At 49.7% G+C, this 71,744-nt stretch overlaps 3 protein-coding genes across 3 annotated transcripts in view; 1 reads left to right on the plus strand and 2 right to left on the minus strand.

The window, feature by feature from the left end:
* Positions 1–27,106: 27,106 nt before the first annotated feature.
* LOC144152194 (uncharacterized) lies at positions 27,107–33,502 on the plus strand. The gene is made up of 3 exons (XM_077683422.1): positions 27,107–27,429; positions 31,471–31,772; positions 33,347–33,502. Exons 1-2 carry the CDS (start codon positions 27,421–27,423, stop codon positions 31,747–31,749), a joined length of 288 nt encoding a protein of 95 aa, XP_077539548.1. The 5' UTR covers positions 27,107–27,420; the 3' UTR covers positions 31,750–31,772; positions 33,347–33,502.
* An 18,060-nt stretch (positions 33,503–51,562) lies between these two features.
* On the minus strand, positions 51,563–54,316 carry LOC144151790 (uncharacterized). The gene is made up of 2 exons (XM_077682923.1): positions 53,988–54,316; positions 51,563–52,821 (listed from the first exon to the last, which is right to left on the minus strand). The coding sequence occupies exons 1-2, from the start codon at positions 54,003–54,005 to the stop codon at positions 51,799–51,801; spliced, it is 1,041 nt and encodes a 346-aa protein (XP_077539049.1). The 5' UTR covers positions 54,006–54,316; the 3' UTR covers positions 51,563–51,798.
* Positions 54,317–66,607: 12,291 nt separating this feature from the next.
* LOC144151712 (uncharacterized) overlaps positions 66,608–71,744 on the minus strand; it is a 14,073-nt gene continuing 8,936 nt past the window's right edge. The window contains exons 2-3 of the mRNA XM_077682833.1: positions 69,125–69,467; positions 66,608–66,755 (exon numbers count right to left, since the gene is read on the minus strand). Coding sequence (XP_077538959.1) covers positions 69,165–69,467 — 303 coding nt within the window. The 3' untranslated portion in view covers positions 66,608–66,755; positions 69,125–69,164. The remainder of the gene's footprint in view (positions 66,756–69,124; positions 69,468–71,744) is intronic.

Genomic DNA, 71,744 nt, shown 5'->3' on the forward strand with positions numbered 1-71,744 from the left:
GCATGTTAAGAACACTGCACACAACACGCAAACAAGGAATACGACTGAACGGCACTAAAAATCATTCTCAGAGCCCGACGCCGCCGAGGGATTGACGCGAACTGCGGAGGCGGCCATTTTGGTAGAAGTCCGAAAGAGCGGAAGAACATGCTCTGTGATTTCTTCCGTGAACGCGGCGGGGAGGCGGTCTACCATGACGTTACGCTGATACGGTGACACCATTGGCCGGATGGGGGTCCTTTGATGAGGAAAAGCCGCATTTTTCTTGAGTTGTATCCAAGTATAGTCTTTCCCTGTTCACTGACCTTCAGCGCTCGTGAAGCATAGATCGTAAATGCAGCAACTCCGTTCGAAAACGCTCCCTGGGTGTCGAAGCTATGACGTAGTACATTTTAAGACCCAAGCGTCGTCTGCAACTTTTTTGCTTTAATGGCATGCTTGGGCTCGTCATATGGCAGAATTAGTCTCGCCGATTGGTCGTTCCGGGGTACGTGAAGCCCCCCTGTGCCCATTTCTGGCATTTCGGGGAAACGTTCGGTCGCATCGCGACGTCCGGCCGTAACAGCTGCCGCGCGACTGTCCGCCACTGTGAGACGAACTCGTTTCGCACGTACGACCACGCGCTGAGGTCGAACTGGGAGTGGCGCGTCGCTCAGCGATCGAACCGCAATCGGTCGTTCTTGGGCGAGAAATATTTCTAACGGCCTCTCATCCCACACGCCACCGAGCGACAAGCAACAGCCGGCCGGCGCTTGAAGGCACGGCAGGCCAAGGACTGCAGCAGTCGAGCCTTGATAGTGGACGTCACGCCCATCCGTTGAAGCCCGCGAGATTATTACGCCGTCAAACAGTCTCGCAATGCTCTCTGTCCGCGAGGCGTTCGAGAAAATACGAGGGGTCACGGACGAGCCAGGCGCCCCCAAGCAGCGGAGTCGAGGGCTCCTGACCGCTGTGACTTCTTCGAGAAGTTTGAAAGAGCACCTCCCCAGTGGAGTTGGCCGACGCTTGTTGGGTCGAGAGCAAACGCGAGGCGGTCGTGCACAGGGAGAAGGTAATGCGTCGTCTTGACGGGCGCATTGAGATGGTTGAAGGGAAGTTGTGCCCGGAGCAAAAGCGACGTCTAAGCGTGTACGGTCAGTGGTAAGTGCGTCTTTTGGTAAAAACAAATCACCTGATGAGCGGACATCGCGCATCGAAAAGAGGGCGCACACCGCAGTGCGCAGAAACAAAATTGCCGTGCGAGTTACGCTACAGCGCGAGTTGTCCTTCGGCCCTGGCAAGTAACCGTCTTTGTGTTACAAGCGCGCGAGACACGTGTGGGAGGACTGTCCAGAACCACACAACAACGACTGGTTGCGCGCTAAAAGATAATGATCGCCCACAACAAAAAAAGGCGCAAAGCCCGCGCTGAGCCGGGTAGATGCTTCGCCTATACCGGTCCGACATCGCAGGCAACCTTTCTCGTGGGGAAAGCAGGTGGCGAAGCCAAGGCGAAGGGCAAAGCGAGGAATGAGGCGCCAATCGCCTTGATGGAGCCACGCGTGCTCACCCCGCAGATGAGGCGCTATCAGCAAACGTCGCACGTTTATAGGGAGAACCTCGGATGAAAAGAAATCAGCAAGGACAGCGCGCCACGAGTCTTCACGCTAAAAGCGCGGACACTCATTAGTGCAAGAGGAGGGTAATGCTGACGTCGAAACACAGAATCACTGGGACAAAAGCATTATCAGGAACCGCAAAAAAAGAAAGGCGAGTAGGCGGAGATGGTTGCGCTGCTTTTTGAGGCCCGAGAGGGTTGCTTGCGGGCTAGGACCTAGACGAGGAAACATGAATGGCCGCGTATCCACTCGCTTCGTTGCAAATATCGTCGAGAGACGACCGTTCTCTTGCCGCCCCGTGACTGCCTCTCTTATCCCCCGCCGACCTCCCAGGCTCCTGTCGTCTCTGCCCTCGCGATAAACGCAGTGGAGGTTCGCTGAATTAAATTACATCTGACACTCCATCTGTTGGCCCTTTTGCTGCTGCTATAGACTTGGTTATGGGGCACAGGCCTTTTAAAGCAAAGCTTTTTACCTCTACCGCCCAAGGGTTCTATCGCGACCGTTGGTGTCATCAGAAAACTCCGCGAACAAATAAAAGAATTTACTAGCGCCGCCAGGAATCGAACCTGGAACTAATATAGTAACAAAGCCAGAGCCCGTTGTCTTACCGATTTATTACGAGCCCAAGCTAACACGGGGAAGACAAGTGGTCCTCTCACCAAGCACATCTACGGGTTAAACCCCTGCATTCTCACTGAATTCCACGCGATAGCGATTAAAGGAAGCTCACACCAACCCATCGCATCTCACTTCTCGTACGCCAATGCGCTGAAGCCTGTGGCTTCCAGTATTCACGTAAAATATTCCAGCTCCTTGTCGTCCGCCCTCAAGCCAAACGACACCCCAGGGAACACATTCAAATACTCCTTGATGGCCAGGCCTTCACTCCAAGCCCCAGCAGCAAGATCCTGGGCCTACATCTTCATGCCAACACCAAGACTGACGTATCTTTGCAGCGCCTTAAAAAAAGCATCAATAAAATCATACACATGATAAGGCCAGTTGCCACCAAGAAGCGACGCCTCAAGGAATCCGATACCTTTCGATTAGTTCAAGCTTTTGTCCTCTCGAAATTACTTACGTCAACCCCCAGTCTTCTTCTCGGCAAGGAGGACATAAAGATGCTTTATATCATGATTAGAATAGCGGTTGAGCAAGCTATTGGTCTTCCCATGAGTGCGTCCACAGAGAGGCTGCCTAGCACGGGGCTGTACAACACGGTGTAAGAGCTGATCAAGGGCCATCTTTCTGTCCAGAAGCTCCCAATGAGCATAACTGCGGCGGGTATTCTTCTGCGTCATCCTTCACCAGATTTGCTGGACAGCACAGAATGTCACTCCGCTTGATGTACGCCTCGACTTTTGGTGACAAGAACTAAAGATGCTCCCTTTGCTTAGAAATATGAACCCCTCACACGACGAGAGTCGCAACAAGCACGGACTCAAGCGCTCAACTCCTTCCTCGGTGGGGATCATGCAGTTATCTACACAGACGCCTCCCAACACCGAGGGCAGCAGTACGCCATGATCGTGGTTACCCCAGAACCAACCTCATTGCTTGTGCCTCACTCAAGCCCGAAGACATGACGGCAGCAGAAGTGGGAGCCATCGTCTTGGCTCTCACTCAACCAGGGGCTCGCAAGGTAGTCACCGATTCCCAACAAGCCTACCGTAATTACCAGTCGGGTTCGGTGTCCAGACCTGCACTGCGTGTCCTAAAAACCGGTCCCCAGATGGTTTTATTCAGGTCATTTGGACACTCGCTCACGCTTCCATAGAGGGCAATGAATACGCCCACCAAGCAGTGGCGGTCCCAAGGGGGGGGGGGCGAAGGGGGCGATCGCCCCCCCCCCCAAAGAGGTCCTCAGATTCTTATTTTTTGTTTTTTTTTAAGCCTTCCGGTTGCGCGAGGTTAAATCCCACTTGTGCGAGGCCGCAAACGTGTTGTGAACGTCAGAAATGGGGGCTCGAGCCAGCCGTTGCACCACCTAACGGGCGTCAAAAAGAACTGTGTCGCTAACACAAATCACGGTGATTTGTGCGCAAGCGGGTTACACCACATTACGCGCACACGCCTGCATGGTTATCACCTCCTCCGCAGAAATGAGGGGAGCGGTTTTTTATTCGCCACCCCCCCCCCCCCCCCCCCCCAAAACCAATCCCTGGGACCGCTACTGCCACCAAGCCTGCACTTTTACCCCCCGTGCTATGGAGCTGCACGATGACAGTCACCCTCTTGTCTCGTTCAGGGACATCATTATCGCCTTCTGAGACAGACCCTACCTTCGCCTTACCCTGACCTTTCCATAGAACAACAAACTACCCTTCGGCTAATATAAGCCGGCTCCTTCTCACACCCGACGCGTCTTCACATAATGCACCCGATTCGCTTCGACGCTGGATGTAAATTTTGCTCAGAAGCAGGAACACTCCGCCACACAATCGGGTTGTGCGAGTTTAGCACTGAGCACCCTCCTCTCTTTCCGTCAACTACCGAACAACAGCAATGGGAGATGCTGCTGTCCAGCCCCTCTCTGCCTACCCAGCTTCAGCTGGTGGACAGAGCACAGGCGGCGCGGACTGAATATGAGCTACAACCACTTCCCTGGGCCGCACTCTGGGCCGTTCAGAAGTCCGACTAGAAGTATTACCTACTCCTCGTACGCCGTCTCTGCATCCGATCTCGTCGCCTCCGTCCGTGACGGCAGAGACGGAGAAGTGAGATCGTCTAGTTAACACCGGGTTTGAGCTTTAATATTATCAAAAAAGAGTTTCCACTGATCTGCTACACCAACAGAAGTCAACCAACCGCCGTTCATGTATCCTGCAAATATTTGACCTTACCAGGAATATCTCCTTGAAGTTATAGAGGGTGTGGTTAAGTGCATTTCACTTCTCTCTGGTTTGACTATTTGTAGAGGGATGCGCGTGCAGTTAAGTGACGTCGAATGGGTAATCGTTTGGGGTGCCGTTTAAGCTTTGCTTTCCAACTACATTCACAGGGTGGATTGGCGCTAATTTTTTTGGTATTTTGTGGTTAAAATATTATTTGTGATGTGTTTCCTATAGCAAACATTGCGGCTAGGTCTTTATTCGCTGGGATTGGTTATGCCTTCATCTGGCCGCTCACTTGCCATTAAGTAAGGCCTTCCCATTTTTCCGATGAGGTCTTCCGATTAAGGCCTTCCGATTTTTCATTCTATTTTTATGCACCTTTAATTCTTTTTGTTTTCCCAGTTTTCTGCATATCAGCAAACTTCCCGTTATTATATTTATCTTGAGTGAAATTTGCTACTCCTGCTTTCTCACTCCTGTATCAGTTACGAGTATGTATTACTTTCTGTTTATCGTTGTTGCTATTGACGACCACCCTGTTACTATTTGAAGTTTGTACACCCCTTATTCAATGGTCTTATTGAGCCTGTAAGGAATCATAAATAAATATTTATAAATGTATACGTTTAGCCTCGTATAGGCCTAATGTTTTCTTTTTGCTGAATAGTGCTGACAAGTATGGAGTATGCTACAGAATTTATGGAAAGGTTTTGCCTATCAAACGTCCCGTTGAAGAATTTTAAAATTTTCTCCGGTGGATGCACCGAGGGACAGACAGAGCAAAACTACCGCGTTTCATTCGCCGAGGACCCTACTCGCCCCGGGATGAGCTGGTGAGGGGAGGACGTATCCCAAAGGACGTGCGAGTCGTCGCTGAGAAAAGACGACGAATGTGAGAAGATTAATTCTTTGCAGGCAGGATGAAATAGCAATTGCCAGATTCAAAGGAGAAGCCCTTAGCCGTCATCATCATCCTCAACATCAGTATGCGCTTTGGGCGTTATAGACAAGCGTCGCGCCATCTACACCGTCGTACCTGTTTTACCGGGGCAGTCGCCTCGTCAAGCCGCTTGTAACAGTGGCTTCCTGAGGTTGTGCCCTCCTTTTGTAAAAGAAAGGAAAATAAACGATTTGATTTGATATGGAGGCGAACGGGGGAGACAACGATCATCTCCCTAACACGCTGGGAACAAGCGAGAGGGGACAACTGCCCCCACAGATATATGCTATGCTACCGCCGTAGCTGTATGTGCGTGCGTGTATGTGTGTGTGTGTGTGCTTGCGTGTGTTTATGTGTGCGTGCGTGCGTGCAGGCAGACAGGCAGGCCAGCGGGTGGGCTGCCGAGCGAGCGTGAGGGTGGTGGAGGGAACTTAGTAGAATCGAGCTGCTTAGAAATTAGAAAATGCGGTAGGTTGCATTTATGCCACAGGGGGGGTAAACTCAAACAGCGAACGACCATACTTGTTTGGCCTGCACGCAGATACGGTTTCTGTAGTGGATAGGGGGGCAAACAACTTGCCCAAGCAGGACAGAAAGCGCACTGCTGCATTCCACGCGTGTTACGTAGGGAAGGTGGCTTCATCACCCCCGTCTTCTGAGGTAGCGTGGTGAAGATCGCCCAGCAAAAGTTGCTGCCTTGATTGCGACGACAAGAAGCCGATGGGAAACTTCACTAATTTATTGCATGCGAGAGATCAGCCGAGGAAATACTAGAACAATGCCCTTACGGGCGAGGTTCCAGAACAGGACTCGAGCAGAGCAACTACATTGATTCGCTGCTCCAAAACGAACGGGGTTCTGCGCTCGGGGCCACGCGTATTTATTCCCAAAGCGCTAACGGTCACACAGTAGCCCTAGTGCTTTTGCACACGGTGCGAAAATAGTACAGACACACCAAACACTCTTTCCAGAGTTCGTGAGGGGTCGGTAGTAGCGGCGCACGCTGAGTCTGAGAGAGGAGGTTAGAGGAGATCTCCGCTGCGGCCTCCGCGTCCTTCGGGCAAGTCGCTGCACGCCGCGTCTGCAGCTGCCGAGGTTTGAATGACGCCGACGGCGAGGCGCCTGCGATCCGGCCGTTCTGTGGCATGCTGTGATCTGTCCGAAGCAGTCTTGCACTCGCAGCCTGCAAGACGCGCGAACATGGTGGCGGCGCGCAGAATCGTAACACGCGTCAAACCTTCGTGTAGTTTTACCCTCGCCGGGATTTTTCGCACGGTGGGTCGGTGCAGCCCCGCTGGGGCCGGGCGATAATGACTTTGTCGGAGCGCGCACCATGCCGCTCGCCTTTCGAACGCTTCGCAAATTTGCTATCCCGAAGACTACCCCTTTGTCAATGACGGTGAACGGCGAGCTCGATTTCCCAGCATGTGTGCTCGTGCTTTAGAGACTGGTCAGTTCTCAAGTGTTGGTGTTCTTATAAGGGCCCCAGGAAAAGCAGCATGACAGGAGGCTCATTGAAATGGGTCGGCCTTCATTTGAGTCGCCTTACGCGACGGTTGGCTTTGGGGCTAAAGTGGGCACGCCGGAATGCTTTGCACTTTGTGCACGCATTTGTGAATACACCCTTGAACATTCAGTCACTTCATTTCATTTCATTTATTGTCACTTTAAAATCCCGATGGCGCGTAACATATGGGACATAACATAACATACTTAGCTATCATGTTGTAATTGCTGATCTCTGGTGCTTTGGTTACCGCGCTCACAACGGGTTAGAGAGCGAGCCACGACTCTCACCACGCGTGCACGCATTCAGTCGAAGCGATATCTTTCATTGTACAAGGGGTTTATTACGCGGAAAACCACGGTACAAACGCTGCACTGTACTACGCACCTAGCCCCTGGGCCATACACCCGTCAGCGCGTGCCCAGCCCGTATACGGAGCGGCACTTAGCGCCTGCCGGCGGTAGCCGGCAACGACGCTCGCTGAAATAGGGGAAAGACGCTCTTTGTGCCGTTATACATTTCAAGCCACTGGACTCGAGCGGGCGTCATCGGCGCTCGTCCGCTGACCTTAGACGGCGCAAGCCGTCACAGCGCGGACGCGGGCAACCCACCAAAGGCGTGGGACATTGCCCAGATACTCGCCGGACATCCTATAGTTCATACCATAAGCTAGGGGCAGCACTGTGGAGGCTACACTGTTATCAATAGTGCGCCCACCGAGGGCGCCCAGCTCGCCGTGAAGGGGCTTTACGTGAAGGGGGTCCTGCAAGGACCTTCCCTTCTCCCCTCTCGGCAAGTGGCACCGCAAGGCCCCGGCGTCTTTTGTCGCTTCCTTCGCGGTGAGTTACGCGCCCTGAGGGGGCGGGCTGTTGACGACAATGTAGCCTCTACAGTGCTGTGCCCAGCTTATGGCAGGGGTTTATGCAGAATTTCGATTTTTGTGGGGGGGGGGGGGGGTGTCGGTGGGATGTTTGGGGGGGGGGGGGTGCTGTATAAATCCCTAGGCAGGGTGCTTGTGGTTGGTTGCGGAATCTTTTTGGGAGGGTGTCGAAGTTCTGGGGGGTGTTGGGGGGGGGGGGGGGGGGGTGTTAGGGGGGGGTGTATAAATCCCTGGTATGAACTATAGATAAACGCACTGACGCAAATCAAGGCATGTGCAAATCGACACGGTGGGTGCCGTGACCCACGGCAGTGGGAAACAACGGCCAATGCAAGAAATGGCCAAAAGTGGCCGAAAGGCATTTACGTACGGTGCGATCACTGCGCGTCCCAAGGGCGGTCTCCACTGGAGTTTCCTGCGCGCGCGTCCCCCGTCGCCTCGTAGGGAGAGGAGGGAGGCGCGCGAGGACCGCTAACACCGATGAAATCTAGTCGGTGTTGGGGCCGCCCACGCCCCACCAAGGAGGAGGGCGCCTCCTCGCCCCTGCGGGAGGGGCTTGGCCCCAACACTGTGCACGGCGGAGTAGTTGCGGCCGTGCACATGGATTCCGAGATATGCAGACGACTGTGTAAGTCGCCACTGACTGCAACCACCGCGTGAATTAGGGAAGTGCCGCGGGGCATTTGAGGAAGCTCAGTTTATAACGTATGCTGGTGTCCTCGCACGCCAACAGCCGATACCTTCCCCAGAGTTTAAAAGGAGCTCAGTTTCATCGGGAAAACCCCAGGGGGAGAAGGGCTGCTTCGGAAGCCTGTTCGTTTCCTGCTTCAGATGTATGGGCTGGCACCCAGATAAGGCGTACAGCCATGAACAAATGAATGAAGTCTCTGTCTCTCTGAAATGGAAACGCACAATTACGAACCGGAACACACAGATATCAGAATTTATTTTCATTCAAGCGGAATCGTCGTACGCATGGCTTCATAACAGTAACAAAGTTGGAAGGGTGATTTTCCAAATATAGCTCAACCGCGTCATTATGGGATCTCCGAGAGCCAAATTCTCTGATTTCGCGCCTTCCGGCTCACATTTTCGCGTTCCCCTTTCATCTGTCCGTGACAGCACACGTCGGAGCTGACAGCCGATGTGGGCGGCTATAGGACTGGGTAAGCCCAAGGAGAAACGCCACACAACTCGAAATTCCTGTCGGCTGTTTTAGCTGGTACGTATATCAGACGACGTGAAGGTGACCGGGAGCCCGAGAACAGCTTGCTGGTCGACTTAGCCGGTGGACCGAGCCGCAGAATGTCCGTGGTGTTCCACTGCAGCTCGTGTCATGGCTGCAGGCTAAGTCCACAACATTCACACAGATGACGCCACCAGGCCTGTGCTGTAGCAGTGGACGGTTAGTACGCCACCCGGTTGGTTAGTTCCGATACTCCCCGAAGGACGAACTGGTGAAAGGAAGTCGCAAAATAAAAAAAAAATGGCCGCGTATCTGCTTCTTTCGTTGCAAATGTCGTCAAAAGACGATAGTCTTTATTGAGTTTTGCCAAGTAAATGCCTCCCTTCGCTTTCCCGCTCACCTCTAAGGTTGTTCCTCTTGCGTCGCGCTAGTCCCAAGGTAAAGGCCCCAAAGGTTTGCTTAAATCATTTTAAATTTCCCGCGTTCCACTGCTCCAAACCGGGTGTCTCGATGCCAACGCTACCGTACGGCGAAGACGCGCGTGAATCGCGGCGCCCTACTTCAACGTTTATAGAACCGCGTTTCCCTACTCCACGTGCGTTTCAAGCAGAACGTGGAACCTATCTAGTGAAACCTTTCGTAACTGTTGCCGGTTGTGGCGCGGGCGACAGCTAGTGGAACTTTTCGTAACTGTTGCCGGTTCAATTCCTTAAAATGCCGCAAGAAGCTATAGCAAGAACTTTTTTTCTGGAGTTGATGAAGTATTTAATTTCGCCAAAGTCAAGCATGTATGATTTTTTATAAAGGAACCTGCAAACATCACTTCTGTATTAATTTGTTTTCTTATATTTGCGTAATGTCTTGTTCTTCTTCAACAATGACCCTCGCGAGAGAGTGTTCGCTATCGGAGAGGAGAGGGGGTGAGCGACGGAGAGCGCAGCTCGCGCGGCGAGGAGAATGGGGGAGGGGTGTGGACGGACAACAACAACGCCGTATGGAGGGACAAGGCGAGTGAATGAGATGCAGGCGCATCTAAAATTTCTGGGTTAAGTAGCCCAAGAAAGACTATCGTCTTTAAAAAAAAAGAAATGAACATGGTGCTAGGTTCAGTAGGGATTGAAACTCCGACTCGCGGGGCAGTAGCCAAGGAGCAGACTACGCTACCACGCCGCGACGGAATTGTCAATAGAAAATTTGTATTGAAGTGTACGCCGTGAAGTACTGTGCACAATTAACGCCACAGGTTCATTGCAAGCCCGTCATCCGTGTTTCTCTAGTTAAAAGAGCAAGGAACAAGTTCTATTCATTGAAGCAGCAGTTGGGTAGTGGCAATATGTTATATTGAACGGTTACTGCTGAATTTTGGTGGGCCATATTTCCATTCACAAAGGAAGCCTTTCACATAGTTATCTCAGCTTTGAAATTACGTGTCAGTAATCAAGTTTTGCACGTAACACAAATAGCCGTGACTTGCCGTTCTTTTCTGGTTATTATAAAAAGAATGTCACTTACAAAAATGTAATAATGCCCTAAGGCTCTTCTATCCCGGTTTATTTATCAACTGGAATCCTAAACTTCTGACCATGCGGATGCGCAATATTTTGGATGAGTTGTTAAAGTTCCGCGGCCCTATTCTCGACTGCACAAATTGCCGGCAATTCGCCATGGTTGACAACAATTACCGGAAGTCTTTTCTGATTTGCTTTCAATTTTGGTCACGTGCTTCCGGTTGACAAAGCAGTTGTGTGTGCTGTCGTAATTTTGACGTTTTATGGCGTTTACGGGCACCAGTTCTAAAGTTTGCCTTATTTCTCTTTACTGAAAGCGCATAATTCTTGGCCGGCAATGCAAAACCAGACAAAAAGCACTAGACATGACAACGTAGGCCTGTCTTTGCTATTCAACAACAATAATGCTTGTAATACACATCGTCTCTGTGATTGGCTGAGAAGGCATGACGTAATTTAAACAGTTCGCGAGAACGATTACGTCATGCATTGGCAACTTCAGCCTACGTAAAAGTGACGTAATGTACGTAACAGCTTGAAAATGGCGTTTGTTTTTGTCGCAAAATACAAGCAAAATATGGCAAAAAATGCCCCGGCTTTCGGCACGGCGAAATGTCCGCCAATTTGCAGCAGGCGCAGTTTCGCATGCGCGCTGTTTAAAGCATGTTTCCTACCGAAACAAATTATAGTTTCTACTGCTTCCAAGTCAGCGATCATGGAGCATACAAATAACATGCAGTATTTTGATTTTATGTTTGGCAATTGTTTGGCGTAATCGCAACATAAGAGGGCAGTACAAGCCTCTCCATGACAAACAGAACCCAATGCATGGCATTTGTCCATACTCGTCCTAGTAAGCTGTTGGGTCACATGATCGAACTAAAGAGAAAAATAACAAAGAAAAGTGACTATTTGGTTCATTACAGCGCTGATTGAAGTCGAGCTTGACGAATGAGCGAATCGGCGACATCGGTGCTCTCCGCGGTTATCAGGCGTAGCGCTTCGCTGCTCTTGGATGGTCGCGGCCGTCTTTTTCTGTGATCACGACATAAACTTGTAACATAGCAGCAGACGATGGCGTGGCGGCGGTGGCGGCAGGGAAGATGATAACGCAACAAAGCTTGCATTGAAGCAGAGAGCCCAGCTATGTTACTAAAAGCGATTGAAATAAATAAATAGATACGGTAAAAAAATTGTGTGATGTTCTTTAGCTCGACATCCGCCTTTCGCTCGCTTTTGGATCAACGTTACTCAATCGCCTTGTGGTGTTGACGCCAAATTTGACCCCCAGAAATGTGTTTTCTTGTCAGCCTCAGCTACCGTCTTAATTTTATAGTACATGCCAAGTGTTTCTATATCTTTCTTGCACAAAATCGATCTTTATGAGTGACTCGTCACATTACACTGCATGTCGTCATAGCTATAGGTGCAGCACGTCACTGATTGCTTACGTCGTGCTTACGCAAAAAATCCTCTGTCGCATGCCCCCGCGCGAGGGACATGAGTAAATGCAGAGCATTGGGGGTGGTCACGTGGCGTAGGTTGTGGTAGTTGGCGGTGGTAGTTGTAGTTGTTGTCGTAGGGGTTGGGTAGTTGGGTTGCGAGATGAGAGAGAGAGAGAGAGACGGAGAGAGAGAGAGAGAGAGAGAGAGAGAGAGAGAGAGAGAGAGAGAGAGAGAGAGAGAGAGAGAGAGAGAGACGAGAGACGTAAGCACGTAACGTGTTATTTATTGCCATCGTTTGCACCCCACCCTCTCTGCGGGGCAATCGGTTGGATCGAGACGGCGCGCTGCCGACGCCGAACTTCGTGCACGAGAAGCCGCGGCCAAACGTCAACGTCGGGCCGCGGATCCTTCGCTCGGGCAACGAGTATATTCGTAGCGCGCGCAGTAGAGGGAGAGGAGGTAGCACCTGCTGCTGCAAGGCCTCTTTCGGTGCCGGAGCACGCGCATGCGCGCCCGCACCTGTTGTTGAGAGCGAGGAGGAGCGGGGGAGGGGCGCACGTGCTGGCTGGCTGCGGACGCCGACTTACGGACGCATAACATCGTGAGTTAAAGAAATGCTCTGCATTTAAAAAACATGGGCGAATTGCCGGCAATTTGTGCAGTCGAGAATAGGGCCCCCGGAGGCTTTGAGGGCGCGTCAGAAAAGCAGTTCATCGTTTTCTGGATGGCTTACTCGGTCTGCTAGCTGTTCTTATTGGCAGCCACGATATGGTAAGTATATAACAACAGGCAAACAAATGAAAGTTTGCCAGCAAGGAATACAAGGAAGTCGAACTGCGAGACTGACCTAGAGGCGGCATTGTTCAGCGAGTTAAGTGAAGCACGATATAAATCGGACAAGAGCAAGACCGAAGACACTGATGGCTGCAATTTAGGCTTATCTTGTGCATGCGCTGCGCTTCTTTGAATTCTTTCTTGTTGACTTTCTCAGAATTAATATTTTTGGCGATTGGTTCAAACGCAAACATTCATAACTTCTGCGTGATACTGATTTCTAGTAAAACTTGGCAATTTTTTTTGTCACATTTTGGGGTGTGCAACAAAACTCAACAAGTAAAATCGCGCCACAAGTTTTGACAAAGCTCCCTTTCTCACCAAGGCGCACTCATGGTATCTCAGTAATGTTTCTCATTAATTTTGGTTCATTGCACGTGTTAAGGCCTACCCTATTTCACTACCAACCACTTTTTATTGAGTGAACTTAAAATAGAGTGTTCGCATGAGAGCAAATTTTAAAACAATATTTAAACGAAACATGTAAAAGACATACCATATACTTTCTAAGGCTCCCATGGGCCTAAAAATGCTTGATGGTGTACACCAACAATCTGCGTTTATCTTTCCAAAAGTTTTGCACTATAGCTTAACATTTAACTGAAAAAATGCGATGACCAGCATTAGCCGTAAAATACACGCTACAGAAAGAAAAGAAAATGGACAGCTACAACAGATATATTCCATTTAGTCTGGAATTTGTTCCCACTTTAAACATCTTACCCCGCAGGAAGCTGAAAAGGAAAATATTTGGACCTTATAGGCTCAGAGGTTGTTCAAGCCTTTGGTAAAAGTATATTTGTTGCTCTTGATTGTGCCTAATGTACGTGTTGCATTAAGGCCGGTAAATACTTTTTTCCAGTAATTCTATCTTTTTACACTTCTGCATAATCGAGAGGTATGAGCTTTAGAACCTAGAAAAATCGTCCTTAAAGCTTACTCGCCAAATTTAACGCATCAGGAAGCGGAATTTTCAAAAGGCAGATACGTTTAGCTTTTGGCTTGTGTTCAGTCGACCAGCGTAACAAAGAAACTAGTATAAAGTTGTGCGCGAAGTCGAAACACTGAAAGGAAATAGCAACCCGTGCGCATGTATACTCGGAATTTCGGTGAAACCCCTGCTGCCACGTCGTCACAATTCTCTCTCATTTTTCTTTGTTCAGGTCTTTATCTGTATCTTTTTTAAAGGGGTTCAGAAGGCCAAATGCAACAGTATATTTCGATGGAGCCAGCCTTTGGTCACCCACTCAACTCCATACCAGCCCTGAAAGACGTTTTTTAAACCGAAGGACAATACGAACAATTGAAACACATTCAAATTTTACGCCACAAGACGACAGCGGTGACGTAATAGAGAAATACCCGGCCTCTTCGGTTCAAGAGCACCACAGTGCTTCAATTGCGCACATTCCCACAATTTACTTAATTTACTAAGCCCATCTCCCCTTTATGTTTAATTTACTGAAACGCACCGGCAGCTCAGTATGCAAGGTACTGACTGCTACTGAGCACAAACTGGTGGTTGGTGACTACGCAGGGTAACGTAGGAGACGCAAAAGCATCCGTGTGTCTACATTTGAGCGCACGTTATAGATCATTAGGAGTGATCACTTAATCAGTACCCCTCCAACCATGCAAGGCTGTCCGCAAAATATTGGCTGTATATTTTGTTCCGAAACCCCTGTTTTTACACATGTTTAGTATTTTCGTCATGGATATCGGGATAATGGATACCGCTATCGGATATCGCTCCCGGATCGCTCTCGTATGGAGTAACATACAACTATTGAGGGATGGGCTACTATACTTGAAACGAAGGAGCGAACAAGAGAGAGATCGCCAGCCGCCGATGCTGCTTGAATGCAATTATTTATTCTCAAAGCGGTTCAGCTGATTTTGTGTGCACGTTAATTTTAGTCAACCGTTAAGGAGTTCTCTAGCTAACTCGAGAAGATAGCCCATACGTTGCTAAAAAAATCAATTGAGCAGAAGTTCGTTTTTCTAGCTTAAGAGTAATTGGCGAAATTTTGTTATTTCCGGACCAGTCTCACAAGCCATTAATCATACGATGGTACTCTCTGGCGCGAGAAGACGGATTAGTCTTATAGATTTCCGTACTCAAAATCACGCTTTCTTGCTTGTTTTTGGTGGAACTATTTTGAGGAGGTTCACGAAAGCCATCCGGTACGGCACGTTCATGTGCAACCCTTTATATTGACGGAAAAGTGGCCTGCACACGACTACCTGCACTGTCACAACGCTCATTTTATTAATGTAGTGTAACGTTTGGCACAACACACTTGGACATATCGCTTTTTGCTAAATCTTAAAAAAATGCGTGTCTTGAATGAAACAGTGGGGCCTTAGTATTGTTGGACCCTTCGTCTCGGTGGATCTTTCGTCTCGTTGGACATTCAGGCTCGATTGGACCTTCAGAATCGGTGGATCTTTTGTCTCGTTGGACATTCAGGCACGATTGGACCTTCAGGCTCGGCGGATCCTTCGTCTCGTTGGACCTTCAGACTCCGTGGAACTTTCATCTCGTTGGACATTCAGGCTCGATTGGACCTTCAGACTCGGTGGATCTTTCGTCTCGTTAGACATTCAGGCTCGATTGGACCTTCTGACTCGGTGGATCTTTCGTCTCGTTGGGCATTCAGGCTCAATTGGACCTTTCGTCTCGTTGGATTTTTCGTCTCGTTGGATCTTCAGACTCGGTGGATCTTTCGTCTCGTTAGACATTCAGGCTCGATTTGACCTTCTGACTCGGTCGATCTTTCGTCTCGTTGGGCATTCAGGCTCAATTGGACCTTTCGTCTCGTTGGATTTCTCGTCTCGTTGGATCTTCAGACTCGGTGGATCTTTCGTCTCGTTGGACATTCGGTCGGACCTTTCATCTCGTTGGACATTCAGGCTCGCTGATCACGTGACGAATTGCAACTTTCGACTGGTTAGACTTTTCGGCTCGTTGGACCTTTCGTCTCGTTGGACATTCAGGCCACAAGCGGCAGTTATGCTCGGAGGCCCGTCATGTACTCCGCCTTATCAATGACTACGAGCACTTTGCTCCGGAAACAGCGAGGCAGCGACAGCCGTTAGCTAGCTCATTTTCGGAAGAGCTCCTCGCAGCGGCGGGCGGAGGCAATGCGCAGCCAGCCACTCTGTCCTCCCGCGGGAAGCAGCCATTGTGCGGCACCGCGGTACGGAAGAAGGAGCCGGAGCGCGCGCCTCTCGGTTGCGAGGTCTCAGAAATTAACCTTTGTTCAAATTCGGAAATTTTATTTTCCATGCGTTGCGCCTCCGAGCGAAAAACCTGCGGCCGTTCGCTCCGCCGGCTAGGTTAAGCTATACAGGGCCAGGTGCAACATTTTCAACTACGTTTCGGGGAAGCAGAAAGCGAAGAAAAGGGCAATGCGCAACTCAGTCTCTTGTCCGAAAGGGTCACGCGAAAGGGCGGCGTCGAAATTAACCATTGGAGATAAGCGAACTGACAACGACAGGTAAGAAAGATGGACTTAGAGAGAGGTAGGGAAAGAAAGAAAGAAAGAAAGAAAGAAAGAAAGAAAGAAAGGAAAGGAAAGAAGAAAGAAAAAAGTAAAAAAAGAAAGAAAGAAAGAAAGAAAAGAAGAAAGAAAAAGTAAAAAAAAGAAAGAAAGAAAGAAAGACAGAAAGAAAGAAAGAAAGAAAGAAAGAAAGAAACCTACCAATACTAGCAATGTTTGCTTAGGGGTGACGTTGGGCTAGTTGGGTACGCATATTTAACGCATATTTAATACTCACCTACGGGGCAGAAACTTGGAGGCTCACTAAGAGGGGTCAACTTAAATTGAGAACGACTCAGCGGGCAATGGAGCGGAAAATGATAGGCGTAACATTAAGTGACAAGAGGAGAGCGGAGTGGGTCAGAGAGCAAACTGGTGTTAAAGACATATTAGTAGAAATTAAGAAGAAGAAATGGACGTGGGCAGGGCATGTAATGCGAAGGCAAGATAACCGCTGGTCATTAAGGGTAACAGAGTGGATCCCTAGAGAAGGCAAGCGTTGCAGGGGGCGGCAGAAAGTTAGATGGGCAGATGAGATCAAGAAGTTTGCGGGGATAAATTGGTCACAGTTGGCACAGGACCGAGGTAATTGGAGAATAATGGGAGAGGCCTTTGCCCTGCAGTGGGCGTAGATAGGCTGGTGATGATGATGATGATGATGATTTAACGCTAAACAGCAGCGCAAAGACGAGGACGGAAGCAGTGACAAACTAGGGCGCTCTAGTTCGTCAGAATAGGTGACAAGCTAGAGCACTGAAGGGACGGACTAGAGCGCTCTATCTTCCGTCGTCGTCCTTGCGCTGGTTTTAGTGTTAACTAGCAACGTTACATAAACAATGATCAAAACGCTCAAATGTGACGGCTTGCACCAAGTGATCCCGTACGATGTAGCAGCGCGAAGTCGGTAAATATCGCCAGGATATTACCGTCAAAGTTCTAAGCGGTGCCGAGGATATTTTTCCTTTTGCAATTCGATGATGAAACTTTAAAATCCCGCGCTACCGGCTGCATCGCCGTTTATGAGCTCCGGTTGCTCAATAAATTCCACCCCTTGGCGATGGGAACATTGGAATGAGCCGCATGTAAACAGTACACCTTTCCCAGAGGCTCGCGGAATATGCACATCCAGTTTTTGTTGTCCCAGTCTTTTCTTGGGCTGCTGTATTTAATCATGCGCCAGCACGCCCCATTTGCTCTGGTAACATATACATGCATGCCCCTAGAGCCTCTCTCCCTTAGACCCAACAAACCGAAAAACGGAAAAAAGGTCCGGTTTGTGCTCATGTAATTGGTGAGGACGCCGCTAGGTGGCGCAGTCCAGGTTTCATAGCCGCATATCGTGCTCCGTTTTTCTTTGCCCCTGCTTCTGCTGAGGGCCTTGCCCGCCCGCGCAGTTATTACCCTTCGTTTCACGAAGCCTTCAGGATCATCCAGCCACCATCGGGGTCCCGGTCCGACGACGGGGTGGCCCCCCAGGCCCATTCAAAAGTCCGAAGCACCGCGTCGCCTCGCTAAGACTACAGCGTCGCCCTGGCACTCCGGGAATGCAAGACAGCACCAGGCCCCTACAGCCGATCACCACCGACGCTTCGCCGGTCTTCCAAACTCCTGCCTCCGATGCTGCTGCACCTTCTCCCATCACACTCAGTGCTATGGCCGACCCCGCAAGCCAAAATCTTGAAGTCGTCTCTGCAAACGCCGCGATGCCTGCTCCGAACGCTGTGAGTGGCGCCGACAGCGCAGGGCCGACGGCCCCGTTGCGGGCGTCAGCGTTCCTCACCGCAGATTGCGCCGCCATAGCGTCTCCGACGATGACCTTGGCCGCGGAACAAGTCAAGAGCCCTCCTCACCCACCAACCGCGTCGCCGCTGGACGCTGCCGCCGGTACTGGACCTTTCATAGCTACACCTTCTACCGTGTGTTCCGTTACCCAGTCCTTACGTAGTGCTGCCTCCTCCTATGATAGACAAGAACATTCCATTAAGCCCGCCGTGCCTCCGACTGAAGAAGCGTCGGCCGAAATGGATCTCACTCAGCCGCCAGGAGATGACGCTACAACGCAATCTTCGGAAAACGCCTGGACCACTGTTGGCTCCGCCCGTAAACCCGCTTCCACCACCCGATCCCGCACCGAACTGATCACTGTCGGCATCCAACTTCCTCCAGGCACCCTTACTCCCAAGCTACCTCTGTACGACTTGCTCACCGCTATTGCCTCCTCTGCACAACTTTCCTCCCAGACAAGTGAAGAAATCACCCTCCAGGCGAAGCCCCTCAGAGCCTTGTGTTTCTGAAAACTCACTCCCCCCTTACCGCTCACCTCCTACTCTCTCTCTCTCACGTTCGGCTTCATGGTAAGACCATCAGCATCAAACCTTATGCTCGCAGCCCTCCCATCTCCTGCCTTGGTGTCATCCATAACGTCGGCGGCCATTTCACTCCTCCTCAGATTATGCAGGAACTAGAGTCGTATACCACCGATATTCTTGCTGCACGCATGATGGGTAGCACCCAATCAGTTCTCATTACTTCTGCTGGCACCGTAATCCCCCGCTTCGTATATTTCAAACGTGTTGCTTTTCGGTGTCGCCCCCACAAGCCTAAACCTCCCACATGCACCCGCTGTCCCGCTCTGGGACACCGGGCTCACCACTGCCCGCAGCATTGTGCTCCGGCCAAGTGCCGCCGTTGTGCTGCTCCTCTACCACCTGACCCTAGCACCCACGTATGCTCTCAGCCCTGGTGCATTCATTGCAAGGTGAACACTCACCCCTCTCTTGACCCTACCTGCCCCTTCCTCCTCGAAAAGCAACGCGCATGTGCTAAAGCTGCGTTTGAACGCCGCATAGCTTTGCGCCGGGTCACGCAGGACACCCCTTGCCTTCCGTACTCTAAACCTGCATCTGACTCACCGGTCACATCCCAACCGCGCTCGTACGCTGCTAAACTGAAAGGACCGTCGGTGCTAGCGCCCGCTTCCTCCAATGCTACACCCTCACCGTCCTTGAATGAGGAGAACCGTCACTCTTTCGACTTCCGACTCGCGATGCTCGAACGCCAGCTGCGTGAGCAGCAGCGCGTTTCCCAGGAATTGCAACAGCAGATTCAGTCTCTCACCGAAACACTCCAAGCAACCACCACCTGTCTTACCTCCCAACTTGCGCAGCTCAATCAGCACCTTGCCACGCTCACCACAGCTCCCTCTGCAACCCAACTCATGCCTTTGGCAGACTTAGTCGAAAGCACGTCCACCGCCCAGCACACTCGATTGGTTCAGCTCGAAACCTCCATCCTCAAAGTTCTTACCGCGCTGAATGCCCAATCCGAGCAACTTAAGTCCTTTGGTTCCATTGCTATTTCTTTACAAGAATCACTCCCCCCGGCTAAGAAAAAGGAACGTCCTTCTACATCCACCGCTACCTAGATGTCCAGTGCTGAGGGTTTGGAGGTGGTGCAGTGGAACTGCCGAAACTTACGCAATAATAATACGCCTCTCCATCAGTACCTCCTTAACCGCCATTTTCTTCCTCATTTTCTTTTGAAACAAGAGGCCCGTGCCACTAGTGCCATCCCAGGTTACCGCGCCCATCATGCCGCTACAAGCACGCCGCTAGCATCCATTTATGTGCGTGGCGACATGCTCGTGGAACCACTGGACATACCCTGTACCCTTCTCAAATATTTAGTCGGCGTGGTCTATTATGATCCTTCTTCTAAAATCTCACTGGCCCTTCTCTCTTTCTACAACCCGCCTGTAACTTCCTCTTTATTCAGTGCGCTAGGCAAGTTCATTCACTCACTTCCGTCCACCACCAATCTAATCCTTGGGGGTGACTTCAATGCACCTCACACTCTTTGGGGCTACCCGCAGACCCTCACCTTCTCCACTGTCTTGTACAGGAACGCCACCTCACCCTTCTTAATACTCCGGGATCCCCTACCAGAGCCGGCACTACCTCACAGCGGCCCACGACACCCGACCTTACTTTCTCTCGGGGGCCCCTTTCAGTTCAGTGGCGGGTCACAGCGGAAAACCTCCTCAGCGACCATTTTCTGATTCATCTTTCCATATCCGTTTCCCACATCCCGCGACGTCGCCTCGTCACTCACATTGACTGGGACGCCTTCCGCACGGCTCTGGCCTGCCACTCTTTTGAGTCGTATGAGAACTGGACGTCGGGCATTGCCGCTGCGCTTTCGAGCAGCAGTCGTCGTGCTCGCATCCGTCATCCAATCCCCGTCACTTTCTCCGTTTATGATGCCGGCGTAAACGACTGCAGCGCTCCTTCCGCTCCCAACCCCAAAATACTCAGCTCGCTTCCAGAATCACTGCTCTACGAGACGAGATTGTTGCCCACTGCGCTTCCCTCGAACATTCTCGATGGAGTGCTCTCTGCGACAATCTTGGCTCTGCTTTGCACTCACGATCGACATGGTCTCTTTTTAAATCTTTCCTAGGCACTAAGCCCACGCTTGCTCCCACTTTAGCTAAAGCTCTTGCTCAAGGAACAGCCTCCGACCTCTTCAACCAACTAGCCTCTCTTTATCTCCCGCCCCCTCTTACTCCTAGCTATATGGACTACTCAGGTGAACCTAATTCTGATCTGGACCGCCCTTTCACTCTCCGGGAGCTCGAGGCGGCCCTGGTTGGAAATGCTAAGCGTTCTGCTCCTGGAGAAGACGCCATCACATACACGGCTCTCCGCAACCTCCCCGAGAATGCGAAAGAGTTCCTCCTCCAGATTTTTAATCAAGCTTGGGACAGTGGCAGCCTACCTAGCTCCTGGACGTCTTCCCTTATTACCATGATTTCCAAACCTGGAAAACCTCCTTCCATCGCTAACCTTCGGCCTATATCCTTAACGTCATGCGTTGGTAAGACCCTTGAGCGTATGGCTCTGACTCGCCTCTCTGAATTTCTCGAAAAGAGGGACTTCTTCCCTCATTCTCTCATCGGATTCCGTCGCCGTGTCGGCGCTCAGGATATGTTTTTGCTTCTCCAGCACACCTTTCTCTCTTCCACCCCCACCCAAAACCACGCTCTGGCGACCGTCGATGTCCGTAAAGCCTTTGACGGTGTGTGCCATGACCATATCCTGGCACAGCTTCCCGCAATGTCCTGCGGCTCCCGCATGTACTCCTATCTCCGTTCCTTCCTCTCTCACCGAGTGGCTCGCTTTCAAGTCGACTCTCATCTGTCCGACCCCCACCACATCACTCGAGGCACTACTCAGGGTGCTGTTCTTTCCCCCACCCTTTTCAATATTGCTATGACTCCTCTGGCTTCCCAACTATCTGAAATCCCTGATCTTCATCACTTTTTTTACGCCGACGACATCACCCTTTGGTGTTCATCTGGCTCTCCGGGCCATGTGCAGAGCACCCTGCAACGTGGCTTGGATCTCATCGACTCTATTCTCACCGCTGTTGGTCTTTCCCCTGCTCCGGAAAAGTCCGAGCTTCTCCTTCTCAACCGTTCCTCTGACCAGCGTGCCCACAATTCCCTCATCTCTCTCCATATTTCTGGTTCTCCCATTCCTGTCGTCACCAAATGCAATGTTCTTGGTTTTCCTTTGTATGCAGCCAAGAACATACAAGCCCTACACAGCGCCGTCGCGACCTGCCACTCGGTAACCCACCTTCTACGTCGTGTGGTCACTCGACGGGCGGGTCTTCACGAAGCTAATGCCTTCAGGGTTGCTCACGCCCTCGCGCTCAACCAGTTCTTATACTTTATCCCTTACATCTCCTTCACCAACACTCAACTCAATACCCTTGAGACCACCTTGGTGGGACTCTACAAAGCAGCACTGAACCTCCGTATCACCACTTCTACAGATAAGCTTTTTGCCACGGGCCTCTTTCATTCCCTTCGCTCTCTCCTCAATCTCCATCGAGATTCCCAGATTTCTCGGCTCTCCCTTACCCGTCAAGGTCAATGGTTACTGGTTCAGGCAGGTATATCTCCGATTCCCGTCTCCCCCATTACCCCTCCCGACGCAATTTCGGCGCCCAACCTTCGTATTCTCCCTCTCCCGAAACATGTCCCCTGTCCTTCATGCAGGTCGTCGTCATGCGGCCGCGCAGCATCATTTTCCTCTTTTCGCGACCCAGGGAATTGCTTACACAGATGCCTCCTTTGTGGCGCCTCGAGGCTCGTGCGGTTACATTCTGTACCACCCTCACCTTGCTGAAGCAGAAACCCACACTAGTGGCCCGTACCTTCACCCTCCGGAAGCAATTTCTCTTGAGGTTCTCGCTATTGCCCATGCCCTTCAGTCCTTTGCTTCTCTCCCCCCCGTCCCCGAATACACAGTCTTTTCTGACTCCCACGCCGCTATTATACAGATACAAAATCGCTCACTACCTTCTATCCTTCAACAGGAGGTCGAACGAGCGGTCTCCGCTCTACAGCCATCCATCGTTTTCCTCCGTTGGGTCCCTGGACATTCCGGGATTGACGGCAATGAGTTGGCGCATCAACTCGCCCGCGAAACTCTTCACCGGGCACCGTTGATCCCCTGGCCCGGGCCCTCGGAGGACGGTGCGAGGCTCTCCCTTCGCCGTACCACCAAGGAGGTCTACCTTCAGCTCCGTCTTGACAAACGCCTCTACCCGCCTCCTCACCCATCACTCACCGTAACGGAGGCTCGACTCCTCCGGCACATCCAAATGAATGCCCTGATCACTCCCTCCCGCCTTTTCCTCTATCGCTATAGGTCTGACCCCTCTTGTCCCAACTGCCCCACTGCCTACGCTGATTTACCTCATTGCCTATTCTACTGCCCGGTGGCTCAGCTATCCGATTCCTATCCCTCCCCATCCCTTTCCATCACCACCTGGACCGACTGGCTTGGCTCTGAAGGAGAAGAAGAACAGCGCAGACTGGTCGCCCAGGCGGTGGACATGCTCGGCCTGTAACTTCGGCCGAATAAAGGTCTTTTCTCTCTCTCTCTTGGTGACATTGGAAAGCCTGCCACTTAATTAGCCCATTAGTTAGCCCATCTTCACTGACTTAACTCGCACATAAAAGCTGCCTGGCCTTCCCTAAACGCAAGCCTAAGCTTCATGGAACTTCTCAAGGCCCACAGATCAACTCCCGTTCCCTTCAATCCATTTTTGCCGTGCTCCACTGCTCGTGCCATCTACTGGAACCATTTGCTACTTTTGAACTGGGAACACGGCCACAAGGGGGCACCACTAGCGATTTTTTTCACGGCGTATTTTTTATCTGCTCTCACAGAAATCAAGCAGCCGAGTATTTTGAATCAAAAGAACAATGCAAATATGTCTTGCCTTGGGTATGGTTAATGTTTTCTTTTTCCTCAACAGCGTAGACGAGTATAAACGTTGTCACCCGATTTAGTAGTGCAGAGAAGCCATATGAATGTCCCGTTCAAACATTCCTTCAACTCGCTCTATGTGTGCTTGGCACTTGCTCTCCTCCTCGCGGGGTTATGCCCTCTCCACGTCGCTGCGACGGCGTCACCGGAATTCCGAGACGAGACAGTGAAACCACACAGGAGCAGCGCTGCTCCACACGTTTTCACAACTGGGGCGGCTTAATATCTCTAATATTTACATGACAACGTATGCATTCCTGTGAATATGTACGTAAAGCTAGCCCATTTCAGTAGATGAATCCGCAAGCTGTTTTAATAATTTAATCTTCCACAATTTGACTGCCAAGAAGCGCCAGAGAGGAGGTCCGGAACCTGGGCGCTTGAGATCACTGCTGATGTGGGCGTCTTCATTACCTGATGCGCTGAGTTCATCCCCTATATTTTTCTTGACTTCGTCAACAAAGCTGCCTATATATTTGACATACTCGCATGCCTGAATGCACACGCACGCAAGGCATGCACAATTCAAGGTCGAAAGGACTCCGTTGTCGACACGACGCCTTGCTCCACTAACCGCATAGGTGCATGACGTTTGCTCCTGAACGCGTGGAACTCCGAATGACGCAACGAAACCATTTGCCTATCCTTTGTTTCCGAGTGGTCTATTCAAACTAAAAGCTGAGCAAAACGCGTAAGCCGTTCACTCACGCACAAAAGAGTCACAAAGCGCAGTGGACACCGAGGCAAGAGCCGATACCAGCCGGCTATCGGTGCGCGCGAAGGTGTTTGCAGTCCACGGCCGTGACTGGACAGGGTAGGGAGGGGCCGTCGGAAACGCCAATAGGTTGAGCGCGGAACGGCGTCAATGCATGAAAGCTTTCCCAACCGTCGATCCTTTTCTTCGCAATCGCATTGTGCACTTGTCTGGAGCAGGGCACGACAGTTCTTCGGCACGCACAGATGACGGGCCAACTTTTTAAACAAAGCTTGCGTTCACGATTGTTATCACATGGATGCTTGACGCGAAGAACTTCCCTTGGAAGAGGTGGCCGTGGTGCTGCGCCTGAGAGATTATTCGGTGCACCGTGAAATCCTTTCTCGTACGCTTGTGGACAGCGGTTACCGCCTGCCATTATGCCGGGAGCGGGCGGCCACCTTCGCACTTGCGACGGGAAGGCTAAAGAAACAGCGATGGCCTACTACGCGCAAACTGACTCAAATCAAAATCCGCCCTCCGAAAGTCCAAAGTGCAAACTGGTGAAGTCCGAAATCTACTTGAACTCAGCCAAAGTCCAAAGCCAACACCCGCGCTACGAACACAAAGTAAATGCTGAGCGCCCCAAATGCGATGATAGCGCCATCGGATAGACACCAATATCGACCGAATAATCCACCTGTTGCAGGATAAGTTCATTCGCGCTCCTTTGTAAGTCGCCTGCATGAACGCTCATGCTGGACCCTTTCTCGCAAAATGTCAGCTGCAGAAAGTTCCAAGCCTGCTAAATTACCGGCTGGCAAATAGTTATCGAAAAGAACAAAGGTCTGGGAATCGTTTTCTTTCTTCGCTGGCCAACTTGAAACCTAATATTGCGCACTACAGCACGCGTACACCTGAGCTCTGGCATGTACCGCAGCCAAGAGCAATATGGCATGCAGATAAGCGCACTGAACAGTGTTATGTCGGAAAACGTGGATAAAAGCTTCGCGTTGCCCACCAGCACTGTAACGCCACTTCCCTTCGTTGTGAGAAATAGTAGTGGCCATTTATTCTGCCTGTTGTTTCTTTGACATTATGCCGTGTCAGCCTCTGTACATTTATAGCAGTGAAATTTTGGGATTGTAGCATATAGGTGTATTTGTCAGTTGTATTTTTCTTTCACTTTCTTCTCTTTTCTCTCTTTCTCTCTCTTTTCTTCTCTTTGTTAACCGGTGTTTTAGGGGCGAATTCGCTCCTCTTGCTCGGGCCCTGTCCCGTCCCTCATTGCTGCCTTACACGGCAGCATGATGATGATTGTGGCAGGATCCCCCTAGGGATTGGCCAACCAAAGATGGGCCGAAGAGGTCAAAACGTTCAACGCGTTCGTTGCTACCAAACAAGGAGGAGAAGAGGTTGTCGTTCGTCGCCTGCGAGCTCAAGACAGGTGCCGGGGGTACGCGACACAAGACGCTCTGCAGAAGGCGACGGCCAAGGTGTCTAATATGTCCCACACCGAATTCGCCAACTTAACCATAGAGATTCTCATCGTCCCAAACAAGCCCTACATAATCACCACAAACATCGACGTCGTCGACGGGCTTGTCAACGGAGCGGTGAGAAGACTCAAGCTTTGCGAGCGAGGAGTGGTGGTCTTGACGCGGCGGCGCCCGGTTTCGATCCCACGACTCTCTGGCCGCAACGGGAGGTACGTGGCGCTCTTCCCACTGCGCTGCAAACCGAGACGCGAGCATGGCTACGAACGCGCCTTTTGTCCTTCACTCATTCAGATGGTGCGCGCCGTCAAGTAGACCTATAACAACGTGTCGAGTCTTTATATGATGTGTGGGCGAATGTTTCACGGTTTTACCGATAAGCATTTTAGCTTCGCCCCTCTCATCATCATTCACTTCGGGGAGATGGCGGGATTTTTTTGCTCCAGGGCTGCCTGCCAACATGAATTCTAGGGCTAGTCAAGTTTCCTACCCGCAGCAACTTTCACCCCTAAATGTCCTCCATGAGATTCTTCTCCTAGTTTTGTGGCAATTTACGCGAGGGACCCAGGTTCGATTACGGCCGCGTTTTTTGTCTGCTCGTCGGCTCTAGCGTCGCTTCCTGGCCCAGCAGCTTCCTCCTCCCCTCCACTTTGCTGCGCCGAGTTTTGAGCGACCCCGGTCGAGTGTAAACAGCTCCGCTGTCAAGGGCTCCGTCCACTGACTGGTCCAATTTTTCCAATAGATTTATATTCATCGCTTCTTTTCTCATAGGCGTCAAGGCAGCCTAGGAACTACAAAACAGAGCTTTCAACTGTTACATTGTGCAGATGACTCTTGCTTGCATGTTTCTATTAGCACTGGAGGGGGATCAAGTCACGCGCAAAATGCTAGCAACTTGCCAAAATCTCCCTTTGCTTGCATCGCAACTACGAGAACGTCTCATGGCAACGCAACGCGTTACGCTACCACAGCTGCCGTCTGTACAGGCGCAGTTCTTTAATATTTCGCTATTCCACACACGTCGCACGCAGTAAAGGTGCCTCACAAGTTCCCTTCTCCACTGGCTTCTTTTTGTGAGAATGACCGCTAATGGCACTGCAGACGAATAAACGAAAAGAGGCCGCTTCTTTTTTTCTTTTCTTTGCGCACTTTTTCAGAAGAAAAGAGAAATCGTGCTCTGCAACGGTGGTCCTACGACAGCTGTCTGACGTCGCTAGCCCTATTTTTGCACAGGGGAGACGAAAAGAAGACCGAGAGAAAGGAATGCCAGAAGAAGTGGCGGCGTGCCCTTTAGTCGGAAGCGGCCCGCTCCGGCTCTTCCCGACGCCCCCTCACCCGCTGCTTTCACCGGCCCGCTCTCGCTCATTTGCGCCGTGGTCGTTGCGGGCTCTCGTGCGCGAGGAAGAAGGCGACGAAGACGAACTGGCCGACGCGAACTGGACACGCGTCCTGTAGGTGGAGAGGGAACGAGGAAGGGAGTCCTATGTGCGACGCGGGGGTGTGTATAAAAGTCCGGCGCCCCCCTTTCGCGTCACTGACTTCCAACGAGCACCGGCAGCCCCCAGGCAACGTGCACTTCAGGACCCTTGGGTTTCCACAGGCGTACAAACATGAACAGGGTGAGTTGCGTGGCGAGCAATGACGAATTGAGCGAGTAAGGGCCGTTAGGGTTGCACAAAACGGACAGAAACAAATTACCGGGGCCACGGGAGTGAACCAGAGGACATGACGGCCTGACAACCGTTATTCAGGCATGCTACACGAGCTTGTCGAGGAAGCAACATAGTATATGCCATCTGCACTCCGTCCTAAGACCACAAAAATTATTGCTCCTTCCTACCGAGTCAGTTTTGATTGATTGATTGATTGAAGGGTTTAACGCGCCGACGCAACGCAGGCAGTGAGGCGCGGCGTAGTGGAGGGCTCCGAAGTAATTTTGACAACCTGGGGATCTTTAACGTGCGCCGAAATCTCGTACACACGAGCGTTTTTGCATTTCGCCTCCATCAGAAAAGCGGCTGCCGTGGCCGGGAATCTAACCCGCGACCTCGTGCTCAGCAGCGCAACGCCTTAGCCACTGAGCCACCGCTTTTTTTTTTTCTTTATTAACCACTGAGCCACGGGCGTGTTTGCTTTTCGCCTCCATCAGAAAAGCGGCCGCCGCGGCCGGGAATCGAACCCGCGACCTCGTGCTCAGCAGCGCAACGCCTTAGCCACTGAGCCACCGCTTTTTTTTTCTTTATTAACTGAGCCACCGCGGCGGGTGTCCTACCGAGTTGGGGCGTTTTCTAGAGGTATGCGAAATTGTTCCCGTCTATCAAATGAATGCAGAAGGAAGTGGTGAGGGGAAGGGGGGTGGGGGGGGGGGTCCCCTCCCTTCTCCAAAAGCCACCGCTAGAAGTGCCTGTTCATCGCTGCACAGCGAAGGCTGGATGAATCTGGATGAACAGAGAACTACCATCTTCAGCGCGGTCTGCCGATAATCGCTGTCTCTGGGAATTTTGGAATGCAAGAATGCCTAGAGTAATTGAGCAATGTTATAGCGCGTGAGAAATCGCCCGCTAGTATTCTTTGTGCTCTGGCAATCGTATATAGGGGCATCTGTCTGTTCCGACCACGTACTGCTTGTGCGAGGCAAAGAGTCGTTGAAAACCGCATTTTGCGCATTCAAAGAGCGCTTTTCGTCCAACGGCCTGCACAACGCAGTCGTTGTACAAGACTAGGTTAGGCGCAGTTACCAGAGGGTCAGTAAAAAGACGGGACGAGCTCCCGTCCTGTCGCTTCACTGACTTTGTCGTAAATGCGCTAACTCCTCTCCTATAGTGATGAACCAATCCGCCCAACAATCATGTCAATAACACGTTTTGTTTTGTCGCTGTACATGTTCGGGATAGGTACACATCCTCCGTTAAGCATCGGGCTCATGGATTCATCATGTCGTAGTTGGAGAGTTCTGCCAACGCCGAGTTGGCAGTACGGACGACAGTGGATGCGTTTCGATGATCAGCCAGTCTGGAAGCGCCCCTGCGCGGGAATTTCGGTTTTTGTTAGGAAGCGAGAGCAGTGGTGAACCAGACGCCCCAAATTTGCTTACCCTGCGTCATTGCCTTTCGCCACGCAGTGTGGCCAGCCTTGGAATCACGTTGTGCAGGTAAACTTGGCAAACAATGAAGATACTTTGGGAGGTGTAAAGCGTGTATAGAACAAGCTTCTGTAGCAAGCGTCGGGATGTAGCCTTTATCTATGATTGTCTTGATAACCTATTGTTGTGATAAATGCTATTAGATTTCTGCCTAAACGAGAGAAAAAATGTCTCCTAGATGCGTCGCAAGCTATGCAGTTATCTTGGTGTTTCTCCATAGCTTTCGACTTAATTAGTGGGAGACGCGTATGAAAAAATCACAGCCCCTTCCTTAAGATAGCGGTTCAAACGCGAAGCTTTCTCCCGTGCAACCTCAGTCAAAGCCCAATATCCAAACTGCTTCGACCATGTCGGAATGGTGCAATCTTTTAGACGTCCGCCTCACAAGGCGGGATTCCATTCGGACAACCGGGACTGTCCTTTTTTTTTTCGAGGAGCCCGATGGCGCGAAGTTGGCTTTGTTGGGCGTTTCGCGCGACGAGCGACGCCGTCAGTGAGGCATAGAAAGCTTCGACTCCGTGTTAGGCATCATTCACACAGCCGTTTTTCACCCCGTCACGTCACCGTCTTCCGTCATGGGCGACGGTTTCTCGAGCGATTTATCGCCGAAAACGGTGCGACGATGACGGGAAGCCGAGCTCCACGTTTCCGTTCAGTACTCGCGACGGGACCAAGCCCCGTGGTTAACCAGCCAACCGGAAAACAAATTTTTACGGCTAAATTTAGCGGAAAGTGAGCGAACGTAAAAATCGAAGCCATTTTCTTTACTTTTCTGATTAAGCACGCTCAATTCTAGACTAAACTGATCACTAGGCTGACGACCCTGTACTCTGACGGAAAGCTCCAGTACGAACGCTACTCCGTTACGTCTCTGTCGCAGTTTTATGTCGTGACGGTGCCGTGACGGAGAAGGTGACGGCTGTGTGAACTAGGGCTTACAAGGAGCTTACATTTGGGTTCCGTAGGCCGCGCAAGAGTATGATCGGCACGCCTGCCACGATCAGTTATAGAAGGTGAAGTCAAGTAGCCCTTCGTGCCATCCGGCAACACAGAAGGTGACCCCGCAGCGACGTCCCAGTCAAGTACAACAGTGACAGCTCGCCCTCTCACAAGTTAGCTCCTGTGAGCAGGCTGCTGCCGCGGGACGAGCTGTGAACAATTACCTTCGTTTTAGGGAGTCACAAAAGCAGCTCATGTGTGTTCATTGCTGCCCCGTCAATCGAAGGTCGCTGAAGCCGTGGCGCTCTGCAAATTAGCCGCGTGACTGCGCGGTATTTTCAATGCGCCCGGCCTTCCCACGCAATCACTCGTGGGCAGGACATGGTCTGCTGTTCAACTCAGCCGAACACTCCCTCTCCCTCTGCTGCCGCTGTGGCCATAGAGTTTCTTACATTACACACTAGAGAGGAATCTGTCGCTAGCGTCTACGCGGCTCACATCAAGGCCGTCTGTGTCGTCATGAACCGCCATTATACATCGCGCTCGCCTTAGTTTCATCATTGGCTTGGATTGAAACGTTTTAGTGACCGCAAATTTAAACAAAGTGCCACAAAAACGCGAAGAATAGTGTGCAATTATGTAAAATAAAAACAGGCTGTTTTAAAACTAAGAAAAAAGGAAGTAAAGCGCATTTTTGCCGGAAAGATTGGGCCTGCAATTCCGCATACCAAGGTTGTAGTTACGAACAAGGTTAATATTTGTGGCGGGAGGGGGGGGGGACTCTTTTAGAGCCTCTGATTTTATTAATTTTACCATTATTGCAAATATTAGGTTGCTTGAAGAGTTTGGAAAGTTTTTTGAGCGTACCTATTAAAACGTTGCCTTCGTTGTGAACCGGTGCACCGACCGCCAACTAGTTTAACAAGAAAAAAGAAAACGTGGCGTTAAGCAGTCGTGCGCACGATGAAAAGATAGGACGCATACAAGCGCCCGTATCTGTCGTTTTCCAGTGGTCGTATCTTGTCTTCGTCGAAGTACGTTTTGTTTCGTCTTTTCGTAGGCTACAAATTTCGCGGCTGCATATTACCCACTCAGTCATGCGTCCTTTGACTGCGGCATGAGCAACATCAGGTGCGATCACGCACTGCCTCCTGTTTCACCGAAAACGGCTACCACTGAACAGGGAGGATTTCGGCTTCCTTGTAGCTCGTAAACGTGTTAATGCATAGCGAAGAAAGCAACCCCCCCCCCCCCCAAAAAAAAAAAAAAAAAAAAAACGATTAAGAATCCAATTGTCATGCCAAGCCCAAGCCAAAAAGGGGGGTCTTCCCATGAACCCCCATGACGACATGGCTTACAAGGCGCAGTTTCCTCTCTAGTATTCGTACTAAGAAACTCTATGGCTGTGGCGAAGCGATTCATTGCGTGAACGTGTCAGGAGCGTTTTCATCGGCAGTCCTCCGCCTGCAGGCGGAGAACTGCCGATGTGCGGAGGAAAGTGGTTTGAAATTGCGGTTGGAAAGTGCGGCGGAAAGTGCGGTGGCCGTCGTCGCTTCAGCTTTCCCCCTCACCCCGGCAGGTGGTCTCCAGCGGCCTGCTCCTGGCGCTGTGCGCCGTGTGTGCCGTGAGCGCGGGCTACCCGGCGCTGCTGCCGTACGGCTACGGCGCCCACTACGGCACGGCGCCCCTGGTGGTGGCACCCAAGGTGGTGGCCCCGGTGTACACCCCGGTGGTAGCCAAGGTGCCCACGGCCGTCAGCTACTCCTACTTCCACTCGGTGCACCCGCCCCCGGTGATCAAGCTCCACGCCGCGCCACTGCTGAAGCTGCACCCGTACGCGCCCCTCTACCACCGCTGAGGCCGCGCGCACAGCAGCTGCGGGTGAGAACCTCGAGCGGCCGATCGGTGCTGGTGTCCGCCACGGAAAGGGGCCGCGGCGTTTGTAGAAGCTCAGTGCATCGGCACATTGCCAGAAAATATAGCCTAATGCGCCAGCCCTGGCGCCCTACGCATGCCGTAACAGACAAACGTGACCGCACGCGGCGAGCAGAACCCTAGCCACGCACAGCCATGACTCTGGGCAGGAAGGCTGTGGCGTCAAGTGTAACCAGCGTGCCTTCCGTCGTAAATGCGAAGAAACAAAAGCGGAGAAAGTGATCCAAACCAGACGGGTGGAAGTAAAGAAGCGTCGCCCGGCAAAGTTACAATGCTTTCGCTTTCGAAGCACTTGGCACATTTTATGAGTCCGAAGAATTTTGTCCTCATTTTGCAGCGAAAGGTGTCCATGGCCCTGTCGTCATCCGCCCGAGAACACGATATGCTTTACTGCAAAGCCAGCACTAACAGCCAGCACGCCCCCGTGTGTACGTCCTCATCTTTGTGGTGAAGCTAATTAGTGTACATCGAAGGCTAACAGGTCTCTTCTTCGGTAACGCCAACTGTGCAGCGATCGCTAAGTTTAAGCAAAGCCGACTCGCAGGCATGTTCGTGTCTGTGCGTGCGTACCTTACCGGTCAATTTATTTCCCAGTAAACACGGATAATGGTTGCCGCAGTAGCTTGACGAAGGCCGGGGAATCGCTAAGAAGTTCAGAGCACAGTGAGTAACGCAACACATGGACTTGAAAGAGGTGCAGAGTTGTAGGAGCTCCTCATTTTATAGTATTGTGCACCAGAGCTCAAGTTTACACCTTGCAAAATCGCAGTACTTCAATCGTGAAAATAATAAAAATAACAAAAATTACGTACTTCGGATTCAAAAGCCTGCCGATAGTTATTGAAAGGTGTTTTCGGCTAAATCGCAGTTGCACCTCCGTCTTCCCTTTCGCTTCTTGGTCATCTAGAGCGATTCGCTTCAACCGCCTTCGTTTCTGCTACGCCGTGTTTGCCCCTCTTTCCTGGGTTTCGCTTCTTTGTCTTGCGACGCGAACTGCGTCAGTGCGAAGACTGGCGCACGTCGAACCTTCTCTACGGTTCTGCGTGGCTGGTATTCTGGAATACGTGACGGCCGACAATAATACCCCCTTTCCAATATTAATCGCTTGACAAGAAAAAAAGCAACGCGAAAACAAGAATGAGCCACCCGAATAAACGACTCTACAGACTTTGGTTCCTAAGTAAAACCTAAAAGTCTCGAATAGTTTATAATGATGAAGCGGGGTCATGTTTGTGCTCAAATGTATTCGAAACAAGGGCATGTTTGAAGCAATCACTTATAATTTCGGCAGTCCTTGTTCATAACTTTGTGTTGGCGTTAAATATTATTGGCTGTGAAGCTGTTATGACCCGCGGTTTTTCGAAGTTGTGCATCCGGCTATTTTTTTTTAAATTTTGCTTCGTGGCAAAAACTCCCCATTCGTGGGCTCCTTCAGTGCCCTTTTCCATTCAGTTTTCGTGGCCCTCCCCGGAGAGGCTTCAAGACAGAGCCGTTCTAAGGCACCTCCTACTCGTTTGCAGCGACTGGATGCGACGCCCAGATGCAGGGTCCCTCGAGCAGGCCGTGCTTCCACACCCGTTGCCCAGCTCAACGACGCATGGTCGGCGGACACCCGACATTTCAAGGTCATCGAGGTCGGCTTATCAGCGCGTCGATGATGTACAAATGGACCAATAAACGCCTTCATTCCAAAGGACTCAACTGCGGTATTCCTTCGTCTCTGCCGCAACCGCGCATTGATTTGCTGATAGTGAGTGCGGATGGAAGGAAGGAAGGAAGGAAGCGAACTTTATTTTCCAAAGCACCCCTAGTCCAGGGCGCCGGATGGAGCAAGTGCTGTATTTAACATTATGACTATAACCCGCCGCGGTGGCTCAGTGGCTAAGGCGTTGCGCTGCTGAGCACGAGGTCGCGGGTTCGATTCCCGGCCGCGGCGGCCGCTTTTCTGCTGGAGGCGAAAAGCAAAAACGCCCGTGTGTACGAGATTTCGGCGCACGTTAAAGATCCCCAGGTGGTCAAAATTAATCCGGAGCCCTCCACTACGGCGCGCCTCATCGCCTGTGTTGCGTCGGCGCGTTAATCCCTACAATCAATCAATCAACATTATGACTATATGTGTAGCGCTATTCATTCTTCGTAACAAAAATCTCTTCCCGTGCACGCTACCGCATTTGTAGAATGCTGGGAAGGCTGAAAAAATAGAAAGAACTATCCTGGCTGAACGCCTCGAAACACAATTGTCACGAAGCGAAAAATAAAAGAGAGGGTGAGGGCACCGGCGTTTCGTTCCAATTAAGTCGATCCCGGATATATCGAACTCTAAGGGGATCGCAAAATACTTAGGTATATCGATAATTCGATATATAAACTATTTCCTTTGCATTGGATTTCAAAGGAGATGTTTGGACTGTTCGATAAATGCAATAATTAGATATATCTGGGTTCGATATATGCGGGATTGACTGTATTTAGATTTATTGACACACCACACAGCGCAGTGTGGTGTGTCTTCTTCTGTTGCTCCGTCATTGTAGGGCAATTTTTTTTCTTCATCACGAACGGGGGATTTTTGAGACAAGTGTGAGCCCCATACGTTTCACGGATAATTTGTAAACAATTTTCGAAGATGGTCTTTCTCAGCCGATGAGCGCGACGCCACAGCGAGCCGATCGCGGCTGACGCAACGGCGGTCGCGGCTGACGCAACGGCGAGGCGCCCCCTAATTCGCCGGATCGTCGGCCGCTGGCAACGTCACTGCCATTGGCTTCCGGCTGCTCTTCCTCCTTCCTGCGCGATCCCGAGGCAAGCGGGTCCGCAGCGATTGACGCGTGTCTAGGCGCAGGAATGTAGCTAGCGCAGAACGGAAGTCGAGCGGCGCAATTTCACATGGCTATTCCCAGTGTTTCCAGCTGCTTTGAACGCAGCAGAGAGGGAGGAGGAATCGATCGGCAAGGGGGGAGAGGTGCATTTAATTGCTTCTTGCGCAGCTAATACTGAATAATAATTCCAACGGCATTGCATCGCTATATTGGTGCTACGCGACAATACAGGCCTTTTGTAACTTTTACAAAAGGCTTTTCTGGGTCCCTTTAATCTGAAGAGGTGATATTGATAAGAAGCTCTTCACTCGGGAGGGATTCCAAGCGACTGGGCGAGGTAGAATTTGAGCGAAAACGGCCGCGGCTACATGTTCAGCGGTGGCGGCGGATTTCGGTCGTTTTAGAGCGGAGAACTTTGGTAGTCATTACATGGCTTTCGCGGGGGAAGAGGGGGGGGGGAGGAGGAGGGGCGTCTGTTGATGTTGGTGTAACCGAATAAGCAAACGCAGCAGCGACGGCAGAAAGAAAATGGAGAGGACCGCCTGGCGAAGGGTGAGGAGGAGGGCGGCACGCGCGGCTCTCTCTCACGGCCTCAACCTAACACTTGCTTCATGCATCGCCGCCAAGGAGCGCCATCCTCCTCGAACTTTCCGCAGACGCTGTTCCGTTCGCGGCTAATCCAAACCACGTGACATTTGCGCGGGACGTTGTGGGGATCGCGACTTTCACGCGTACCCCCCCCCCCCCTCTCTTCTGGCTAGCTTTCCATCGCGGCCGGCGTTGCACAGCGCGCCTCGCTCACGCGATGGGAGCGGGCGAGCAAGCGTAGCGTTGGTTGTCGCCGGGGTGGAGTGGACCCTTTTCCCCTCTGCATTAAGGGTGATTTCTTCTTCGTCCGGCAAGTCGGACCCGACATGTCGGGTCCTACTTGTCGGCCCGACACGCGAGTTTGTGTCGGGCGGCCGTTTTCTTTTGCGTTCGGGAGCAGGACCCCGACAGCAGTGTCGGGCCAAACACGTCACTTGAATCGAATATTGTGATTGGTTCGTCCGACCTTATAGTACTTTTTGTTTACGCTCAAACAGCTATTGCGGTAATTTGCGAAAATTTGAGTTTATTTCCCTCAGCATGGCGCGAATGTTGATCTCGCTAGACTTATCAGCCAGCAGCCGTAACGTTTATGTAGACGCAAGCGCGTTGGAGAGCTTACCATAAACCGGTGCATGCCCGGCGATGCTGCAGCTTGGCTCGGGCAGGGTCACTCTGGCTCGGCTTATGAAGCGGCGACGGCGCAAAATATATTCTTCCCGCTTTTCCGAATCTCATGCGGCAAGACTGTTCTTTGAAGCATAACCGCTCTCCCAGCGATGTAACATGCGTCCACGTACGTAGCAGCGCTCTATGATTACGCAGAAACAAGCTCTCGATCGTTCAGCGCATCGCATTCTGATACGGTGCGCACAGGCTGTCTATTTGCGTCGTTGCGGCAAATGTTAGCGCTTCTTTCGTCAAGTGCAATGAGCGCTGGTATTTTAAATTCTGCGACGCAGGGTACACAATTTTGGTATGGGAATATCGGCAGCATAGTTGTTACCTTAACATCATGTCCGCATCTCTTAAACACATATTTACGTACTCATTTTGCGATTACGCGCCTGTGGAACTGCGGCAGCCAGCGATCGTACTTAGTAACTGGCAAAAACCGGAATAGTTCCACCGACCGGCGCCGCAGTGTTTTCTTTTTTTTTTAATGGCGATGCCGGCTTTGATCTTTGTGTTCTACAACGAGATTACCTTTTCTAGATGACTGTACGAAGGCTCCCATCCAGGTCAACAGTTTTACTTAGTAAATAACTTCCACACAAAACACAGCTAGGCACATTTAAAGCTTTGCTGCATGTTTCAAGTACATTTGTTTACAGCTAATTATGCTGGCTCCGACACTACAGATTTTGTTTGAAAATTAGCACAGGCTTCGAACCTGGTCCGGGGTTTTTAAAAACAGGCGTCCATACACGTCTGCATTTGGTGGCCATATACCAGAACGCATGAGCGATTCATACAGCAGAATGAAAGTTTTTTTTTTATCCCTCACAGGAGCAGGCCAGTCCCACCACCTGCACTTACTGGGGGGTACCAGCCGTCTGGCCAAATTAATTTCAAAAAATTAATTCACATACTGCCTCCCACACTCCCCGCTCCTTTCTTGCAGCTTGGGTTACTGCTTGTTCATCGTATTCGAGTGAATAGCTGACACTCTCCTCCTACTTCTAATGGTCCCCATGGTAGTGCCCTTGGTCTTTCCTTTAAATTTTCTGTAATGAATTATTTCCATTGTAAATGAGCCTAGACAGATTTCGCTATATACTGGCAATTTCACTATTTCTTATAATATCCCCTCCTGGAGTCGTGTGTGGGCTACGGGGTTAAAACCGCATGACTGCAGTCTCCCTTCATATCATCAACAAAAAGAGTCCACTCACACTTTTTTACCCTTTTTCAGGAAAACTTGCCCGAAGCTCAGAAATGTACTCGTCTAGGTATTGTATGAACTAGCAACTTGAGCTGAAGTCACATATAAAAACCAATGTTTCCTCATCTCGTCATGAAGTCGGTTTTATAAAGCATAAACTCACCGATACTCCAGCAAAAGTTAGATTACTTTTGTACCCTACTTTAATTTGATAGAAACTTCAGTATGCCTGCACAGTCTCAGACCCGTATAGAGGAAATAATATCGAATTGGTTGAAAAGGCTCTAAGAAAGGTTGTTGACGTTATTTATTCTAAATATAATTGCACAAATTCTCTTTGTGAGATCATATAAGCTTATGGGATTCAAATATTAGTCAAGGAGAAAGACTTTGCATCTTACATTTCTTCACTGTTCAGAATTCTAATTATGGTTACACGGATTCTGTTAATGAGCTCATGCAAACTGGTGCGATTGAAGCACTAGGGAAAAAAGAAGTCTTAATGCCTTAGATTTTTTGCTGTTGTTATGCTACAAACTTGGCCTAGATACAAGACCATGACTACTTCAAAATAATATTCATCATTACCATTTTCATTCTTTCACCCGTTCTACACACCGGTTGAAATTTTTTTTCCCACATGTATTATCGACTGGAAAAATACACCTGAACATATGTCTTGATTAATTTGAATACATAGAAGCGAATGTTTAGCTTATTTTAACCTTTTGTTCTTTCTCATTGCTGCCACATGTGGTATCCTGAACTGCTGGTATCTATGATCTTGTTCACACCTTTATGCCCCTCCTTCTTGGGCCTCTGGTTCGCAGTATGCACTTCAATAAAAATTTAAAAAATTAGTGACAAGGGCAGCTGGAGGTGCTGAAGAAAAATTGGCCTCACACTAATTGCAGAAGACTCACGGCAGAACACGACGTGTATACCCCACACAAAATAAAACTCGCCGATCAAATTTTATTTTAAAACAAGACAGCTATGTACATAAACAGATAGGCCCCAGAGATTATAGATACATGAATTAATAAGCCTTAGTTATAAATAAAGCTGGCTACGTTTTGTTAAGAGCAGTGATGCCTCAATGAGTTACCAAGATCTAGTTCACTTCCGTAATTTCTACTTATGACGCGGTCTTCTGTTTTGAAATGAAGCCTCTTTCAACCAAAGTTAGGCAAGTAAAGGCACAACAATGCAACCAAATGTACTAAGTATTACACACTTGAAACACACAAGGTTAAGTGAACAACACTACACACAACAATAAGTTAAGTTTATGCAGACTTGAAAAAAAAAAGATCAGCACTGGATGACGCTAAACTGCAGCACGGTTTATTGACATTTCATCGATAGGCACACAACTCGTAATGATCAAGTAGTCCCATGCATGTTGAACCCTTTCATTTTGCACCATTCATATTTTTCTTCTGCTGGGTTCCTTAAATATAAATTGATACTTGTGCATCATCACATACACTATGTTCTTGCAATCAGTAAAAATTCTATGCACTCAACACCAATACAATGGCTTAGAGAGAGAGAGAATAACTTTAATGGAGACCAGCGATCTTAGCCGAGCCGTCGGGCTGGCTTGCTACGCTAAATGAAAGAAGAAAAACAAACAAAAAAAAACGTGAATACGAAAAGATGTCTTTTGATGCCGCCAAAATTTTCAATCACAAAACTTTGTCCAGTTCTGTGCTCCGAAGAATCTCCAAAAGAGCTTTGATTGCACGTGCAGCCTGACTGGGACCCGACCATAAAGGCGAAAAGTCATGTCACGATTTTGGCATATTTTAAAGATATTCAGGAGGTCAAAATTAATCCAGAGTACTTTAATACGGCGCGCCTCATAGTCCAAGTGTAGCTTTGGTGCATTAAACCCCACAATCAATCGAATCAATGTAATCAGTTGAGAGGTAGAAAACACAGTTCTTTTGCAGCGCCTTGCTTTATCTTTTTGCAAAAAACATTCCCGCGCCTTCCCGCGAGGGGAACACGAGTAAATGCAGGGCCTCAGTACTGGTTGAAGGCAGTGTCTTCCATCGCTTCTGCCGTGATGCTGGAGTAGCAGACACGAGTAAACATGGGAGCGAGCGTCAACCAAGGAAAGAAGGAGCAACGCAGTGACTGAAGCACGAGCGACCGCTTGCCGCTTTATAGTTGCAGCGCGCGCAGTAGAGGGAGAGCAGTACGGGGGGGGGGGGGGGGGGGAGAGCGCGCATGCGCAAGCTGCGCGCGCCCTTCAAAGCCCCACTGCGCTGCTATCACGCACCTGTTACGCCGAGACCGCGACGGAGCGAACGGGCTGACTACGACGCATGCGCACGCCAGCTGCTGTTGAGAGAGAGGAGGGAAGGAGAGGCGCACCTGCTGCGGACGCGGAACTGTTGACACCGTCCGACGCAGCAACAGGCGAGGCTAAGAAATGCTCTGCATTTAAAACACATGCCCGTTGCCAATAAAGCTGCAAGTTACTATAGTGCCAATACCATCCAAGTACTCCTCATAAAATCAAACGCTCTTACAATCACAGCTAAAACAGTCAGCTTCCGACCGTTCTAGCGCCCTTTCCACTTCTCCCTACGCTTGGCGCCAGACAGAATACAAAAGTGCTACACCCGTTCATTTGTGCCTCTGCACCTGGAATGGCAGGTCGACACACAGCCCAATCTAGGCATTCTCGAGCTCAGGACACCTGTCGGTTGATTTATGCACAAAGCACAAGCAAATGAGCTTAGTGCAACAGGGATGGTGTAGTGGAAGAACCGCGCAAGGCAGACCGAGGCCATTGCTGCATGAAATGGGGCTGAAAGCTGTAATTGTGCGGGAGCCTTCCAGATGATGATAGTGATGTTAGATAAATGATTTGGGAAAGAGAAAGCTTTAATGAATACTGAAGAAATTAGCTCCACAAATGGCGTAGCTTGCTGCGTCAGATAGGGTGAACACAGTAAATGAAAAAAAAAATGTGGAAAGAGTACGTAGAAACAATGAATAAGAGGGAGAATGAAATAGATCAGGAACATTTGAAAAAATGGCAGTAGTAGGATAACAGATCTCAGGATCTCAAAGTTATAGAATGTCGACCTATCTAGAGCCTTTGTCCGTAGCGCAGTGTCAGCATGACTGCTACAGTTCACAAAAGTGATTCAGTTCTGAAAAGTTTTTTCGTAGCAATCGCACAAGAGTTCTTTTCGCTGTTTCGTGTTGGGTTGCATGCTGCGTGCAGTAGCATAAGAGATGACACATGTTCTCTTTCATAGAGTAAGGGCGTTCTGCATTCTGCAGCCCGTCCAGCCTCTGCATAAGCGTTTTGGAAGAGGGTGTTCACTTTGTGGAGTGATTTTTCTAGTTTATTTTCTGATCTTCTGCTGTTGAATGAAGCTAGACCCTCAAGCAGGTGGACAAAAGGCTGAAAGTTGGTACACATGAAAACTGAGTGGAAGAAAAATGAGAAGTGAGTAAATGGTGTGTTAAAGCCTGGAAAACCTTGATGTCATTAGCGATGTTCTTGACCGCCACCGCCTTTGACACTTCTGAAACCTCTACCAGTTGGTATACACTTGTTCATTTATTTTTTAAGTGTGATAGTATGACCGCGTGTTAGGCTTTTTTGCACAACTTCAGCGTCATGCAAAAAGTCAACGAAAGAGGGCATGCCATGCAGTGAAGCTAGAAAGTTTGAATTTTATGCGGCAGAGTTAACTTTTACTGCTCAATTATTCCCAAATTTTCAATACTCGAAAACATTCAGCACTTTGAATGATAAAAGTGCGCTGCAAATCGAATAGCAAACAGTATTCGCAAAGTGTTTGAAATTTCAGAAATTTCCACGCCTCTATTGTATTTTTCCGTGTTTTGCGGGACCATCAAACAAATGGATGGACATTAGAAGAAGGCGCTTCCTTGGAAGCCAATGTCACTATACCACTTGATAAGGCACTTTCTAAACTCCCCAGAATTGTGTCAGGACTACCGACGCTGTCATCAGAAACTACGACCAGCTAGGGATAGCAAAACTTACGGACAGTACGAGTGAATCTGATGCCGTTTACTACATGATGCACTAGGCTGTTGCACGTTACTCTCACAAGCTTCATGTGGTTTTTGACGCCTCATCGCACAGTAACTCACCGAAATATTTCAACAACTCGGAAAGTGGACTGAACCTGACCTCCGATTTAGTCAGTCTATGGGCGTATGCAATGGGCTTTCGAATGCGTGGTGGTGCTATTTGCTCAGCTGCACCGATGCCATCTGCACGGTTGCATTTTGCCGCATGGGCTTGAAACATTGCGCAGTGGTCTCTGCACCGCTGTCCGCACCTGTCTAACCGTTGGACAGGCGCTGATAACGTAGTTCGCTTTGCAGTATCTCCGTGTGATCCCCATACATTGATTTTCTTATTTTTGGGTTGCTTCAAAGGAGCCTGTCTCGAGTTAGGAAAATTTTTCCACCCAAAGCTGCAACAATATTTGATATGGTGGCGGCGTGCGGGACGAGGCACTGGCTTTACCGAGCCACCCACACATGCTGCGCGCTTCTTGGGGAGTGCAAGAGACGGTGCTCTGGCAACAGTGTTCTGGTGTGTTGAACGTATGACTGTCGTTTACCTAAGCTCCCAATGATGGTGAGCAATTACGCAGAGGTTCTGGGTGGAAGCAATCGCGACATATGTATATAAAATTAGGTGCAGCCACGTCGACGAAGATTCAAACGATAATTTTCAAGTGCTTTTTTTTATGTAGACGAGGTGGAAATTATAAGCAAAACAAGATTATGGAACACGCTTTGAATACTGCAAAAACAGCGCAGAGACAAGCGATAAACCATACTGCTCTAGTTTGTCAATCCACAAGTCTTCATCTCCGCGCTGTTTTTGAAGTAGTCAAATTGTATAGCCAACGTCAAGCTTTAGTGCATAAGCACAGAACGCGCTTGGTCATTAAAGAGCACTCGAAGACGACAAAAGAGTTGGATGCCCACAATTATTTGAAAAAAGGTTGCATTTCATGTGCACGTATTCACCTAAAAATACTGGAAGTAGACAAGGCTGTGGTTGGATGCACAGTCGGGTTAGCCTCATTGATAAAGTATGCCGGCTACCTTAACACATCGTGTTACAAGCATGTGCAAGGTATGAGGTGAAAGCTTTGACGGCCATCGTCTCCACCTGATATAAAATCGGCACGCCTGATTCGGTACTGATTAAACCCATCATCGATAGCTTCTTTGCGAATTCGTTGCATGAAGTCGGATCGTCTTCAAGCACTGCTCTAGCTACCGCTTCAAAACAGAGAAAAAAAGCGAAACGCTTGCTTTTGTTGTGCGGCCTGCTTTCGGATCTGCAGTTGTGGAAGTGTGAACAGCACAGTCCGAAATTTCGAAACAAAAACAATGCTGACTACTCCTTGTGACAAGGCATTCGCAAACCCACGAATCACGCAGAAAAAAACACTGCCCACGCGAACGTTCTTACCAACACCACGCCGCAAACCACGTTTTGCATCGGGAAACATGCTGCCTGCGTGGCAGAATGCAACCGTGGATATGGTGTCGGGGCCGTCGTGTAGGTAGCATTGCTGCACGGTCAAAAGCCCAGTGCATACACCCTATTGCTGAACTCCCGAAGACACCAAGTGGCGCAAGGGTCCGATATCAAACAAACATTTTTAAAGGTTGGCATAAAACCGGTGGACAAAGATGCATTGCGTTTCCTGTGGTTTCAAGCAATACCAAAACCGGGTGTACCACTTTCACCAGTTTTGACTTGCTGTATGACCCGCATCCCTTTCAGAGTGATGGCTAACCCATTTCTACTTTCCGAAATGCTTCAACCCTCAAACTGTGAGACATACACGGATGACGTGCTCACAGGAGCTGGAAGCAAGAAAGCTGCCGTGAAGCTGTGCAAAAATGCAACTGAAATGTTTGAAGCAGTCAAATGCTACGCCACTGATTTCAACGTGACTCTCGGGCTACCATGCATCTCGGTTATTTGTCGGGTGTGCTGAAGGTTTTGCGACGTACGTGGGACCCGTGTGCCGACCACTTAACATTCTCTCTATGTATGGACTGTATTCATGGCATAGAACCATTCACAAATTGGCCCATGTTACAAACAACGGCGTTAATATGTGACCCACTAGGGCGCAACGTGAAAACTTGGAAGTGTTGGTAAGGATGTTGAGCCCTAGCGTAAACGACAGGACAAAGTAGCGCTTCGTGTGTCCTGTTGCTATCGTACTGCGTCTTGTCGTTTGCACTGAGGTTCAACATGAACCCCTGGGAAGGGAGGGTGGGGGTGGGGGGGGGGGGGGTGCTTTCTCTCTTCATTGTCCATGCCAAGTTCCTGTTCCACGAAGTGTGGCGTAAAAACATCGACTTCAGCACGCTACCTAACAACAGCATGGTGGCCTGGAAGGTGTAGCTAGATGGACTCCCTATCTCCCTGAGGTTCAAGTACCCCGGTACTACAGGTCACAAACAAATGGAGGGAGGACGGTCTGCTTTCACATTTCTGCTGATACCCGTCCAATGGCATATGCTCGGCGCTTGCGCATCTCTCCTCCTCTCGTCTCCTCTCCTTCAACCTTGAATGTAGATCAGGTAGCGCGCTGCGCGCGTTCAGTTCAGCGCTTGCTGCGGTTGACTCCACTTCACTCCGTTCTTCCGATGGAGTTCACCGAACACAACGGAAACACAACGGAACCCCGAGATGCTCCGCATCTGCTCAGCGTTCCCTTTGGGAAGATGGGGCTAATTTTTCCTCTTTTCCGGAACGTGCTGAGTAAATGTGTACTATTTTTTACCATGATTCAGCTTATTTGCGGTGTGATGAGTGAGTGTATATTTTTATTCGTTTTTGAGTGTGTGCTTTATTTGATTTATTTTTATTATTAATTGTATTGATTATTTTTTCTTGCATTTTCATAGGTGGTTCACTGTGAACTTGTCTGTATTCGAACGATTTGTTGCCTATTTTTTGCTGTATTTTTGCTGTCTCTACCAATTACGTGTTATAACATATACCTCAACCTTAGTCTGTATTTAATTTGAAATTTTATCCCATTTGTTTGTTTTTTTCGTTTTTGACGCTCATTGTTTGTACCTTTGCTCATGTAACCGCCCCCCCCCCCTATATAATACCCTCTCACGAGGGCCTTTAGGGATATTATAAATAAATAAATAAATAAATAAATAAATAAATAAATAAATAAATAAATTTGTCACCGCTTCAGCCGGGCTCGCTTTCCCTGCTGTTTCTTTGCGCTCGGTTCACGTCTGGTGCCTTTCCGCACCATATTTTGCGTGTGCGTATATTTTTATCAATAATAGACCTAAAATCGCATACTCTAGCTTAAGGTGTGAGTTGAAGTATAGTTTTCGATGCCGCTACGGAAGAAACATTTCCAGCGTCGCTTCATTCCTTGCGAAGCCGGTCCTGCGCGAAGCGCGAAGAGTCGGAGCTAGGCGTCAGCTTCTGTATTAAGTAATCTTTCGAACAAAGGTACCGGTGATAGTAACCGGCAACAGCGAAAATACAAGACCAAAACCGATTCCAGGCCTTCGGGGCTCGGTTTTGGCAGAAGGAATTGCGATTTCCTGTAATTATTTGTAAGGAAAAACAGTTTTTACAACCTTGCCAATGCTCGAAAGTACATATTGTATCATATCACTTTACGTGGTCATGACATGAAAGTATACTATGGCGCGCAAAAAAATGTAGTTTGAGTTCCATATAACCTACTGGGTGCATAGGCGCGCGCTTGTTTTATACGAGGCATCTAACCAGTGTGGAGGTTTATCGAGCAATACTAGTCACTTCTACGGTAAAGATACAGTAACACTATGTTTGTTCAGACCTGAGGTGATATTTCAGTTTCATTTCTCAAAGCCATATCGCCCCAATATTCAGATATGCGTTTTAGGAAAAGTGCACTCCAGAGGAGGAAGAGAATGAGAAAACTTTATGTAGTAGTAACGTCGAGCTGATTAGTGGGCCGGGTCCTCCCTCCAGGACAAGAGTTCTTCAATTCACACAACGCCACCCCAAGTAAACCAGAATTTGTCCTTTACGCCTGGAAGGGTTGGAAAACAACAAAGAGCTGCTTGGAAATATTCATCGGTTTCGATTCTTATTAAATATGCACGTATACTGTTTATTACGTTCGTTAGCGAGTGTATAAAGCCTTCAATACCGTAATCATGTCATAATTGTTCGGGTTGAGAGTCAGTTCGTTGTGATAACGATGGTTACGATAGAAATTCGGAGCACAAAAGCCGCCTTCAAGTACTCTGCACAACATTGTCCGGGGCGCGATCGCGGTGGCGTAGCAGAAGCCTTCTCCTTGTATTTGCATGTGAATAAACGACGCATCTTCTTGCACGAAGCCATAATGAAAGACCTGAAAAAAATATCCACACAATCTTTGTGAGCCTCTCAAAAATCCCCAAAAACTACTAATAAGACGTTTGTGACGGTGCAGAAAAATAATGCGTTGGACACAGAAAAAAAAAAAAAACATTCATCTGATACAAGCCGACAACAACGCAAGACAGCCGCTTTATTTCCTGCTGTGCGATGCGCGTGTATACGGGCCCGCTGCTTGGTGCGTAGCATTAGACTGTTGAGTCTTCATAAGAGCATCTCAAAAATACTGAAGGAAGCCTACGTATTTTAAATACTTATCGATAAGCTCTGAGCGCTAAACCTCTTGAATAAGCTAGAAAGGACGACTTACACACGATCTTCTGATCGATGCTCTGAAGAAAGTTGTTCTCTCTCTCCTCGTGGGTTGCAAACTTGTGGGGGATACAGCTTGAAATTATTCAGGTGTGTCAGAAGCTGGCATAAATAACTTAATTACTAAAAATAGGCTTTTCAATGCACTAAAGCATCACAGCGGGCGATTTCTAGCGCAGGCACTGCTGCCCCTCACAAGCGGAGCGTAGCAGACGACAGCGGCGCGAGTCACTAAGCCGACGTCAGAGCCAGAGCACGCCACTCAAACATCTCACAGCCAATAGGCAACGCTCGCGTCCACGCTAAAGCCTCAACGGCCTGGTGTTTAAGCACTTCCTAGGGCTGGCCGGTGACATACTTTCCGACATAGGACATGAAAGAGTGTCTCCAGGAAGGAATAGCCCACATGAGGACACTCCGAATAGCCTAGAGAGAACTGCCACACCACGTGATTGTCCTCCGCGGAAATACACGGCACTATAAGACAAGCACAAACACACTCCTACCAAACGACTGCGTTCTACACCGAAGACAGAACACTCCAAACAGACCGCATTGCCAAGTGTGCGGCTCCATACCGACCCTCAGCCACACTTTCTGGACCTGCCCCAGAGCCCACACACCCCAGCGTCGATCGCTGCGCCACCACCTCTGCACCTGGGAGGCCTGGGTTGCCCATCTGGGAAAGACAACCCCGTCGTGGACAACCCTTCTTGGCCACCTCCTCACTATCCCGGGGGAGATCGTTTTATCTCTCAACCTCACGGACCCGGACACGGGTTGCGAAATAAATGTTTACTCTCTCTCTCTCTCTCTCGGAAGTTTTTGTTTTCAGGCAGGAATAATACCCGGAACCCTAGCCACGTAAGCTTCTCTTGAAAAAAAAGGAGGGGGGGGGGGGCAGCACGGCCTCCTCGAATTTATGGAATCGGCGCTGGACGAAGTGCCATGAGATTAAGGCTTCGGGGACCAACAGCTGCCAAGGTTGAGCGTAAATGAGCGCGCGGCCTGACAGGCCACACGCGACAACCATTACGCAAGGCGTTCTCGTGACCCCGGCCGCCGTGATAGCTCCCGCCGCGACCAGCCTCATTGGCCGATGGGATCTCGCCGGTGGATTAAGCCTCGATGCTGCAGACGCGGGCCTTCCCAGCGACCAAGACGAAACTGAAAAGAGCATTTGCAACCCTTGAGCCGAATGGCGCGCAGCAGGCGTTGCGAAGGGGCCATGAAGGCATAATACGACTTTGGTGAGTTGTATTGTGCCTTTGAGAGTTGAGAACGTGCTTTTGGCATTTTGCGACATGGTTTGAGCGCTACAAATGGACTAACACAAGAAAGAGGACGGGACAGGCGCTACTAAAAACTGGTTTTATTACCATGACGTGCAACGAAATATCTTGCTTCTTTCTTTTCCTGCATATTTCGTTGCATGTCATGGCAATAAAATCAGTTGTTAGTAGCGCCTGTCCCGTCCTCTTTCTTGTGTTAGTCCATTTGTAGCGCTCAAACCATGTCGCAAAGTTCGCACCAACTCGCCCAGCAGCAAGTCCTCAATTGCTTTTGGTAATTCGCCAGGCCCCATTGTAGCCACAAAAGGCATTTACACCCCTCCAAAAAACCCAAGATATATTGAAAAGATTTCAGATTTTAATAATTATGGGCAGGGGCAACGCAGTGGAGGCCATTTTTCTCAGTCCGCCGCAAAATCGCCGGACTTTGGCTCTTCCATTCAGTTTTCTTTGATTCCCCAGACCTCCGCACCAAGCTCCTGATACCCTCTACCCGTTCATAGCGGCGCCATTTTAACTCCCACAGCCTTCAGCGCTTACATGGCACCAGTAATTCATTTAACATATCTCTCCTACCAGCTGCAATTGAGGCTTGGAATGCGCTACCCGATGCAACTGTAAATGATTCACAAAAATTCCGGCAGCAGTTAATCACTTTTTTCCGCGTTTAATCCTCTTTTCTTCTTATCCTCTTATCTTTTTATCCTCTTATCCTCTTTTCTTCTTTGTGCGTCCGCTTATAGCACCAACACTGTGTACTTAGTTCACTGCAATGCGTATCTTAAAACTTTCCTTGCATGATAAATTACCGCTAAAAAGTTTAAATATGAACTTTGTATTTTATGTGTGGCAATACCGCCTAAAATGTGAAAATGTGCCGTTTGTGAATTCTTTGTGTCAATCATGTGTGTTTTATAACCATTTTAAGTGCGAATGCACTTTATAAGCGACCCTGAATTCCGTTGACCGCCGTCCGTCCACATAGCAACAGCTGCGGGTGCGCGCGCTCCTCGTCTTCCTTGGCAACGGGGGGAGATGGCACATACCCACGTGGGAGATTGGCCAGGAATCTCCTCGTCTTCCTTGGCAACGGGGGGAGATGGGCGCGCGCTGACTGGCCGCTGACATGGCACATGCCCACGTGGGGGATTGGCCAGGAATCTCCTCGTCTTCCGTGGCCACGGGGGGAGATGGGCGCGCGCTGCCTGGCCGCTGACATGGCACATACCCACGTGGGGGATTGGCCAGGAATCGGGCGTGAGAAGGGCTAATGCACCCGCTTAAAGGAGTACTGACACGAACTTTCAAAGCTGAGATCCGCTCTAGCAATCAAGTACAACGACAACGCAAATAGGTGTCTGTGAATAAATGCATCTTTCTTTCTTTGTAGTTGTGTGTGTGTGTGTGTGTGATCTCTCTTTCGCGAACATTACCGAACCGCGCAAATTCAACTCCTGCATTCGCACTTTCACATTCTTCCCCTCGGGGAAATGCGGGGAATTTTTTAAGAACTTCCTCGCTGTTTTTGCGCCCCCCCCCTCATGTAATACCCCGAAAGGGGCATTTAAGGAAAAAATAAATGGTGATGATGATGATGATGATGATGATTGAAGTGATACGAGCAGACGATTAAACTATACCACCCATTGCCACCACTGCCACTGCCCTGCAGTGCGCACGCTCGTTGGCTGCAGAGGCCTAGGTTGGTGGCCGCCAGTCGCGCAAGCCTGCAGATACTGAGACGTCCAACAGAAATCGCCAGAAAGTGGCTGCGGGAGCGCATCTAGATTATACTTTGCAAGTTTGCAATAACATTGGTGTTGTTGTTATCTTGAAAAGTCAGTCTTTTGAGCGAAGAAAACTTGTATTTTGTCCCCATTGCCTCTTTAAAGCATCCGATACTTTTTGAGCCGACACACGAAACAAAATCACCTGAAATCAAGCTTGAGTAAACGCTGAACCGTTTTCGCCAATACACGTTCATCGTTCACCGCGAGGAACGTACTGCCAACCACGAGTGCTTCTACCGCGCGCCAACTGGCCCCTAAATTCCGCGCGTTTTTTGTTTGCCCGTTAATGTTTAGTATTGTTTATACATTTCATTTATTTATTTTAGTTCGAAATTTCTTAACTGTCGCCATCATTGTAGGGATTTTTGGTATTAATGAGGCAGAAACTATCTCTGGGGTTGGCGTTAATAAACATACAGTCGCACCCTCTGCGGGGCACTACTGGAGCACTTGCAAGCGCTTTCATGCGTGATGCGATTCACATTGCGAATGAATTCACGGTAAGAAAATCATTTGCTCCCCTTTACGGGAACAGGAGAACTCTGGCGATAATAATTTGCCAGTAAGCATTTCTATGAAGAAGAGAAACAAGGCGACTGCTGAATGAAATGTCGGTAAACATTGACAGAGACGACCTGTCTTCTGGCAAAATGACTGAGAATTCTCCGGCCAGTTCTTTTTTCAGCCCCGACCGAAAACAAAGGGGGCCACCCTTTCTGCATGAAAAAAAAAAAATTGGCCGCGTATCTGCTCCTTTCATTGCAAATGTCGACAAAAGACGATAGTCTTTATCGACTTTTGCCAAGTAAATGCTTCCCTTCGCTTTCTCGCTTACCTCTCATGTTGTTCCTTTTGCGTCGCGCTCCTCCCAAGGTAAAGACTCCAAAGGTTTGCTTAATCATTTTAAATTTACCGCGTTCCACTGCTCCAAACCGGGTGTCTCGATGCCAACGCTACCGTACGGCGCAGACGCGCGTGAATCGAGGCGCCCTACTTCAGCGTTTATAGAACCGCGTTTCCCTACTCCACATGCGTTGCAAGCAGAAAGTGGAAGCTATCTAGTGGAACCTTTCGTAACTGTTGCCGGTTGACTTCTTTAAATGGCGCCAGAAGGTATAGTGGCGCGGGCGAGAGCAGGTGACGGCGGAGTGAATTTTTTTCTGCAGTTGATGAAGTATTTAATTTCGCAAAAATCAAGCATGTATGATTTTTCATAAAAGAACACTGCAAATGTCATTTCTGTAAAAATTTGTTGTCTTATATTTGCGTAATGTCTTGTTCTTCCTCCACAATGTTGACAATTATGAACATTACACCGGACCTAGACGGGTAGATTTAGCTGTGACTGTAGAAGACTATTGCGCAGGCATTGTTTTACTTTGTTCGGGTGGCTGAATCGAGTCACAGACAGACAGACAGACAGACCAAAATTTCTGGGTTTAAATAGCCCAAGAAAGGCTATCGTCTTTAAAAAAAGAAAACCTTTTCTGCACAACCTTTTCAAGGGCCCTGCACCGCGCGGCGGCGGTGCGCACGCGGGGCCCGACTCTGCGGCCTGCGCTCGGTGCCTGCCGCCCAACCGCCGAGCCGTCTGACAGCCAACGCCGCGCTGGTGCAACTTGCCGCTCATGTTTGTGCATAAATGTGTGACGGGAAGACACACGGCGCGGGGATCGAGTGGATGGATTTTCGCCTCCGTGCGAGTACCCCTTGAAGCGGCGCGGAGCAAACGAGTTTTGAAATTCCCAGCCTCATGAAATTTGACATGGCTACAGAACACCAAGGTAGTCGGTGGTCAGCAGAGAGTTTCGGTCCAGTGTTCCAATTTTAGAGCACTTCGATCAAGCCACTGATCACGTCTTGAAATCCTCTGGTGCCGCTCATTTCACACGGGCAGGGCGGCGGACTATTGCGAAGACAATAGCACTGTGCTGTATGAACCTCCCTCCAAGTGGCCGATCTCGCGAGACTTGAAAACTGCTTGCTATGTTGCAAGTATTCCTCTTTCTCTTGTGAACAATTTTGGGTGTAAGTAGAAGTACAGCTACCTCTGGGTTCCATTCCTGTTTCCAAAACCTTTTTATTAAGCAATGATCACTTGTGTCTTTTCTGGAACTTGTAGTTAACCTAGGGCTCCAGCTTAACGTAGCAAGTGGCTCAGCATTGCTAACCGTTTCCGCTTGGCTATTCGGTTTTTTTGGTACTGTCCGCCGTAATGCACATTAAGCCGTAGTGAGGCAATCTCCCATTCATCGTATTGCGACGTTGTGCCGTGATAAGACGCTCCGTAATGTTGCGACACTCCGCCGTAACAGTGCTAGCGGTAGTGAAATGTATCGCGACGTAGGGCCGGAGCACACGTTCAGACGTAATTACGACTGTCCGCTGTAGTGATTCGAACACGCGAAAGATCCTGACCACAGGATTAATGAGAACATCGCTGTAAAAGTGGCATTAAAAGATCATCGAGTTGCTTGCAGTCGGAGGTAACTCTGGGATGAGCAAGAAATGTCGCGGGCACTTCGAGGTTCCAGAAGAGCAAAGAGCCTTAATCTGAATGCATGTCTGGAGTTCAACTTGAAATGACCGAGTGGTTCCTTTTTATTGCAATTTGAAGAACGTTGTTTATTCATAAATAACAAGCAAGCAACCAGTAGGGGACAGTGTTCTTACACAGAGCATTGAGGTGTCATCATTTCGTGATGTTTTTCTGTGCCTTCCTGGCCCTCCAAAGTAGCTGACCGAACATTCGCGCCTCGCCATTCATTACACGCCTACGGCAGTCACCCGTACAAGAAGCGGAGATGGGAATATCTGCTGCCACTCGGGGTCCCTCATTTTTTGAAGCTTCCCAGGATGGTGCCGTCGGGGCCGACCACCTTGTGGTGCACGCCACCTCCCACGGCGGCCAGGAATTGGCCGGCCGGCTGCACCACGGCCGTGGACACGGCGGGGGCGGCCGCGGCCACGAACGACGTCCCTCCGACCGGGTGCACGGTGTGGTGCTCGTGGTGGTGGAACTCGTGGTGGGGCGCGTGCACGTCTCCGAAGGCAGTGGGCAGGATGCGGTTGCCGATGTACGGTCCCCTCTGGACGACCGTGCGCGACGTGGGTAGGCCGTAGCCGTAGCCTCCGAGGGCGCCGCCGAGACCGTAGCCGGCGCCGTACGTGGAAACTCCGTAGCCTGCACCGAGACCCACGCCGTACGCACCACCGAGACCGACAGCGGTAGCGCCATAGCCGAGGCCGTAGCCAACGCCGCGGCCGTAGCTGAGACCAAGACCACCACCGTAGCCGAAGCCGCCCAGGGTATGTCCGTGAACGAGGCTAGCACCCTGGCCGAAGACGGCCGCGCCCACCGGAGCAGCAACGGAGACGGCGGGCGCTGCGGCTACGGAGACGGCGGGGGCGGCGGCCACCGACACTGCCGGGGCGGCATAGCCTCCGGCGAGATAGCCTCCGGTAGCGTAGGCCCCGGGGGCGTAGCCTCCGGCGAGATAGCCTCCGGTAGCGTAGGCCGCGGGGGCGTAGCCTCCGGCGAGATAGCCTCCTCCGCCGAGGTAGGCTCCGCTTGCGTAAGCTCCGTACGGCCTCGAGGCGACCACGTGGCTGCTGCCGTAGGCGGGGCCGTGAGCTCCGGTGGAGTGGACGGACACGACGTGTCCCGAATTCGCGTCGTACACCCCGGAGTCGTGGTCCCGGGGCACGACGTCCGTGTTGTGCCTGATGAAGGTCGAGTGGTGCTGTGAGCCGTCGGGGTGGCTGATGGAGTGCGAGAAGCCCTCGGTGTGCGGGTGCAGGCCGCCCGCGCTCACGGCGCCCCACAAGAGCACCGAGTGCAGCGCCAGCAGCGCCACCTGCGCAGGCACAGCACTTGTCAGATCGTGGTCGGCCTAGCGCCGAGCCCGTCCCCGCCTTCCCAACGCGTCGGCTGCTTGCGCCTGCTGGAGCACCTTACGGAATCATCTGATCCGCCGACTCAGGCGCCTTTCACGCGCTGAGCCAGCCTCACGGTATTTAGAATGGTGAGAAACGGCGCGGTAAGACGAGAACGCGAGGAAAAGACGCCAGGCAGCGCTCGTCCTGTATGGCTCTTGCGTTTTCGCCTTACCGCGCTGTTTCTTCACCATGTCACAATACCAACTCGCCCAGCACTCCATCCTTCCGCAGTATTTAGAATGTTCGCTGCTGCTAAACACACCTGGGTGTCGAATCTCGACATTTGCGAAGCGAACTTAATACGGGCGTTGGCGGGTCGACGGCAACCACAACTACCGTTCAGCATTGGCTTGTGAGAGCTCCTAGCCCTGGCGGAGTGTTGCGTGTCACGAGTTGTAAGGTAACTGCGAGCTGCCGGTACACTGACTGTGCCTACTTCCGAGGGCACGTTCGAGGCGCCGCTCTCTATAGCGGGAACAGCTAAAGTCGTTCCGCTCAATGTGAAACCGGTCGGAAGTGCACAGCAGTGATTCGCCATATGGGCTGTACCGCCGTTATCCGCTCATTGCTACCACCTCATGCAATTCAAATTTCCCGCCTTCGCAGTGCTCGTGCGCCCCCTGCCTTAAACTGCGCCAGGAGGAGTTCTGTTCTTTTTGTGAAGCTTGCTTTAATTTCGTATGCTAGATCTGTTTTGCGTCATTTCGAACGCGTAATTTTTTTTTGCGCGGCTGGAGCCTTTCTGTTGCATTTCGAACGCGCCATCTTTTTTTGCGCGGCCGCATCTTTCGCTTACTATAGTAAAAGCCAACCCAACGAGCGTTCCTAACTAAATGAATGCGGGCGCTGCCGGTTAATTACGCATATTTTGCCTCAAATATACCTATAGTTTTCTTTGCGTTATACAACGGGGAGATGTAGGACAAGCGCTACCGGTTCACGAGTTTCGAACGCTTATGACTCTAAAAACCGCCTAGCTTTCGAAGCCTCTGGGGTACGCCGCGACGACAGCGCTGCAACGGAATGCACTGTTGCTCTGCTTGGGTCCAGCGAGCGCCTAAAGTGCTCTGCACTTGAAACTTACTCCATTGAAACGAGCCATGCTGGAAGGGAAAGGCAGTCGCTGCTACTCCGTTCCGGGGTTCTCAGGTTGGGCGAGATCCCACGAGCCGGAAGCCGGTGCTTTTATAACGCCGTCGACCGGTGAGGAGGACAAGACGTCGGGCGAGCAAAATCGAGGCGAAAGAGGGAGACGTCAACACTATCTCCCTTAATCTCGGATAATCCCGGCGTCGAATTAAAGCGCCCACAAAGGACGCGCTCGCCGCTCTGCACGCTCTTCACGTGCCGGGGGAACAGCGCCGCGGCAGCCCTCGATCGCTGCGGGCCAAGTCTGCTGCTAGCTGCGCCGCGTTCGATCTGGGATGCGGCATCGGCGATGGCTGCATAGCAGATACCGCGGCACAGGGTCATGCGGCCAACGCGAGGCGCTGTCGAGATTTTTCTTGCTTGTCTTGCTCCTGAAATCCCGAGTTTCGATGGCTTATCGAGCGGCATTCGTCGCCCTTCTCTCGCGGCTGGCAAACGGTAAAAAGGATGCGAGCTGTATTCCGCGTTTCCCATTGCCGAAGCAATCACAACGAACGGATTTCTCCTTCGCCCACTCCATTATTCCACTGGTGGTGGTATCTTGCCTCACGGTAGGAGACAGAAACTTGAAGACACTGCGTCGATGAGCTTTGCGTGCATTCAAGAAGCTTCACTTCAAGAAGCCATCACGATTTGTATTGGGCAAGGTCAAGCCTGACCCATTTGCTGTGTTCCTGCTGCCTTGCGGCTCGTTGTTGCTCCTGAGCTTGTCTAATCGCCATTCGATCACTAACGGGAGTGAAGTGGATCAAGAATATATCTTCGTCTTGTAAAAAGCGCGGCGGGTGCAAGGGAGGTGATTCTCCAACGTACCTTTCAGTGTTCATGGCCAGTTGAGGAGAGTTAATCTGAGAAATGAAGGCATTTCCGGATCTGTTTTTCTTTCCCCTGTGGGGCAATTCTTTCAGCATGTCATGGTATACATTCTGAGTTGCACTTGTGTTTAGTTCTGGCGCGTCCGTATGGCCAGAAACCGTGAAGCCGTCGCAGAGAGCAGCTTGTGGCAAATTTTCTTTAATGGCTTTAATCTTACACGAGAAAACAGCTCGGGCAAATTGTTCAGCCTCCTGGCAGCTCGCCGAGGGAGCACGCCAGGATGGCGCACATAACCGGCTTCACCATCTACTCGAAAGAAAAATCTGCAAAAATTCAGGATTGGCTATACTAATGCGTAGCATTCTTATGCCGCTTGTCTAGAGTGTCAGTTCTTGACAGCCAAATATGGCTACGGGCAGCGCAAGACGTTAGATTATTTTATTATTTTTAAGTTTTATTTTGTGTCTTTTCGCCAATGATCTAGATTTGTACCCTTATAGTAGCGACGAAGTTCCTTTACTTCGCTAATTATGTTTTCTTTTCTCGAAAATGCAAGGCGTACTGCAGAGTTTGTCATTTTACGCCATTTTTAACCCGCATTTTTAACGTTCTTCTGCAGACACTGTTTGTTTATTCTTCGGTTTCATGGAGAGATGTACGAGATGCATATTTGTAATTTCGTCACATCATTTTTGTGAACAATTTTTTCTTTCTATTTTTCTTACTTTCTGGTTTTTGAAAATGCTGTCCGACCATTTATGCCCAGTTACACGATTATAACGATTAGAGGTGTTACTGCCACCAAATTTGCATTTCTGTGAAAATGCAGGGCGTTGCACGGTCCCGGCCGCGGGTGTCCTCAGGAAAAAAACCGGCAGGGTGCCGAACGGCATTGGGCTGCTCAGTGTAAGAAGCGGGAGGGGCGAACTCGCAATTCAGCCGAGGTTGCGTAAGAATTGCAGGAGTGACTCTGTGGTAAAGTTTTCTCGAAGCCTTTATTCCTTTTATCAGCGAAGCGTTTCTTCGTCGAGGCTTTCATGGGACGAAATGTGGTGATGCGGTAGCAGCGATGGGGCGAATGCACTAGTCTAGCGAGGGAGAGCAAGCGGCAAGCACACATGCAGCAAGTTAAAAAAAATGCCTGAAGGAGGCGTTTACGTAGGCAAAGCTTTTCTGAGCTACTAAATCTGTTGGCAATGTTTACACTTGGTAACAATGTTGAACAGCATTGGAGAAAGAGAGAGAAATCTTTAATGGGGATTGGAGAGGTCAGCTCTGCTAACGGCAGTTCTTCCTACGCGAGATGGGGATGCTTACAATGCAGCGAGGTGGATGTGAGAGATTTGGACGAAAACAACGAGAGAGAAAACAAACATAAAAAAGACACAGAATGAATTGCGAGAAACAAAACTATAAATAAATTTGAGTGAAAAGGTTGAGCAAATGGCGCCGAAAAAGCTCAGAATGCCAAACGACAAAAAGGAGAGAGAAAACGTACATGCCGATGAAAACGTGTACAGATGCATGCGCACAGTTCAAGAATTACAAAATTTTCTCTAGGCCAGAGTCCCGCAAAAAACGCAGCAAAATTTTGTCCCTTAAGATGAGTCATTATTGTTGGCCCAGGGTGCCGGAAAGGGACACAACTGAAGCCTTGCTTCTCATCGTACACGAGACAGGCAAGCAGCTAGCCTGTGTTCCTCGTGCAGCGGAAAATCGCGGGCATATACACAAGTGCTCGGTAGCCTCGCGCACAGCGCACGTAGGGCACAGTGGGAAATCGTCCCACTCTATTTTGAACTTGAAGCTTCGGGTGTAAGCCACGTTGAGACGCAAACGATGCAGTACACCGTTAGGTCGGGTGGAACACAGAATTTAGAGGTAGGGTGAATGGCATGTAGAAGCGGATATCCGCTGCGAAGGTCCTGCCACTTGGACATTTGCTCACTCCATCCAGATCGTGATAAAGGGGCACAACTATCCTCGCGAGAGAAAGGAAGCTGTGTCGTGTTGCATAGCGACGAGTGGCCGGCGCTGGCGGTTGCATCAGGCGTAATATTGCCTTCTTATGCCGAGTGACCAGGCAGCCATTGAATCACAATGTGATGGCCCTCGTACACTGCCGCTGTGTGGATTTCGTTGATTTCGCACGCAATCTGACCGCGGTGGTTGTATAGCCTTCGTAGAGCTTGCAAATCACTCAACGATGCCAGTACGATCACACATCGCCAAGCATGACTTGCGCCAATAAAATGAAGGGTAGCCCTTACATCCGCTAGCTCGGTAGCGGTAGAGGATGTTTCATGATCGTGCACTGGACGGACAAAATCCACACGCCAATGGGGGATGATTCGGCGGCCACTGAGCCGACCATATAAACGCGCACGTGGTCTGCATACGTTGTAAAAATGTATTCGAGAGGGAAAAACTTCCGCGCAGGCATGGGCATGGACGGCTTGTTGCCCATTCCGTGAATTTGGTTATTATATTCCACGGTGCGAGTGTCCACGGTGGAAAAAGCTGGCTAGACAGGGGGCTGAAAATTTGCTGGAAGCAAGTCCCTTACATGCGATGCGGTGATGGCTGCCGAATGATGCGCATGGCACCGAGTGACATGGCGTAGAGACGTTCGAAGCCACTCTTGATGTTGAAGCACTGCGGAAGAGAGGCGCCGAACTTGCCTCAAAGTTCATGAAAAAAATTGTCTAGGAGCGTTTCTTTGGATTCTTTTGATCTCCAGATAATCTGCTGCCGGCGCTGTTCCTATTCGTATAATATACGTAGTTTGGTGTGAGTTGTACATTTCACATTTTATTTCGCCTCGGGATGATCCGACACCATACTTTAATTTAAAAAATTAAATGTAACGTTAATGTAACGACACGTTCCAATGTTCGAAGTGAAACGGGAACGCGTTCCTTTCGCAATAAAGGAACTTGTAACGGGAACTCGTTTCAAAATTGGGAAGGAATGAGGAACGAGCTTTCGTTCCTGCTTTAGAAGAACGTGTACAACACTGGCTAGAACTATTAGAGTGAAGCAATGTTAAAAAAATGGTTCATAAAGAGAGCTTCCGAACCCATACACCTGTGAGCTCAAGAAAGAATTTTACAATGTTGACAATGCTAGGTGCCGCAGGCAACTGCGTGCTGTTCGTTTCCGTGCACCGCTACGATAGCTATTTTTTCTGTTATGAATGATATACGTTGGAGTATCATTCTCGAAGTGACCACAGAGAGGCAGAGATGCTGATTTATGATTTGACTTTGTTAGGGTAACATGATTTGGCAGTGTTAGATTTATGACAATTGTCCATCAGTGACTTTCAAAATGCCATAGCCTCAAGAATCAAACAGGGCCATTGGGTCCCAGTCCAAAGGATGGCAGTGTACCTTGAAATAAGCTGTATCACCTACTTAACTACGAATAACAGTGTGCGTATTGTGCTTTTCACAATTTGGTAGCTAATGGGCTTCTCCAGACAGCTTTTGCTATGAACTCACTAAGCAGAGTCAGCTGTTTCCACACTTTTTCTTTTAAAGCAAAGCTTTCTACCTCTACCAGCCAACGGTCCTTTCGTGGCGTGTGGGACAAGAAACTCCCAATGCGGCTGCGGAGGGAAGGGCGTTTTTTACTCAGCACAATGTAGATGGCGCGGCGAATTTACCCAGCGTTCCCCGTGCACTCACGCCGGCGGACGTTTTCGGCTTGTTTAGGCATAGCTTCGCGTCCATTACACGCTTCCTTTGCACGGAGTGATTAAATTGTTCGACAGCACATCATGGGTAACCCGGACATGACGGAATTAAGTGGTCGTACGGCAAAGATGCGTTAAAGATTGGTTTGCAGAGACGGAAAACCAATTGTAGAGACCACACACAGGCATCTGGCCGCTAAACAAACATTACCTTTTGCGAACTGCTTGCCACGAATGGGACTCAGTTTTCTAAATTGGTGAATACCAATTCCGTTATGTTTTAACAGGTATTATTACAAAAGGCAAAAGGAGCAACTGGTTCTAATAAATAGCGATTGTACGAGTTCCCTCAGCTTTCTCGCATTTCTCAAACTTACTAAACTTGCTAGTTTAAATTGGTATCAATGGGAATCACTAAGCTCACACGCCCAATTGTTTCGGTGTCCACGCTTGTGTCGCACGGTGATGTAGCCCCGAGCTAACACATCAGAATGGCCAGGTTCCGCTGTCTCACTCTTTGAATGACGCTCCTTGCCGTTTTCTTTCTGCCGACACACGTCCGGGTTACAGCGGCGGCGTCTGCCGCTCTAGCCTAGCCGTGGCCGACGCTTTTGCGTTCAGGACACCGCCGCTGTGAATTCTAGGTAACAGCTGGCAGAATATCTGGTTTCACTCTTTGTGGAGCCACGTGTGTGAATTCAAGTGATGTCGCATGGCCAATTGTTATGGGTGTCATTTACAGCCTTGCTTTCCAACCACCTTCACAGCGTGGATTGGAGCCAATTTTTGTTTGTGCTAGATAATTAATCACTAACTAATTCTTTAGCTGCAGACATTTGATAAATTTAAAGAACCACCGATAAAATAACCTGTTTTAAGTAAGGATCTAAGCGAGAACTTCCTGTAGTGAAGCTGGATATGTGAAATGCACTTTAAAGGTAGTGGGGACAAAAAAGAAGAAACTTTCAAGAGTTGTGCAAGAATCTTTCAAAGCGATCCTTGTGAAGGGTTAGCTAGACAACTGATCACATGTACTGATATTTATTTGTAAACTGCAGTTGTTTGTTGAGTCCGAACAGAACTTCATTTCACGTGATTTTTGTGTGATAGTTCACATATACAAGGCCATCACACTGGGCTTGATTAAAGGATGATCATAATGGCTGAGTGCTAAAAGGGGAAAGGTGCCAAGCTCTGGAGCAGCGAAAAGAAAGTGGGACTCCAAAGAAACAGCCTCTATTGATTGATTATTGGGTTCAATGCGCCGAAGCTACACATCGGCTATGGGGCTATGAGGCACGCCGCAGTGAGGCACGCCTCAGTATTTCACCACCTGGGGATCCGTAACGTGCGGCAAAATCTTCAACACACGGGTGCTTTCGCTTTTCGACCCTATCAGAAAAGTGACCACTGCGTCAGGGAATCAAACCTGTGTCCTCAATTAGGCTCAGCAGCACAACACCCTAGCCACTGAGCCACCATGCCGGCTTAAAGGGACCCCGAAAAGTTTTGTTAAAGTGGCAATCAAATGCATTCAGGTGGTAAAACACATAACGGGGGATTTTTGAGCCAAGTGTGAACCCCATACGTTGTACGGATAATTTGTAAACAATTTTTGAAGATGAATGCAGCCTTTGCTGCATGTATAGTCATGTTATGTTGACTCCATATAATATACAGTGGTGTAATGTTGATATTGATTAATGTATCATTTGATATTTATAAGAAGTCAGTCAAACTATACGCCTCGAGCGCGGCCTGTAGGGGCGCCACTGAAATCCCCCTAGCTGCCCGTTTCGAAAGCAGGCGCGGGAGTCCGCGTCCCGCTCCCCAGTGCCGCCGCTGCTTTTGCGGCACGTTCACGACTGACATTTACCGTTTGCGGGCGTTGGAAATCCATGTTTATGTGGAGCAGTCACTCTGTTCGCAAATGGGGTGTGTTTACGAGAGCGCAAATGTTTTTGACGCGATCTTAGTTTGGTATATTCGGTTTGTATAAGCGCTAGGTGTGTGTCACAAGGCCAGCGTCGCGGAACCGGCGTATGATGGAGCCGATTGCAGTTAAAATGACCTGAATTTACTAGCAGTCTCTCCGTAACCACCGGTTCCTCAGATGCTCATGCTACTGCTATACACTACAATTTAGATCGGTTTTGTGCGCTTACATAATCAGCGGAGCACTCATACCTGACAGCACGCCAGTTACGTTTGCCTCAGATATTGATCACCACCATTTACAAGCCAGTCTGTGTTAATTTCGGGAGTATTCAACAAAAGTACGATGGAACCGCATAATTATACTCGGGGATCAGCACACGACAGAGTCGTCTTTTCGTGAGGTGAGCGCCCGCAAACATAGCTGCTACACATATACTTTGCGAGCAGCGCGGCGACGGGCTTAGAATATAATCCGCGTCCGCGACTAATACTTCGAAATATCGTCATATGGCACAGGGAGCCAGCAGAATAAAGCCGAAACTGAAATTAGAGGGCCTTATCACATATACCACACTCTTCCAACGACACCTTTCACCGCTTGTTGAACAGCCTGTCCTCTATATACTTCCAAAAATGCGTCCGCCGTACGATTAGCTGTTCGTTGAAGTAGAAAAACAAAAGGGAAGTGAACGCGAGATTTGTGTGTGTGATTACTAAAACGTTCATTGCTTGATTCCGCTCCGCATTTGTACACAGCGTCCCCCTCCCCTACCCCCCCCCCCCCCCCCCGATGTCTCGCGAAATAGAAGTGCATTTCGCGTGGTCTAGTGAACCCTACCTGGCTTAAGTTTGGACGAACATCTTAAGCATGTCAGAAGTAGCACTGCATTTTTTTTTTCATTTCCGTTAGAGCTATTATGTTTCTTTTCCGCACTTGCACAGCAGTTATTTTTCCGTGGTTTCATTAACTTGCTTTGGTTCTTGGCGTGTATGGGCACATATTTAACGACGCACAAGCTTGGAATATACTTAACATTTTCGCATGGTTTATATTCTTATAAAAGGCATAAGTTATTGTCCGGGATTGAGTAATCGCATCCCCGAAACATATTTTTCTGCGACGTACATATTCGAAACGAAGCCGCATACTTTGTCCACGCTGCAAAAAAAAAAAAAAAAAAAAAGCCAACCTTTCATTTTGCCAGTATCAGGTCTAAACGAGGCGACAGCAGAATTCACTTGTGCCTGATGTTTTGGAGGTGACAGGGGTGGTATACTGCGGCCGTCTCCGACGCCCGTAACAGCTGCGACGAAGCGCGCAGAACCGCGTCCCCGGGTAGCTCTTGAAGGCAATCGCGTACTCTACGAAAACGCAGCTGCTTTTTAAGGGACCTAAACATACTCTTTGCCTACAGACGTCACCATAACAAGTTTTTTTAGGGCGCGAAAGGGCGAAACGAAGCGAAACAGAACCAAAACACTGAACGCGCCCCTATCAGCCACGCAGCGCAAATCCCGTCAACGCCGCGGAGAAGCGGCGGCAGGCGGCGCAGCGATCGCGAAGCTCGAGGCGTATATGCTTCATGTAAATTTGTTGCTAAATTATTTTGAAATGCACTGCATGTGTTCAGGTGCCATTTTTTTTCACAAAGAATGAGTTTATTTATGTGGATATTACAGATTTATACCAGACCCGTCACAGAAATTAGTGAGGCGATGTTAACAAAACAAATCTAAAAAAAAGTGCGTGATCGCGATCACGCACTTTTTTCCAGATTTGTAAGTTAGTAATAATAAAATAAGTAAAACTAATAATAATAATAATAATAATAATAATAATAATAATAATAATAATAATAATAATAATAAAATAAGTAAAACTAACATCGCGATGTTAGTTTTACTTATTTTTTTACGATTAGGCGTGGACGTCAATTACAGCAGTTCAGGAAATGTACCCTCAATGAGCTAAATCTACATAGGCAACTTACCAATAACTGAATGCAATAATTGGTTGCAATTAAGATATTAAGATTATTCTCAATATTATATGAACAGGCCTACAGAGATACAGACGCCGCGCATGCGCCCCTGTGGCAGATCCAGGAGGAGGGCAATCGCTAGCCCCCAAAGCTTGCTTCATTCCCACATTCTGGCCATGCGCCTAGGCATCCTCACGCCTGTCCCTTCTTGAAGAGGTCAATTTATATCCGCCTCTGGTTAGGTAAAAATGCGTTTCCCACTTTTGAAGCCCTTACAGACGTCACAGACATTCGTTCCGTGACGCGGTAAGCGCCCTCCCAGCTTTTCCAGCACTTTAATTGTCCGTGGCTACTTAGATCTAAGGTTCCGCACGAAAATCACGCAACGCACGCGAGGCGTAGCCAGGCGCGACCCGCCGGGGCCGCGTTTGAACGATGCCGCGAAGCCATGGAGCAGCGGGGGATAAACGTTACTCCCTTCCTACGTCCCGACAGGGGGCGTAGCACAGGAACTGGCGGTAAGGGACGTACCGTCCGGGGGAAGGGCGCAACTGAGCGGAGATGGGGAGTAACGCCAAAAGATGCTCCCTTTTTCTAACCTTTTTTTTTAGAGTGCAGCATGACCTTCGGGCGTGGGTCGATGCTCGAAACATGTTAGCATTTTGTTGCCAGCAGTGCACCAAAAAAACATGCGCAAGGGCATGACCCCGCGTACATAAATACTACAGACTACCATGGTTCAGCCCGAAACGGACAGTAATAGTAGAGTTAAGGCACTCGCTTGATTGACAGCGACCGTGACGTTCAAACTGAAGCATGGTTTCAGGCTACGACATAATATATTGGAGAAAGATTGCAAAGTCTGCGGAGATAATTCCTGTTTACGTTGATGATTCCTGGGTCATTGTGGTTACTTAAGTAATGTTGACTGTTGCTCAAAATCCAGGCAGAATCACATCAGCGCGCACCCGTATGTGGGGGAAGGGAGGGGGGGGGGGGAGCGCGGAAGTGTGCGGGTGTTCTTGAAAGGGCCTGTGGTCTGTAGACTGTTTTTTTTAAATGACTACATTCGTTCATCATGCCAAATCGATTAGGCATTCAATGAACGATACTCTTGAGCCCACCAAACTTCCAAGAAAGGCCATAAAAAGGGCAAGGAAAATTCTACTAGAAAGGCACGTTCGTTTCTTCGCCACCAGTACGAAGGCCTTTCACTTGCGCACACTGCTATGATGATTTTAAAATTGGGTGTAGAAGTGGATGCACGCGTCGGTATGTAACGGGGCAACAAAAGTTACGATGACGGGCAAACTATGCAACAGCGGCTACGTTCCATGGAGTCGCGTGCCTGTAAATGAAACAAACTACTAGAACTGCAGCTGGAACAAATATATTTTTAACTCTTCATGTACTTCCCGGACAGCGGCAACTCTTCATGTACGTAACGCTGTCCCGATACGCTCTGAGTAACCCTCGCCAACTTTGTGCACCATGGATATACAGGCGGATATGAGTTGAATTTACGTTTTCCCTCGTTCAAAGTTACCTATCCGCTTCATCATGGGCGCTCCTTTCAACAATCTATTCCAAAGCAAATATTGCATTTGAAATAAAACGAGATACAAATTTGTTGGCTCGCAGACATAAAGGTACTGTGACATTGTGTAAATATTAGGAAGCGATTATTTAAATATTAATGGACTGCAGGGATAACGCAAGGATAAATCAATGGTCAGGGGAAGAAAATTACTTACAATTGGGGTCTCTGTTGTGCGTTGGCACTTTGCAAAGCCAGGGGGCTGCTGTCCTTGCGCCGTTCTGTCATATCGCCGTTGTGTCTCCGGCCCCTGGATATACACTTCTCTGGGCAGCCGCCGCCCAGGGAAAAAGCGACCGTGGACGCAATGGAGGGGCTTTAGTTGTGACGAGGTTGAAGATGGCCATCGGGTATTTGTTACTGTCGCGACCGCCGTCTGCAGGGCTGGTGACCGTCGTGCCTTCACGTTTAGGATTAAGTCGGGAACTCGGGCGGCGAGCCGCAGCGTGCCACAGTGTGCCGCAGAAAATGACTGTCTGCAACAGCGCTTTCAGAAGTGGACACGCAGTGCGCGCAAGCTCAGACCAAGGAATTATCCCACGTCAACACCCTCCCGGGCTCCACAGAAACGTGAGAACGAAAGAAGGAAAGGAGGACGCACGGAAGAAGGGCATACTTTGCCGCACCCAGCTAAAGCACACATTTCGCGCAATACCCTGACCCATCGCTTGCTTCGTTAACTTGCCACCGGTTGACTGTCTGCCACCGCCGATTGCACGTCGTTCTGCTTACACACACAAAGATATTTTCCCTTACCGGCCTTCATCGTACCAGTCTTCACCCATCAATGGCTGGTGGTCTTTCTTTTTCTACGCTTCCAGTTAGTGCGGACCATTCCTTGCTTCCCCGGCCATACCATGACGAGTCAATCTCCGCTGCTGAGAACGACTCAGCCGGTCAATTATTGTCTGTGTGGCGACATGCCACACACAAAGGGACACAACGCACGCCTTTAGCGTCCCGTGGGCTGAGCTTACCCGAGGGCGCCATCGCTTTTGGAGCTGCACCCCTCCGCAATTATCATGACGCGGGCGCGTTAGGACAGGTATTGAGTCGTGAATGTTTTTAATAGTGGCACGTCCGAAGGTTGTGCGCTTTTGTTCACAGGCGGCGTACTAGGCATAACTAAAGCCCTTGTATTTATATGGTTTTAGGCATAACAGGCAGCACGGCGCGGGCCGGAAAAATTTCGGGGAGGGGGTGGGGCTGAAGCCTTTTAGAGTCTGAAGCCTTTTTGTGACTCTTTTTAGAGTCACGTGTGTGAATTCAAGTGACGTCGCATGGGCAATTTTTGTGGGTGTCGTTAAAGCTTTGCTTTCCTACCACCTTTAGAGCGTGGATTGGAGCCAACTTTTTTTTTCTTTTGGTAGTACAGTAGACTGAGAAGGACGCTACTACTCCACATAGTCGTTGATGCCGCAGGCACTGAGACGGGAGCATCCTAGTAGTCGGCCGCGAGAAGTACAGATAGAGACACTTAAAACTGCTTGCGCGTGAAAATGCGAGAGCGTTTTGCGGTTGTTGTTAAAGCAGGCAGACGATGTCGGGTCCATTAGGCGCACACTCACCCGCGCACTGCAAGCACGCTGTGAGGGCACCCTCTTTTGGCCCAAGCGCCACTTCCCCGCAACCAGCGTTCCCCGCGGCCTGTTTTCTTCAGGGGCCGTCACGTGCCCCCGTCAGGCGATATTACGTCAGCGCCGTACCGACTGGCTATCTCTCTCCGCCGCGGGCAACTTGCTGATTGAACGCGCCTCGACGCAGCAGATCCACCGCCTTTCCTCAGTGCTCGTTGCCGCTGCCTTTGTGACGCGTGCAAGACCCCCAATTACGCGACTCCCACTTCACAGCCAGCCTCCTAAAGACAAATTCAGTTCACCTTGCATGGATTCATTTTTGCGTCTTATGCGACAAAGGGTTGATTCGTGCAAGCGAGTTAGTTGTGAGTCGTGAATGTTAAATATTCACGCTAAATATTGCGCATATGTTGCAGCAATTTATGGACTTTATCATTTTGTAGGGGTTGGCAACAGAGGACATCTGAAAATGCATTCCCTAGCTCTAAATCTAGGCATTTATTTCAATTGAGAACCAGTTGGGCTTGTTGGTACATAGTTAAAATGGTTGCAGCGCAAAAACGACGACGAACGAGTGAGGAACAAACGGGACGAGCGCTCGTCCCGTTTGTTCCTCACTCGTTCGTCGTCGTTTTTGCGCTGCAACCATTTTATTTATTTCAAGCTACGTACCAGTACGTCGCCCATACCTTTCCAACACCCGACGTAGAATATCCTCATCTTGACATAGCGGGAGAGCTGTCAGGCCGAGAAAATAAAATTGCACAAAAAAGATCACGGTGACATGCAGGCTTCCCAATGTTATTTGCTTATATCAGCAGGATAGATATAAGGCTACCCCAGTTTACAACTAAAATTGGTGAGCTGTTTGGTGCAAGTGTTTTTCTACGTTTCTGTCTTTCGGTGGAGGGGTGTGAATGGTGGGGAAAAAAACGCAGGCAGTAAAGCAGACTGCGCACCTTTATTATACAGAATGCATGCCGAAGGCGTATTCTATCGAAACGCCCTGAATGAGGCTTCGGTTTCGCCAGCGGAGGGTGAAGGCACTTGGTGATGCGCGCGGCCGTGCCGGTACCACTGGCTCTGGTATTCTTCTCTGGAAAGAAAGAGCACGCGCGGTTCAGCAACCATACAGCTCCCGCCAGGGCGGCTTCCAAGGTCGGACATTGCTCATGCAGAGTACTGTTTGGCGACAAGGCTTCTCGAGAAATCACAAGTAAGTGCGATAACCAGCGGAGTAAATCAGCTGTTATTTAACTTTCATAACCAAAATCTACCAAAAAAACGAGAGCAGCCAAGCGCCACAGTTTTTACATTCAACAAGCACCCTCCACTTGTTGATGGTGGGAATTCTGAACAGCATATCAAGCATGCGCACAGGGTTGACAACGGGAATGCCCGATTGCTTTCAAGTGCAATCACTATTAAAGACTTAGCCGCGCTATTTGGCAGCTTACCAAAGCACTCAATCAGTAGACTGGGATGGAAACACTCGTGAGCACCCAAGTAAAAAAAGAGGCTTGAAGGAAATGCCGCCAATGTTATTGCCAATATTTCAGTGCCAGTTCCCAAAGCGTTGAACGCCAACACCTGCAAATATATTTGGCGCTGTATGGTGCATTAAATTGTTAGATTTTTCGTTGGAGTTCACAACACGTTTCTGCAATTTTAAGTGTACGGATTCTTGTGAGAAAAGCGTAAAACGCTAAGATAAACTACGGGACGGACTCGGGAGACAAATTCGACGTGAGTAGCAAGAAAACCTCGAGAATGCCTAAGCATTTCTTTTGAGTTATGAATGCGGAAGCATTAAGGTTCAATTGAACGCGGCTGGGCGTTCTGCCCCTTGAAGAGGTGCCCTTGATCGCTAATGACTACTGCGCCGCTGTGTGAGACGAACTTCCGAAGGCCAGCAACAGACCTTGTGATGTGATAGCGCACGAGAAGCATACGACCTATGACTCAGCAAAACAGAGCGCTGAGAACTATATGATCAGCTGATTGATTGATTGATTGATTGTCATTCATTCATTCATTCATTCATTCATTCATTCATTCATTCATTCATTCATTCATTCATTCATCCATTCATTCATTCATAATGACAGCCCTTCTGTATAGATGTGCAGAGGATGAAAATTTATTCACTCCCTCACTCACGCCTGTCGACTCAGCAACAAGGAGGGGGTATTTATATTTTTCAGTGGTTGGGCGGCACTCCAGCGAGGGCTCACGTGCGACAGTTTCCGACGTGGTCAGCAGGGGTGGCACCCTCGGTCCAGGGCTCCTCCTCAGCTTCTTTGCGTGCCCGCTGAATCAGACCGATCTGGTCTTCACAGCAAGCGCAGCAGTGCCTCCCATTGCTCCGCATTGGGGATTATGATTTTGGGGACAGCCGTTGTGCTTTGGCGTTCGAAAGAAAATTTTCCTTGAGAAAGTTGGCTTTCTCTCGTCAAGGGCATGCTTGCAGTGAAGCACGCTTTCGAGGCAGTTGTGGTTCACACGAAGCATGGCGCAATTGCGTGGTTGCCTCCAAAGCAGCTGTCGCGGCACTCAGTTGAGGGAAGGCATCATGAAACCTAGTCTCCCGATATTACTCGTGCATTTGGAGTATACGCGGTACTGAGTTGGCGCGCTGTGATTTCGGGAAGAAGGTGTACATATGAGGCAGCCATACACGACAATGGGCTTAAAAAACTACGAGACATCGATTATGGTAACCCGTGTAGTCTAAAGTCATTCTGATTGCGACTACATATTGTAATTTCTTGTTTGCTGTTTCTGGGTAAAGGGTAATTTCGTGAAACGTTCCGGCGGAACTTGGAAACGTCATTGGACTTTAGAACGAAGATGGGAGTTTGAGCAAAGCCCTATGGGTCTGCCAGCTTGCCATTCCTTGTCAACGATAATAATAATAATAATAATAATAATAATAATAATAATAATAATAATAATAATAATAATAATAATAATAATAATAATAATAATAATAATAATAATAATAATAATAATAATAACAATAATAATAATAATAATAATAATAATCAGCAACATCAGCTCTGCTCACGTCCACTGTGGGACGAATGCTTCTCCCGTAGGCTTCCGAACGCGCTCACCTCGTGTCATTCAAATCGGTTCTTTTCCACAAACGTCTTTAGAAAATCGTTTGTGCGCAGTTTGTTTTCATTCCGTCACAACGCAACCATGCTGTCACAAAGGGGATCCACATCTTAGCGATCAGTCACATTGTACGCTCGACCAACCGCCATTTGCGTGTAGTTTAAGATCGGAGGCGGACCAAGGGCTACACCCCAGTGGTGGGAGATGGATGGAACATCTTGGAGGAGCGTATCCTCGAGCCGAAGTGGTGGTGTGTACTGAAAGCGCTTGGGAGGCTGTTCGAGTACACACACGTTTTCCTCCCTTGCGCGTCTTTTTTCCGATGAAATGCGGGATAAAAGTCACCTCTGGGGGGTCCCGCGAGGGCATCGGACTCCGTCAGCGCTCACTTTCCAAACACGTGCAGTGGAGCAGCCACCGGGTGCGACTGGGCGAGCGCCGTGTAGGTGTACGAGTATGCCGGGTGGGCGACGACTGGTGCCGGGTGGGCGACAAGCGGTGCCGGGTGGGCGACAAGCGGGTCCGGGTGGGCCAATACCGCAGCTGGGTGGGCCAGCAAGGGTTGGGCGAACACCGGAGCAGCGTGCGGTACGACGAACGGCGCTGCGGGCGCAGCCACGAGCGGGGCCGGCAGCACACCAGCGTGGCTCACGCGCGCCGCGACCAGGGCGACAGCGAGGGCGAACACCTGCGCAACACCGGCGCCATCACCAACAGCGTCCCGCTCTCTCCGTCTCTCACCACCAGCATTTAACAGTGCTTACGTCCTGCAAGGGGCACGAACCAAGCTGCGGTCATCTTTGGATTCACAAAAAGTGGCGCTTTACCCGTCGGGCTCGGCTTGGCACCACGCCGTAGTGGAGAGATGCAGAATGATTCGGTCCACCCGGAGGTCGTTCACGCCCTCCTGAATCTAAACACAGAGGCTTTTCTTAGCCGGGATCGAACCCGCCTCGTTGCGCGTAAAGCACAACGCCTTAGCCACTGAGCACCATGGCTGGCAGCTTTCAGTTTATGATCCAGGGCTCGGGACCTTTTTTACTGCTGCGTGCGTCGCCGGGGACTCCATCGAAGCTCGAACTTAGGGCTGCGTTTAAGATGCTTTGGGGGACCAAGGTCCCGCTCATCAACCCGCTGTTAAGCGAGTTTATAAGCGCGACGGCACTGCACACCGCACGGGGAGTGTTTTTCATGAAGCCACTTCTACCGTTACCAAGAAACGAGGTGGTCCCGCTCCACTTTTCACGCATCAAGCAAGTCCGCAGCGGGACGAGAGCATCTCCGGACCGACGGGATCATCGTTCATCACATCTCGCCGCTGGTGAATGACACAAAACATCCCGTCGTTAGTGCGAACCTCTCCGGGCGCGCAGGCCCAGTCATTCTCTTCGCTCATGCCCTTTCAGGGTCGAGTTAGCGACAGATGTTGCAGAATGTTAAAAGGAAACGGACGGCGAACCAGCGAGGTAAAGAGGCAAAAGGTTCGGTCTCAGTGGCCGAATTCTCGGAGAAGGTGCAAACGTGTGCATTCAAACAACAGAGGCGCTTGCGATGTAAGCGCGCTCAATGTAATGTACGAACGCTATCGCGGGAAACAAGAGCTATGCATGAAGTGGAGGCGAAAGTAAGACACGCATGCGACCTCAGGGATTGAGACCTCTCCGGCGCGACAAAGTCCGACCCGCTTTCGGCCATGTTCACGATCCGTTATCTCTGAAAACGGTGTCGCGTCGGGCTCGGTGACACACGGGCCGGGATTACTGCAGGGGTGCGCGGTTTGTTCACACCAACTCTGCTCGGTTTACCGTGGCTCCAAGCGCGAGCGGCTTCCCAGCTGGAATTCGAAAAAAAGCACTGCACGGGTCCTTCTGACCGGAGCGCGGAGTACCATTTAGCGCCCGCAAGGTGATGTTGGCACAGGCGAACAATCCTCAACCAAATCGGGCAGAATCACCCATTACGCAACGAACTAGTGGCGTCTAAGTGCGGTAACAATTTGCGAATTTCGTCATTTTAAAGCAAAGCTTTTTACCTCTACCCCCAAGGGTTACTTCGCGACCGTTGGTGTCAACAGAAAACTCCCGCGAACAAATAAAAGAATACACTAGCACCGCTAGGAATCGAACCTGGAACTAATAGAGCAACAAAGCCAGAGCCTGTTGTCTTACCGATTGAGCCACGAGCCCACGCGGCGACGGGGAAGACAAGTCGTGCACTCACCAAGCACATCTACGGGTGCTTTCCCCTGCATTCTCGCTGAATGCCACGCGATAGCGATTAAAGGAAGCTCACACCAACCCATGGCATCTCACCTATAGTACGCCAATGTGCTAAATCCTGTGGCTTCCAGTGTTTACGTACAAAATCTCAGCTCCTTGTCCGCCCTCACACCAAACGGCACCTCAAGCAACATATTCAAATACTCCTTAAAGGCCAAGCCATCACTCCAAGCCCCAGAATCAAGATCATGGGCCTACATCTTCAGGCCAGCAAGCACCAAGACTGACGTATCCTTGCAGCGCGCCTCAAACACAGCCTCAATAAAATCATACACATGATCACGACAGTTGCCAACAAGAAGCGAGGCCTCAAGGATTCCGATTCCGATACCTTTCGATTAGTTCAGGCTTTTGTCCTCTCGAGAACCACTTACGTCAACCCCCTGTCCTCGTCTCGGCAAGGAGCACATAAAGATGCTTTATATAATGATTAGAAAGACGGTTGAGCAAGCCATTCGTCTTCCCATGAGTGCGGCCACAGAGAGGCTGCCTAGCACGGGGCTCTACAACCCGGTGGAAGAGCTGATAGAGGGCCATCTTTCTATCCAGATGCTCCGAATGAGCAGAAGTGCGACGGGTCGCCACATCCTTCACCAGATTGGCTGGGCAGCACAGAATATCACTCGGCTTGATGTATTACTGGAATTTTGGCGACAAGAACTAAAGATGGCCCCTTTGATTAGAAA

The sequence above is a fragment of the Haemaphysalis longicornis genome, unplaced genomic scaffold, assembly GCF_048455015.1.
Source record: "Haemaphysalis longicornis isolate Haplotype H1 unplaced genomic scaffold, Haemaphysalis longicornis Haplotype H1 scaffold_9, whole genome shotgun sequence".
Lineage (NCBI taxonomy): Eukaryota > Metazoa > Arthropoda > Arachnida > Ixodida > Ixodidae > Haemaphysalis > Haemaphysalis longicornis.